This window comes from Oryctolagus cuniculus, chromosome 1 (assembly GCF_964237555.1).
Source record: "Oryctolagus cuniculus chromosome 1, mOryCun1.1, whole genome shotgun sequence".
Taxonomy (NCBI): domain Eukaryota; kingdom Metazoa; phylum Chordata; class Mammalia; order Lagomorpha; family Leporidae; genus Oryctolagus; species Oryctolagus cuniculus.
The window spans coordinates 31,343,164-31,413,879 of record NC_091432.1 but is presented as its reverse complement, the minus strand read 5'-3'; the positions used below and the strand labels follow the sequence as shown (position 1 = coordinate 31,413,879).

The 70,716-nt window shown below is 48.2% G+C and overlaps 1 protein-coding gene across 5 annotated transcripts; it reads left to right on the top strand.

Moving 5' to 3' along the window:
- The first annotated feature begins 25,024 nt into the window (after window positions 1-25,024).
- On the top strand, window positions 25,025-67,804 carry EHF (ETS homologous factor). Of its 5 annotated transcripts, XM_051852261.2 has the most exons (10): window positions 25,033-25,183; window positions 33,482-33,617; window positions 45,968-46,067; window positions 51,061-51,306; window positions 53,923-53,985; window positions 56,430-56,498; window positions 56,610-56,678; window positions 61,469-61,531; window positions 63,126-63,321; window positions 63,437-67,804. In XM_051852261.2, the coding sequence occupies exons 2-10, from the start codon at window positions 33,582-33,584 to the stop codon at window positions 63,534-63,536; spliced, it is 942 nt and encodes a 313-aa protein (XP_051708221.2). In that variant the 5' UTR covers window positions 25,033-25,183; window positions 33,482-33,581; the 3' UTR covers window positions 63,537-67,804. The 5 variants fall into 5 exon arrangements, with proteins under 5 accessions (XP_008267872.1, XP_008267865.1, XP_051708221.2 ...); XM_008269650.4 differs by lacking the exon at window positions 33,482-33,617 and having other exon boundaries at window positions 25,025-25,183; XM_008269643.4 differs by lacking the exon at window positions 33,482-33,617 and having other exon boundaries at window positions 25,031-25,183; window positions 45,891-46,067.
- Window positions 67,805-70,716: the final 2,912 nt, after the last annotated feature.

The following is a 70,716-nucleotide window of genomic DNA, read 5'->3' as shown; positions in this document are numbered from 1 at the left end:
ACAAGTGTACTTGTTTGGAGCCAAATGGCTCTGTAGTCGCGGAAGACACAATGGCACTTACCATCCCTGTGGAAATGACAGACTTCCCTCCCTGCCGCAGCCCCAGCCAAGCCTTTGCTCCCATGAGGATTCCGAGACCTGGCTGTCTCCCTTCCTCAGGTCTCTTTTGCTAACTGAAGGGAATCCCAGAGCCTTTGCCTCACATCCACTCTTCAGGGTGCCCTCCGGTAGCCGCTCTGGTGAGCTTGGGCAAGGCACAGGGAGATGGAGCGCCTACAGCCAAAGGCACCATCACCACCTTGGGACCTCAGATGTGGGTCCACAGTGCCAGCTCCCTGCAGGTTACACTCACAATGCAGCAGTCATACTTCTGAGATGAATCTCCCCACCCTCGCCCCCAAACCACCCTCCCCCCGCAATCCACCCGAGCATCCTTCCCCTGAATTCCCAAAGTTGGTACTCATAAGTTAATCTTTCCCTTCTCTTTCATAAAGGAGACCCATTCTCTTTCTGAAGTTAGCCGCAGAAGGGAGAGCCATTGCCCAGGAAATGCCAAATGGGAACATCATCTGGTTTTGGTTTCTGACACAGACTTCTGTCTCCATGCTTCCACTCCTGTCCCAGTGCAGCCCAGTCTCCATGCAAGCCTTCTTTCCTGCTGTCACTCATGGTCCCTCTCCCTGTCCACCACCCATGTCCTTCCTGGCTTTTTCCCGAGGCAAGCCAGGAGCCTAGAGTGTGACAGGACAGGCAGAGGAGACAGGGGCTTCTGGGATGGAGGGGTGGGCAGCTCCACAGAAGGGGGAAGGCACTGAGAGCCTGCCAGTCTTTACGGAACAACCCAAGAAGGGCCTGACACCAACAATTTTCCCTATGAAACTCCCTACCTCCTGCCATGGGGCCCTCTAAGACACAGTGGGGCCCTGAGCTGAGGCTCTGTGAGGCTCATTGTCCAATGCAGTCAATACTTATTGAGCTCCTCCTGCAGGCCAGAGCTGGGTAGCCTGGATGGGCTGGGAATAGCAGAGAAATCCCAGCCTCGCGCTGGCTGTCGCTTAGCAGACACCGGGGCTGCAGGGCAATGAGAGGGACAAGCAGACTTTGATCTCTGCAGGGAGAAATGTCTGGAACAGGATGTACTATCAGGGACACTGGGGAAGGGGTCAGGCCCGGATGCCTTAGAGGTGGAGGGGTAGGGGGTGCTGGGTGGCCAGCAGGGAGCAGGGGCCCAGAGGGAGCTGGAAGGCTCCTGACCCCAGGTTTTTGCCTCTACTTAAAGCTTTATTTAGAGCTGAGAAATAAAGTAGGTAAAAAGCACCAAAGACAGAGCCTGGTACACAGCAGGTGCACAATCAAACGTTCCTTTTCTTTTTCTCCTTGTTTCTCATTTCCCTTCTTCCTTCTTTTTCATTTTTCTCCTTTTCTCTGTTCCCTTTCCTACGTGGAATCAGAGTCTGCCCTCACCTCCCTCGTTAGCATGCATTGGAGAGCGGTGGTTGACATGCATCTCTGTATGGGGCCAGGATGAGAATATTTTAGACTCCCTGGGCTGGACAGCTGGCTCTGTCCTTGGTTGTTGCCCTGTAACAGTAGCCACAGGGAAGACACAAACCCCTAAGGGCTTTGTGCCAATAGAGCTTCACTCACGGACTCTCAAATGCGCGTATTGCATACTATTCACTTGTTACTGTTATTCTTTTGATTCTTCTCTCATCACTTAAAAGGGTGAAGACCATTCTAAGACCACAGATTGCCCTGAAACCGAGAGTGGACTGGATCTGGCCCAGGGTTCTAGCTTGCTGAGTGAGACCAGTAGTTCCTAAGTTCTGGGGCTTGCAGCCAAGTTGCTCATCTCATTCTCCAGCGCTGAGGAGGGGCCCCCTGCTCAGGCCCTGTGGCAGGTGCTGGGGTGATGGTTGTGGGTGGCACAGAGTCCTACACTCAGGAAGCTTGCATTTCTAAACCTGCAACCTAGTGTGTGCCAGCCAGGGAACCTGGGCTGGGAGCATGGTGATTCAGCACTGGAGGTCCAGGTGGCCGTCTCTGGGTGTGGCACAGGGGTGCTGGCCTCTGAATTATAGGAGGAGGTCAGCTTGGGATGAGCTGGAAGAGAGTGAGGGGCAGAGAGGGAGCAGCACAGGTGAAGGCCACAGGCCTGGACCTGAGCACTGTGGTCCAGGGCAGGGCCTTCTCTGTCCTCACAAGGGTTTGCTTCCCAGCCCCGCTCAAAGCAATGGAATACCTGGGAAGCAAGGACAGGGTTTTTCTGGTTAGAAGTGACAAGTTCTGCTTGATATCCCATTAGCCGAGGGTAGGCCATCCTAGACGAATGCACTCAGAGACATAATCCCAATTATTTTGCTTGTTGAGTATATGTTCAGATGCTCACAGGTCCTGCTGAGAGCCCCTCTATGGAAGTCCAAACTATAAATCCAAAGTCCAGGGGTTAAAGAAAGGAAAAGATGGAGGAGAGGGCCATACTCTGAAAGGAAAAGGTCTTTGTGTCCTTGGGAAACTTCTAGAAGGTGCTTGCTTGACCAAGGCAGCTGTTCTGTTTTCCTGAGTCTTTTGGGGTCCAACTGGGATGGGGTTTCCTGGGAAGAGGTGGGAGCTTGTACCTGAAAAGCATAGAGGCTGTCTTTAAAGGTGGCTCTTGGGGGATGGAAGCCACCCAGGGTCAGGGTTTGTACAGAAAGTCACCTCGCATTTCCTAGCACGTGTGTATATGCACCTACACACACACACACACACACACTTCCAAGCAGCTGGCACCTGCAGCCTCGCCTCCCTCCTGCCCTTCCTAGCAACCCCTGCCAGTCCGTTCAGTGCCAAACCTCTCGGCCTTGCTTCGCTGAGCCTGCAACCCAGGGGCTGTGCCTCGGGTCCTCTGTGTCTCGCAGAGAGGCCTGGGCCCTGACTCAGGTTCTTCTGCTCTAACCCAGCAGCCACCTGTGCTCCCGGGAGCTCCAGGGAGGCTGGGGAACTTGCAAAGAGCAGTTAATCACTAACTAGCTGGAGATAAGAGCGAGAGAATGAAACAATTGAGAAAATGCCCAACCCAGAGCTTAGTGCTTCCCTGCCTGTACAAGCCAGGACCTGGCCCCGCACAGAGAAGCCCGGGATCAAACTGGGGTTGCTCTCAGGAGAGAACCGACTGGCTAGGTTCTGGGGACTGTGCATCCTGTGCTGAAGGTCTGCGAGCAGCCCATGCCCCTTCCCTCTGGGGCCATTTCCTTTAGACAAGCCTGGACCCCAAGGACAAACAGGCAGTTACACAAGGAGGGCTCCCCTTATTGCTAAGGTCAAGGTCTGGACTTCAGCTTGGTCCTTGCACCTTTCCAGCTCTCTGCAGGGCATGGAGATCCAAGGTGAACCAGACAGGGTCCCTGCCTTTGGTGTGTTGGAGGCAGAAAGAAACAGACAAATGGACCGCCTTCCAGTGTCTTGGGCACACTGATGGAGGAGGAGGCAGACACTGTGGCATCAAAGAGAAAAAGGGTCAGCTCTACCTGGGCAGGTCGGGAAAGATGCTTGGAAGGCGCCTCAATCACTGTAATTAGTGGAGGGGCTGCCGTGTCAGCCAGCAGCCGAGGAGCTTCCTAGATGTCTTCCAATCCCACAGCCCCCGCGAGTGAGAGGTGACAGCCCCACTTCACAAATGGAGCTCTTGGTGGTGTATCCAGGGCTACATGGCTGGTACATCCTACAGCTGAGATTAGAACTCAGGTCTTTGTGGCCTTCAAACTATATCAGTCTCCTTCCAAAGGCCCCTTTCCCATAGCTCATGGCTAATCTACGAGTATTCTCAGTGGAGTGATTTTTCCCTCAGCCAAAGACTTGGATCCTGGGGAACATGAAAGCTCCAGGCTTCCACTCAGGTTGGCGACAGCCATTCAGGCTGTGGCATGGCTCCAGTGGTGGCTGCGAGAGTAGCTGGGGGCTGGGAAGATTGGAGGGTGCTGAGAACAGTGAGAAAGGGGCTCTTAGGCAGGAAAGAGGGGCCAGATGGGAGGCAGTTGGTTCCCAGCTTTTCCTAATTTTCCTTAGATCTCATCGACCTGTTAAGCCTGAAGGGCTTTTAATTTCTTACTTCTGAGAACTCTCTGGTAAGCGTGCCTCTCTCCTTTCTGATGACATCAGCAGCACCCAACAGAGTTACCTCATCGATCTTTATTACCTCCTTGTCTCCTCAGGATCTGGGAGATAAAACTGCGCCCCGAAAGCCTGGAGAGGCTTTTAGGGAAATCCAAAGCTACCTGCCAACTGGCATGGCAGCTTGCAAGGCAGGGCCTGCTGCATCTGCCTGCCATCCCCATCGCCCCGTTTTCACTGGTGCAGCTCACACACCTGCATGGCAGCCAGCCAGGGATGGGGTGCACCCTGGGTCCTCTCACCATGACCTTGGCTAGGATGGACTCATCCCTTTTGGTCTCAAGGGCTTTTCAGGGTGGCTTGGTCCGAGATTGGCCAGATGCTGGGGAAGAATCCCATGAGCGTTCTGGGGTGAGTGTCCAGGGCACAGGGCAGAGGGAAGTAGGCTGCCTTCCTGTAAGGAGAGCTCTCCTTCCCTCTGCATCTGATCATAGCCAACCATTGCCAAGCATCTCATACATGAAAGCAAGACTAAGCCATGGGTTCATATATGTTAATTCATCTAAGTCTCCCAGCACCCTGCACAGCAAGTTGGAGTAACTGGCTTCAGGCACTCTGGCTAGTATCAGCAGAGTTGGACTTTGAATCCAGGCACTCTGCCTCCAGAACATTCTGGATAGACTGTCTAGTTGAGATCAGGTCCGAGGCCAGCAGCACCAGCATCATCTGGAAGTCTATGAGGCAGAAGTCCCAGCCTACCCCAGACACCCTCCAGTGGCCTCTTCAGTTTAACAAGGTCCCCAGGTGACTTGTGTGTACATCACAGCTTCCGCAGCACAGCTCTCAGTATAATATATGGCGTTGTTCCTGGTGGTCAGTTTGGTTCCCAAGCTGTTTATCCATTCACCTGGCGGATAATGACTGTCCCCCAGACATTGTGCCAGGAACTTTGGGTCGTGCCCTCGTGTGGGCAGGTGGGGAGTGGGGCGAGGTGGTGCAAGCTGGGACACTTACATCCAAGTCCCAGAGCCTCCACATGCTGGCTGGGAGAGTGTGGCTGAGTCATTGCCTCTTCCTGGGCTCCGGATTCCTCATCCGTGAAACAAGGCAGGTGAGCCAGAAGTCCCCTGACGGAGCACAGGGTGGTGCTCCTGGCGGGCATTTGTGAGGGTCGGCTGATAGAGGGAGTCTGAGTGAGTGAGTGAACTAATTGTCTGCCTCTGTTTCCATGGGATGCAAAGCAGTGCTAGTGTAGACAGGTGTCGAGGAAGAGGTGGGGCTTCCCAACTGCTCTCACTAGGAGGAGGGCCTAATGTGCCCCTCTCTCTGGCCCACCTCTGCCAGCTCAGTTGATTTCTCTTGGCCGTTGTCTGTCCTTGCCTACCCTGTCTGTTAGCTTTGGCCATGTGTCCAGTGTGGGTAGACATCAGGGCGGGAGACTGATGGGACTGATCCCAAATCCTGGCCTCTGACCTTAGAGAACTTACAGGTCACAGAAGAAGGAGGTAAATAAGGTCTGGGTGTCAAAGACTGGCTTATCTCCCCTCTCACTCTTCCCTGCTTATCTGCAAACTATTTAGGGACCCCTTTAGTAACTGAGATAACACAAGTGCTACTGTCATCATGCTCCATATGTCTTTAGCCCTCACTCCAAGCCAGCACATAGCACACTGTGAATGCATGATGTCACCGGATACTTCCAACAACCTCATGACGCCTAGGGACCACGTGACAGCTGAGACCACTGAGGCTCACGGTGGTTAAGCAACTTCCTGGGGTCACTGAGCCACTTCCTTGTGGTGGACCCAGGATTTGAACCCAGGTTTTCTCAACTCTGAAGCCTGTGTACTAAAAACCACAACATCTAGTGCCTTGACAAGGTAATTGCGGTTATTGCTTGGCTAAATAGCTAACCTTAGTTGGTTGGATAATACTTCCAACCACGAATTTCAGCTCTTAAAACCAGCCTCCAAAGGAAGACAAAACGCAGCTTTCCAGGCCTCACCTTCAAGTGACTGCAATGGAGCAAGCCTGCTGTGGTCAGCTAGGCACCTGCATTTGGGTAAAGCTCCCAAGTGATTCTGCTATTGAATTTGTGTGGGAGCCATTGAGCAGGGGAGACACTGGGTCCGGGTCCTCTGGGGCTGGCAGGCTCTTCCTTATTTGGAGGAGGAAGCTCTTGGCTTCTGGGAAGGAGCTTCCTGCCAGCAACCTTTCACCCTCAGTGAAAGTGTGGAGATGGAGATAGGGAGATAAACCATTGGCAGCCACAGTAAGGGCAAGGTGTTTGCCGGCTGGCTTAGATCCCTCTGCTTCATGTCCTGGAGATGGTGTGCGCTGAGCCCTGGGGTGTAAGCAGGCAGGTGATATAGGTGCGATTCTCTTTTTAAAAAAATATTTACTTATTTATTTGAAAGTCAGAGTTAGAGAGAGGCAGAGGCAGAGAGAGAGAGAGAGAGAGAGAGAGAGAGGTCTTCCATCTGCTGATTCACTCCCCAAATGGCTACAATGGCCAGAGCTGTGCCGATCCGAAGCCAGGAGCCAGGAGCTTCTTCCAGGTCTCCCATATGGGTGTAGTGGCCCAAAGACTTGGGCCATCTTCTACTGCTTTCCCAGGCCATAGCAGAGAGATGGATCGGAAGAGGAGCAGCCGGGTCTCAAACCAGTGCACATATTGGATGCCAGCACTGCAGGCGGTGGCTTTACCTGCTATGTCACAGAGTCAGCCCAAGTACAGCTCTTTAAAGAATTAAGCAGTGAACCTTCAGGCTATTCCAATTTCATTCTTAAAAAACTAAGAAGGCTATATTAGTGGGCTTTTCAGATGCAGAAATGCCCTTGGCTACACCCAGGTCCACAACCCCACCTAGTTCAAGTCTTCTAAGCATTCAGTTTTGCTACTACATTTGTTTACTGCTTGTCCTAATAGCCTCTCAAGTCTTTCTTTAAAATGGCTCACTTATTAAAGAATTTGCATTACTGACAAAACAACTATATTATTACCTTCAGCATCACTGGCCACACATAGACGTTAACCACAAATAAGCAGGGCAAAATCCAACAATGGGACTGACTTCTCACAGGATCCTGCAACCTGCTTGCTCTCTAACAGTTATTTTTTATTTATCTATTTCTATTTTATTTGAAAGAGAGAGGCAGAGATCTTCCGTCCACAAGTTTACTCCTCAAATGCCTGCAACAGCCCAGTTGGGCCAGGCCAAAGCCAGGAGAACAGAACTCTATCCTGGTGTTCTGCATAAGTGACAGTGATCTAGGTACTTGACCTCCCAGAGTACGCATTAGCAGGAAGCTGGATCGAAGCAGAGTAGCCAGGACTCTAACTGATAGAGGATGTGGGCGTCCCAAGGGGTGACTTAAATTCTGCATGAAGTGCTCGCCCCAAGCCCATTTTCTTTATGTTGAAAGGGGCTATCAGCAGACTGAGACCCACTCTGAAGTCTCTCAAGGATTGAAAAAAAAATTAAAAAGGATATTTCTCACTCTGTGATTCAATAGTATTTAATTCTGGGTCCATGGAACATCGAAATCCATTCCCCTATTAACTGTACTTTGAAAATTTATATTTACTAAATAAAAAAGATGAGCAAACATCAATTGTCCATATCAAAGAAAATAAAGACTGATGGATGGTTAACTCCCAATTAAAAAAAAAAAGATCCTTACTAATACTACCACAGCAGACAAGAGGCTACATGAGGCAGGGATTTTTTTGTTTTGTTCTTTTAAAATCCATTCATTCACTACTGGATTCCAAGACCCTGGAGCAGTGCCTGGAACATGGCAGGTGCTTAGGTGTTTACTGAGAAGGCGGACTACAGGGCCCACGGGCCTGACTGTCCCACTCCTGATCTTTCCAGACTGAGAAGCAGGGCGTGAAGTGGGCAGGGTGTCCGACTGGCAGTCAGATTGCTTCCTTGAGCCGAGCTCTGCCACCCACTTAGGTCTGAGAACCCTGGGGCTCCGGCCTCCCGCTGTCCCCGCCTCAGCTCCTTCCCACTCTTTGGATCCTCCTGTTGATGTGCTGCTGTGAGAATCCTGGGCAGGAGCTTGTGCGGCCTCTTCAGGGGAAAGGGCAGTTGATGGCCAACAGCAGAGGAGTTGCCTGACGGTGGCCCCATGACGGTGTGCGTTGAATGATAGCTCATGTCACAGAGAGCGTGGCTGTTGTGCTGTGACGGTGATGCCCACAGCCTGACTCTAGAAGGTTTTCTTTGCCACTTTCTGAAAGCCTACTCACTTTCCTCGTCTGATTGAATGATCGTGCTGATGTGGGGAAACACAGTCAGAGCTCACACTGGTGCCGTCGGATCCTGTGTCCTACAGACTCCTGGAAAAATGACCCAGGAATTGACACATGCTCCCCGTGAGTGGTTATTTTTAGTAGAACCATTATTATACTGCTACTAATATTAATAATATTACTCCTGCTAATAACACAGGAAACACCTACTTGTCTGTGACTGAGCCAGCCTTGCCTGGAGGCAGGGGAATGGATTCAATGACCTCTTCAGTCTCGTCTCAACCCTTGGTTCTATTTCCATCTTGTAAACCCGAGGGTGTTCGGTTTTGACTGTATGGAGTTGTGGTTCAAATTTGCCAGAAATTTCTCACAATGGGGACTGTCCTTTGTAGCAGGTCTAGTTCTTCAAGGCTTCAAATCTCCCAGACAGTGACAGAGAGGAGCTGGCCCCGTAGACGAAGGCAGCAGGATTTCTATGACAGCCACCAGGCTCAGGAGGCTAAGCGCCATAACTGAAGCTTTCTTAGTGCCCTCTACTGCGTGGTGACTACCATGCCGTGTCATTCCCCATTCCCTCAGTACATGTGAGTGCTCAGGGATTGCTAGAACACACCACCATTGTGCTGGTGCAGCCAGGAGAGAGACAGGAAGTGAGGCGTTACAGTGCAGGGTGGTGAGGGCCAGAGAGGACTCAGCGAGCTGAGAGACAGCAGCTCAGGAGGAGACTGGCTGACGGCAGGTAAGCGGCTAGAGAGGCTGCACTTGGGCTGAGATTGAAGGATGGGAAGCAATTGGCCCAGGGAAGAAGGTGGAGAAGGTGAGCTTGGTGTGTGCAGGCCAGCGTCAGCGATGCTTTGGGGTAGGAGGTAGGGACTGGAAGATGACCTTCCTGTTTGGGGTACTGGGATATACTGACATATATATTTGGTCTTTGTTCCTGACACACAACCCTGAAAATCCTTGGAAACCCCAAAGCAATAAGAGTTTTTTGTATATATTGGTGAGTTGACTGAAGGCCACCACCCCTAGGAGGTTTCAGCATGGGGGCTGGACACTCGAAAGCCATCCGTGTGCTCAGGGGGTTGAGACCCCACCTCTAGGGAGGGGAAGGGGGAAGGGGCGGAGTTGCTCATCAGTGGCTGGTGGTTTAGCCACACGCACCTGTAGAAGGAAGCCTCCATGAAACCCCCAAAGGGCTGAGGTGGCGAGGTTCCTGGGGAGGTGGACAAGAATGCACCCACATTCCCAGGGAGCGGTGCATTCCAGCTCCATGGGGGGAGAAGCTCCAGCACTTGAGACCTTTCCTGACCTTGCCCTCTGCTGCTCCGCATCTGGGTGTTCCTTGGTATCTTTTCAAACAGCCTTTATAATAAGCCTGTTTCTCTGAGTTCTGTGAACATTCTAGCAAATTGATCAAACCCCAAGAAGGGAGTTAAGGGAACTCCAAAATACAGCCAGTTGATTGGAAGCACAGATTTTAATAAACAAAACCCTGGAGCTGGCGATTGGCATCAGAGTGGGTGCAGTCTTGGGGGGCTGGGCCCTCAAACTGTGGGATCTGAGGCTATCTCCAGGAAGCCAGGGCCAGGATGGAGTCAGTGGGCACCCAGCTGCTGTCCATCAATGCACTGCCTACTAGGTATATGGCCATAAACTGCCGGGCTTTTGAGCCAAAGTGTTCTGTGTTGGGAGAGGATCGTAGGAGAAACTGGTTTTTCTCCACAGGTACTGAAAGGAATCCATGTGTGGAAGGCTGGTTGGGAAGCCATTGCAGAGGAGCTAGAGACCTGGGCAGGTGCCAGGTCCTGGGTAGTCATGCACCTTCAGTTCTCAGGGCTGGTACTTTGTTCCAAGGGGCCTGGGAGCCGCCGATGGGTGGTAAACAAGCAGATACCCATTACGGGACAGCCGGAAAGTCCCCTTGGGTCTCATCTACCTGTGGCTCTGGAGACAGCTCCCAAGGGGGTTCTTGGACAGAAGGTGCTGTGACACACCCAGGTTGGTACCATCCCACCACTACCCTTGGGTCTCGGCTCAGCTCACATACAGCTTAGAGCAAGATGGTGACAAAGGAGCCGTGGGAAGAAGGCACCTGTTAGGGTTTGCTTTCCTGGTTTGAGGATGGCCTAGACATTTCATTACAGAACAGGATGCCAAGCCTCTCGTGCCTTCTCAAACCCTTTTTATTATTTTTTATTTATTTTATTTTTTGACAGGCAGAGTGGGCAGTGAGAGAGAGAGACAGAGAGAAAGGTCTTCCTTTGCCGTTGGTTCACCCTCCAATGGCCACCACGGCCGGCGCGCTGCGGCCGGTGCACCGCGCTGATCCGATGGCAGGAGCCAGGTGCTTCTCCTGGTCTCCCATGGGGTGCAGGGCCCAAGCACTTGGACCATCCTCCACTGCACTCCCTGGCCACAGCAGAGGGCTGGCCTGGAAGAGGGGCAACTGGGACAGAATCCGGCGCCCCGACCGGGACTAGAACCTGGTGTGCCGGCACCACTAGGCAGAGGATTAGCCTCGTGAGCCGCGGCGCCGGCCTTCAAACCCTTTTTAACGTCTTGTCTGCCACACGTTTCATGTCCCTTGCCCTCTCACTTCTCCCTTCACCCTCAGTTTCTGAGCCGTGCCCGGCTACTCTGCTTTTCAACTGTACCAGAGAAGACATAATTGGGGCCATAGAAAAAATATTGCAGACGTCAGCTGTGGGAGACTAGGCAGGGCACCCAGTGCTGGGGATGGAAACCTGAGCTTTTAGCTCTGGCTCTGAGTCACCAGCCACTTGACATAGGGCAGAATCACTTTTTCTCCTCTGAGCCTCTGTTTTCCTTATCTGTAAAATGGGGGTGATCTCATGGGGATGGTGTGAGATTTAAAGGAGTTTTTGTTTGTGAAATTGCTTTGTAGATTGCAAAGTTCTGAAAAAAATATTTATCTGGGGGTTACGCTGCACTGCTCTGCTGGAGGATTCTACCAGAGGAAGAGATTCTACCAGAGAGAGGAACTGAGCAATCTGTGCTTCCACATATTTTTGCCATCTACTGATGAACACAAACATAAATACACAGTTGTCCAAAATTAAAATAAAGAATGTGAACCTTCCTTCCATCCTCCCAGGTACACACAAACACACACATTCAAACAAAAGAAATGCAATCACACTGTACGCCTTGTTTTGTAGCTTGTTTTTCCATTTTCTGTGGATATCTTTCAGCATCCCGGCATAGAGATCTCTTAATTGTACTTCAAGGTAAAGATGGACCACAGTTTATTGACCCATCCTCCAATGAGTGGGCACAAAAGTTATTCTCATTTTTTTCATCACATGTTTTTGTGACTTTTTGTCCGTGTATCTGTGGAAGAAATTCCCGAGTTTGGTGTTGCTGAGTCAAAGGATAGGAACATTTGAAATTTTGATAGACATAACCAAACGGCTCACCACAAAGTGTGCCTGGCTCCCATGCTTGTATTATCCATGAGTGTTTCTCAGCTCTACTGGGACATTTGAAACCATACCCTCTTCCCTTGCTTGGACACAGCCATGGGGTATGTCTTCCCTACTGCCCCTCTGTGTGACAAGCCTGGTACTCCATGACATCAATTGCCCCTGCCACCTGAGAGATGGCTTCCCAAGCAGATGGTAGGAACTGGGATATTTGGAAGCTGGCTTTGAGGGTTAGATGGAATATATGCATTTCCAAACAACTTCTAGAAGCAATGGAGTGGTGTGTTTCAAGTACATTGCATTGTGCCCAACCCAATAAATGACTATTATTGATGTTTTGTCCTTATAGAAAGCTCTGTCTGACACACAGATCTTGGTTGTGCTTGGAGGGTTGGTAGCTAGAGAGAGGAGGGTGAGGTGTGAGTGCCTTTGTTATGGTCAAGCTGTGGCTGATCCCCAGTCTTGTTCACTTGCAGGCCTCTGGTGTTGCAAAATGCAAAACAGCAGGGAACCAAACAGCATTTCTGTGGGAAGAGCCTGTTAGCTTCTGGGCTGCGTGCAGGTGAGCAAGTCAGCACTGGCAAAGGGAAAGGGAGGGTGGCCGGTGTGGGGAGGGAGAAAAGGGACCTCTCCAAGTAAAACAGGAGACTACGGCATGTCAGGACCCAACTGCAGACAACACAGGCCCTGTTGCCGGCATGTCTGGGACAGCCAGAGCCAGGAACCCAAGACTGGGGTTGGCCCCAAGGGGTCAGGCTAAGATGACCAGGGGGAGATGGCATTTGGAGGAAATTGTATAGGATGGTTAGTTGAGGGCTGGGGAAGGACCAGATCCAATTCAGAGTCATAGGCAGAATAAAGAAATACCGGCAACAGTAGCCCTTGATGTGTATTATCTCACTCAATGCCCTTAGCAGCCTTCAGATGAGTATTGTTAGGGTCCACATTTAAAAACGAGGAAGCATGGAGCAGGTGTTTCGCCTGGTGATTAAAATGCCCACATCTCAGATCAGAGTACCTGGGTGTGTTACCCTGCTCCAGCTCCTGACTCCAGCTTCCTGCTAATACAGACCCCAGGAAGCAGCGGTGATGGCTGTAGGAGGTGGATCCCCACTGCCTGTGAGTGAGATCAGATTGAGTTTCTGGGTGCTGATGGTCCCAGCCCTGGATCAGCCTTTTCCACTGCAGACACTGGAGGAGTGAATCAATAGTTGGGACCTCTTCCTGTCTGTCTCTCTCCCCTTTTCAATCTCTCAAATATATAGGTGGGGATGAAAGCCAGGTACTCCGATATGGGTCGCTAGTGTTGTAACCTGAGTCTCAGTTGCTAGGTTAAATGCCTGCTCCATTTATAAACTAACCTCGTAGATTTGTGTATATGAGTGCTTGACAAGTTTATTACACTCCTAACCTATATACCCTTTCCCCTGTCTTAAGATTTTGGGCTAATGAGGGGGCAGTGTTGGGAGATGTAGGCAATGGTGTATCCTGGAAGGAAAGGCAAGCAGTGTGGTAGCAAGGACTGCAGGAGGGTGGTTTTCTTTTCTTTCTTTCTTTTTTTTTTTTTTTTTGGTTATTGCTTTTAAAATCCTAGTTGGGTCCCCAGTGCCCTGGTGGAGCCTCTAGACCTCCTCAAAGTCTTTGAGGTTGTGATTTATTACCTTATAAACTAAACCGCCCTCGGCCTTCGTGTCGCCGCTCCGGTCTATAATTATCTTCGCCACAGGTAGCTGCCTGGCTTTGTTCTGCAGTTAGATGCTCCGTCCTCAGTCCCTCCGTGCTCCTGAGTGACTCTCCAGCTCACGCATGCTTCCGTGCACTGCTGAATCATTCGCCACCACCTCGGAGGGCAGCCACTAGGGAAGGAGGAGACCCTCCCATGGGGAGTCCACGTCCCTTCTCTCCAGGATGTGTAAGGAGCAGTGGCTGAGGACTGTGGAACGGGGGTGCTGCCACGGGTGACCTCTGAGCTGGGTGCTTCTTCCTGTGCTGTCTCTTCAGGAGCTTGACAGTGTAGGCTGTAGGAGTGACCCTTGCCACTTACCTAGAGCTAGGATGTCCTAGCTTCTCTGAGCCTCAATTTCCTCAAGTATAAAACAGGCATCAAAAAATAGTAACTGCATGAAAAGACGTCTGGGAGAATCTGAGGCAAAGAAGCAAGGCTCATGCTTTGCAAACTGCTAAGCACTCATGAGTGGTGGTGTTGATGATGCTGGTACAAACTTAATTCCCATTTTACAGATGAAACAACTGAGCCTCAAGTTGTCCAAAATGGGCAGGATGCAAAGCCCAATCTGTTATCAAGTCAGGGACCCTCTCCTCTGTAATGGTCAGGCTCTAGGAATTAGTGTGTAGGCTGATGTGGGCCAAGGATCCATCTGTGCAAATGGTAATGGTACATTGGCCCAGGTTGGTTCTGTGTTTTCTCCTCAGCCTGAAACTGCTGAGCAAAGTCATGGTTATGTAAATATTTACTCAGGGTTCTGGGAAACCCAGCAGAGTTTCAGCTAGGGCTCCCCTGCTAATTCCCCTTCCTTCCAAGACTGATCAATGGCCCAGTGCCTACTCAAATGCCAATTTCCTTCTATTTTCAGGGGAGAAAGGCTCTCAGCTCCTGTAGATGCAGGGGAAGAGGACGTTTCTTCGACGTGGAGGTTGGGGCAGAGGCTCTGAGGTCAGGCATTCCTTCTTCCCAGCAGTTGACCTTGGGCAAGTCACTTAATCTCTCCCAGCTTCAGTTCCCTCCTCCTTAGAATGGGGGATGCCAGTGCTGCTTTGTTAAATGCAAAATCACATGCATAGCAAAGAACTTCCTATCCGGCAAATAATACGTGCTTCATAAGAATGAGGTAGAGCTGGGTCAACTGAAGCTTGGGTCTACAGCACTTTGCTCTTGTTTCCTGCCATTCAGAGACCCTGGGGAGACCCTGAGTGTGTCTGTTGTGGCCACGTGATCCTTGGCATGGGAGCTTCTTGGATTCAGTTTTTGATTCTCCCCTTTTCCCTGCTTTCAGTCTGTCTTCCAAAGGTATTTGTCAGTGCCATCATGCATGGCACACTGATCACCTCCCTCGACACACATCATAGCCCTGGAAGGTGGTGTTGTCTCCATTTGCAGGTGAGAAAATAGAGACTTCTCAGAGATGGTAAGTGATGGTCCAAGCACTCACAGCTGTGCGGGCAGGTTGGGCTGTAGCACGGTCTATGTGACACTCGGCTACAGTGAGCAGCCCTCCTGGCTTGCCTGAGAGCATGGGTTTCCTGGGATGTGGGGCAGTTGATGCTAAAATGGGGGAGTCAGGTGTGAGCTGAGTACTCTCTGTCACACTCATGCCACCTGCCTGTGGAGGCTTCACAGTGGTTCTGAGAGAGATGGAGGTGAGGAAGAAGAGAAAAAGGGGATGCAGAGAGAGAATGGCTGAGTGGCTCTGCACTTGTTCTTTCTTTCTGCAGAGATAGCTGGGTGCTTCTCCCAGCATTAACGGTGCTCCTGGGTGTGCACTTTCCAGCAGTGCCAGTTGGCACTCAATACTTTGTGTGGGTTAGAGTCCCAGCAGGAATTAGAGTCATATGTAGATGTAGAATAGAGTCTCATGGAGCTTAGAGCAACCAGTGGAGACCATGAACTTGACCTCAGGCCTCTGCCTGCCACATACTCACTGCATGACCTCTAGAAAGTCACCACACCCAATGGACTCATTTCCACTATCCTGTTTGCATTGCACAGCCAGGGACAAGGTGAGGATCTAATGAGATACAGATCTAATGAGATACAGAGAGGAATTTTTTTTTTTTTAAAATCTCAGAAACACAGGGAGTCTGTGAGTGATGCTACTGTTTGTAGATACCAGGGTCCCTACTCTGGGGTTTCAACCTCTGAGAAAGGCCTTGCAATTCAATGCAATGAGCAAGTTTCAGTGTTCTGCTACTTGGGAGGAGCTATCTCAGATCAAGCTGGGGATATGGCCCTGAAAGAGACCCATCTGCTTGGGAAAGTCAAACTGGCTGGGGCAAACTGGGACCCCAAAAGCAGCTTTCCAAGGTGGAATAAGAAACAGGGATCTACTTTCCTTTTTTCCTTTTTTCCTTCTCCAACAATGCCTAGTACAGAGCCCAGGAGGTGGTAGAACTGCATAAACATTTGTTGAATGTTGAATCCTGAATGGTTCCAAGCACAAATAAAAGGTCTTAGGAGATACAAATTCTGATGAAGGCCATTGCAGCAGGCTGAATGGAGAAATCAATTGGAAAATGATTTGGGTTTCACTGGGCAAAGATGGGTGCCATCTTTTCCCAGGTCATGTGCTGGGATTGGCAGGAGGCAGGGAGGAGCAGGTTATGTGTGCAGAAGTGACTTAGATCCCCTGGGCCTGGGACGTGCCCTGTGAGGCAGCGCTGAAGAGCTAGGGGCTTAGGACTGAAACCTGGGTGGAGACCAGGGGCAGAGACTGGTGAGTGGTGCTCCCTCAGGGAGATCAGGCTGCCTGTCTTGAGACCATTTTCTCCAAAATGTCCACCACTCCCATTTCCTTCTCATTGCTTTGCCAAGTGTCTGTATCCACTTTTATTATTTACTTAATATGCTTATTAAATTGCCCCTTTTTTACTTTATAAAATTTGTTTTCATATTAAAAAAACCCAACTGTTAAAAATAAAACCAATTATTTGTCCTTAGCATACTTCCTTCTGAGAAACACAACTCCAGGGAATGGGGAACTTTCGAGAAGAGAATGATCTAGTTGCTTTTTGAGAAGGCTCCCAACATGAAGAAGTGCAGAAGAGGGTGCATGTGTGTAAAATGCTCACACAGTTGCAACGCAAATGATAAGAAATATCACCGAAGTGAGTGTTGGGGGCATTTCAAAGCTTCTCTACAGTTATCAGGATAGAGCAGGTAAGAATTTCATTCACTCTCTCCCCTTTCTCCCCGTCTCACCCTTCCCCTGCCTCCGCCCCATCTTTCTCTTTCTCGACTTCAGCATACGCTCTTTCCTGGCAACTTTGCCCTGTGCTCAGTGCTTGCTGTCAGCAGCTCTGAGGAGCAGAGAGAGACTGCAGGTGGAGGAATGAATGGGTCCAGTCCAAGTGAGGCTGCAGACCGTGCAGTGACCCATGGGGGTGGGGGGTCTAAGTACCTGGCAATGGAGTCGCTACTGGTGTGGTGCTGTCGCTTTCCAGACTTGTCTTACCTGGTTGTTCAAAGAATGCTACCCCCAGCCGAGGTTCAAGTTCACAGAACATTGGCCCATCCCCTAACAGGCATATTTTTCCTTACTGGGCATTCAGTTTCCAAGTTAAGGTGACCTGTCAAGCTGGAAAGAAAATGGATTAGCAAGAACCAGCTCTTTGCCAAGGACGCCCCTCCTCCACCACAACCACACACAATTGTGAGAGCTAAGGTTGGTGTCCCTGAGGTTTTCTGCCCTGGTGGTTCTGGCAACCCTCGGAGAACCACAGAATGATGAATTTGAGGGCCACAAACCATGAGCAGACTTTGAAGTTCTTTGGTTTGGATGGAAAACGCCCATCGACCTTGAAGCTTGGTGTTAATGGAGAAAGGCGAGAGCAAGCTGGGGCCTCCTTCCTCTCACATGCACCTTCTCGGGGTGCCTCCTGCCCCTTGCCCTCCACCTCCCACTACACCCAGCATAATAGAGCTCCAGGACTTTCTGTTTTCCATTGTAAGGAAGTGAGCAGGGCTCACCTCCCAGGAGAAATTTTCAGATGCACTGACTGTAGATTTTTGGCTCACTTTGCAGAAGAGTTCCTTATTTCATTTTTACTGTACAGCCACCTACACAAAAGCTTTTGGTTCTCAGAATTTCAGAGCTATTAGCCTTCAACATGAAATTAGGATTCCATAAAACTTCCCTGGGGCATTGCCATGAAAGAAACCAAATCTCAAAATAGGTCTTTTGGCATTCCATCCTTGTTCAGGAAGACGGATTGACTAATTTCAAACCCTGGACTTCTATGTGGTCAATAGGATCTGGGTGGGGGAGAGAGAAGGGCGAGAAATTGGAGAAATAACATGACACATGTTGGGAGATTTTGTCTGGATGTCCCCCAAATAGGAAAGTATTCAGAAATAATGCCCAGGGCTTCCTTCTTGACATTCCACCAACTTGCAGGTGCATGTGATTTGAATGCACTGAATGGATAATTTATTTATGCAAATGAGCTTTTGCATAGCCCCAGTGGATATGCCTGTCAACTCTCTGGTATCACTTTCAGGTTTCTAGATACATTCTTTCCAGGGGCACGGACAGGTCTGGAATTTGCTTTTTAATTTGACAGGTAGAGTTATAGACAGTGAGAGAGAGAGACAGAGACAGAGAGAAAGGTCTTCCTTCTGTTGGTTCACTTCCCAAACAGCCGCTACGGCCGGCACTGTGCCGATATGAAGCCAGGAGCCAGATGCTTCTTCCTGGTCTCCCAAGCGGTGCAGGGACCCAAGCACTTGGGCCATCCTCTACTGCCCTCCCGGGCCACAGCAGAGAGCTGGACTAGAAGAGGAGCAGCCGGGACTAGAACCCGGTGCCCATATGGGATGCTGGCGCTGCAGGCGGAGGATTAACGAAGTGAGCCAAGGTGCTGGCCCCAGGTCTGGAATTTCTGATTTCTATCTGGAAGGCAGGTAGGGGCAGCCATCTGGTTGATTATCATTTTACATTACTCTGAGAGCCTCTCAGTTGCTTATGAACAATGGGGATGGAGAAAATGATGGGGATGTCTTCTCTCAGGTCCCACCACTACGCCTAACTTTCATATCCGACGCTTTCATCACCATGAAAGCTCTGCTCCCTTGTTCTGGTTTTGGGATCTAGATGCCAGAAAGCTTCCTATCTTGGTATTCAGCCTGCTGGGGGCCCAAGAAGTGTGCTGGGTGGCAGAGTGACCTTTGCATTGAAGCAGCCTCATGATTTCCCAGGCAAGACCAAGTCACAACTTTTCCAATGGGTTTCCCCTCAATTCTTCATCTGAACGTTTAGCTTAAAAATATGTGGTATTGAAGGGCAGGGGCTGAAGACTGCCCTATTAGGTCCAGACCTATTTGCATATGGCATACTTATTTTCAATTTTCTAATTCCACTCTTCCAAGAAACCTTCACATTCCCAATTGCATTGCAGAACTGAGCTTGACTTTCCATGCCTATGTAAAATATGTGATCTGAATTTCAATATGCTGCTAAGATTCTCCATTCTGGAAGGGGTAGTGGAATGACATTGACTGGCTTGAGCTCCAGCTACTTGCTGTGTGTATGACCTTGGCTTGGAGGCTCACTTTGCTCATGTGTAAAGGGAAAAGCACAATAGGACCTTTGTGGTGGTGTACTGTGAGGATTAAATGAAGTAATGCCAATTGAATTCCTAGACCAGAGGTTGGGAAGTGATTGAAACTTAGCAAATGTGAATGAATAGTCATTATTCTCTTCCTTTCCTCTATGGCTTTCCAGCTTCATCACTTTCTATTTTGTCTTGGAATCATGGAGGCTTAGTTCTCAGAGCACCCACGAGGACCTTCATAGCTGGCTAACCAACCAGTGTTCTTGGGGTTCGAGGTCCATGCTCAGGAGAGAGTATTTCCTGAAAGCCCAGATGCCCGGCACTCTCCTGATGCTTGCTACGGTTTCTCATTTCACTCCCAAAAATCTCATTAGAATGTTGATGTTCCGGGCCAGCGCCGCGGCTCACTAGGCTAATCCTCCGCCTTGCGGCGCCGGCACATCGGGTTCTAGTCCCGGTTGGGGCGCTGGATTCTGTCCCAGTTGCCCCTCTTCCAAGCCAGCTCTCTGCTGTGGCCAGGGAGTGCAGTGGAGGATGGCCCAAGTGCTTGGGCCCTGCACCCCATGGGAGACCAGGATAAGTACCTGGCTCCTGCCATCGGATCAGCGCAGTGTGCTGGCCGCGGTGGCCATTGGAGGGTGAACCAACAGCAAAAAGGAAGACCTTTCTCTCTGTCTCTCTCTCTCACTGTCCACTCTGCCTGTCAAAAAAAAAAAATGTTGATGTTCCTAGTAAGCAGACAGGGAAAGTGAGCCCTGAAGTATAAGTAAATATGGTAAATTGTCCTGAAAAAAACTAGGTCTTCTCCACCCCACCAGGCTGCTCTGAGGAAGTTGACCCTCCTTGTCTTACCAAGGTGAGGGCATTGGTTCTGACAGCCCCTCATCTTCCAGTTTCACAGGTTCTTCCGAGTCATTGAGCATCATGATGGAGTCGTCGTACATTTTTTCACTTGGATCTGAGAGTTTCCTGATTCTCAAGTTCCTGGGATGAAGGCACCCAGGCTCAGCTTCATCAGCGTGTCTTCTTAGACAACAGGGCCCAAGTTTTCCAGTTTCCTGGATGTTGAACAATGTGGGAGCCCACAATATATGAATGGATGGCAACGAATGTGAAACAATGACTTTTGCTATCAGCCCGACCTCAGAGGTGCTTGCTGATTTGGTGATGTGGGGAGGAACTCAGGATTCTGACTTTGCAAAGGTGATTCTGATGCTGGTTGGCTTACAGCAAGAACACAGAACACGGAACACGAAGGCCTGTGTGGCAGAGAAGACTGTATGCTAGGGGTTCAAGGAAGACCAAGAGAGTATACCAGGCTGCAATTGCCTTGCCTCCAATCCATAGGCAGTCACATTTCTTTCTTTTTTTTTCTTTTAAATTTTTTAAATTTTTGGGAGGCAAAGTTACAGACAGAGAGAGGGAGAGACAGAAAGGTCTGCCATCCGCTGGTTTACTCCCCAAGTGACCACAATGGCTGGAGCTGGACTAATCCAAAGCCAGGAGCCAGGAGCTTCTTCTGGATCTCCCATGTGGGTGCAGAGGCCCAAGGGCTTGGGCCATCTTCTACTGTTATCCCAGACCATAGTAGAGAGCTGGATTGGAAGAGGAGCAGCCAGGACATGAACTGGTGCCCTTGTGGGATACGGGTCCTGCAGGCTTAGCCCACTACGCCACAGCACCCACCGCAGCAGTGTTTCCTTATTCTGTTTTGTATCTTGAGATTCCATGGGAGTTATGATAAATAACATGTAAAAACACCCACTGTACTTTCAGAACATTTCCCCACATACAGTCAAAGAAAATACTAGACAGAGGAAGGTTGTCTGGACGTGGCCCACTTCAGCCCTCTTTCCTCCCTCTCTGAGACTGTCAAGCACATCTGATGGAAATATCATGGAGAAGTCGTATCAGTTTGATCCAAGAACCAAAGTACTTATCCTAGCAATGCAGTTGGCAGCAAGTCAGGGCACTGTGTAAAGGTATCTGGTAGGAAAGATAAGGCATGAAAGAGGATAAGACGACGCAGGTGAGGCAGAAGAGACAGGACAGGACAGAAGCAGTAAGGCGAGTTGCATTAGGCAAGAATGGAAGTGTCTGGAGAACAATTCAAATATGAGGGATGAGTTCAGAAAATGCATCTCGGATGCTTAAGTCATGTTGGTGATATAATCAAATGCCTGAGTGGCGTGCATGTGTGTGCGCGCGTGTGCACACGTGTCTCATGGGTCATTCTTTCCAGGAACAATGAGCCACCCCTCGCCCCCGTACTCCTGCACTGGTGTGCCCCCCTCTTCAGCAGATGGTGGTCTGTGCTACTGGCAGAGAATCAGCCAGCTGCGGGGACACAGATGTGATGGCCAAGGGCATGATTGGAGTGATCCACACAGACCTGTTAGGACATTGCTGAGGTGAGTGCTCCCAGACAGAGCTCCAGTGACAGCTGCAGAGCCCAGGAGACTTCTCATGGGATACGAAGAGCTCCAGGAATGCAATCTCACCCCACATCAAAAGGGCTTGGAAATGGGGCCTTTAGAGGCAAGAGGCAAGATGAGACTTATTAACCCCAGTTTTCTGTTGGACTCTGGCCAAGGTGATTCATGGTCATATTCTGCTTTCTCTATTCCCCATCCCCAGAGAGTTTTACAGCACCAGGAGTTCTTGTTCCTGTAAGTCCTACACTGATATTCCTGGGGGCTCTCACTAAAGAGCTGACACATTCAACCCTGCAGGTGACGCCATACCATCAAGAAGGGATGATGAAAATATATACAAACACACACTTGCTTTCCAAGCTAAACACAGGGCCTCTGGTTAAAAGTCAGTAAGTGCAATAAAGTAAGGGAGCATCTTCTTTCCGACAAAGCAAGCACACAACGCCTGGCAACCTTGTAACCACAGCCTGCCTTGGTGTTAATGCTCAGACCCCTTAGGCTTGACACTGGGCTCAGAGATTCTTTGTCTTGGCCATGATTTGGGAATTAAGATCTCTGGGATTCTTTAGTTTTGCAATGTGGAACTCCAGTAGACAATCTAATTGAACAGAGGGGCATGGCATCTAGGCCACTGCAAACAGCTTGGTCTGGTTTGCTTGGGTTCCCCTGTCCTCTGTGGGAACCAGCGGCAGGACTGAGCTCAGAAGCTGCAAGTCTTTGTGCAGATCGGAGACAGGGATGGAGCTGGACTTGCAGTGAGGACCAAGCAGATTTCTATGCAGAGTAACTGGACTTCCAGAGTGTGTTCCTGCACTCCGTGTTTTCTTGATCTTGATCAGAGGGTATGCTGCTTTACCTCTCTCTCTCTTAAGTTTTACAATCCATAAACCGGAGGCAGTCAGCTCCTGTGTCATCTCTCTGCTCACTGCCAGATGTCTTGATCAGTCTTCCATAGAGATCTGGAAGCAGAGAACACAGGTTGGAGGTCTGGGATGATAATGACTCTTGCCTGATTCCTCTTTGAAAAGCTTACAATGTCCTGCGTGGAAAGGATTTGCTATGTTTGATGCTTTCATAGTTGTATGTTTAAACCTTCTATTCCTGAGGGACATACTTCATATATCTGAGATCCTTAGAGTAGAAGTCCTCAGCATCACATCCAACTTGTAGTGTTCTTAAGAAAAGGACCCCCCCCTTCCTGACTCTCTCTCTCTCTCTCTCCCTATGTATCTATCATCTATCTAATTTGATACCAGCCCTGTCTTGTTGACAAGTATCCTATCTCAGCTATAGGATAAAGGATCTCAAACTCCAAAGTAATGTGTCTATGGATGCAGTATACCTAAAAACTTGGATTTGGGTTGGAGGGAAGTATTGTTTTTGTTTTCTAGAGGATAAAGCAAAGAATCAATACTTAGTAAGTACCCAATAAGTACCAGATACATTGCTAGGTGCTTTATATACATAAACATTCCATAGATAAAATTGCTTGCAAGTGTGAGGGGACATATTTCCATCCCCTCCCACAGCCAGCAGCACCCCAAATTCACACTTCTCAAGAGTGCCTTAACGGAATAGTCTTCCCACCTGAAACAGAATAAGATTGGGTAGAATGGAACCCTAACCAGAACTCTTCAGCTAGAAATTAAAGGGCCTATAATTAAAGGCGGTTGGAACTGGGCCAGGGAGCCACACCACTTTGGATATTGCATTTGAAGTTCACTACCTCTTAACCACACAACCCCTACCCCTGCCCCCTGCCCTCTGTCTGAGGTTAATCTCAGGCAAAAGTGGGAAGAAGGCCAAATTTTCCTTCCCTGGAGCCCCACTGGCACTCATACCCCTTGCCACCCCCACCCCCACCCCACCCCCAGCACCAGCACCACATGCAAATACCTCCTGGTGGGTGGAGTGGAGGCTCCTTCAGGCTGCTCCTGATTCATCTAGCAAGCAAAACTGCAGCAGGCTGTTCCCTCAGGCCCTGCTCTCAGATCTAGAGTTGATAAACTAATTGGGGCTAATGTGATAATGGGCAATAATGACATTTACTGTTTTTATCAGACCCAGGGCACGCATTTGCATTTTAACAGGGCCCTTGGCAAGCTCACAAGGTTGAACAGCAGGGAAGGGTGGGAATGCTTGGGGCAGGTTAGAGAGGCAGGGGGGCTTCTAGAGCTTTCTACACTGCACTGCTCACACCTTCCAGACCTTCCTGCCCATTCCAGGACCCTCGGACCCTTGCAAGTCCACGTTTCCACCAAGTCTTTCACACCCTCGGAAGCCTGTGCATTCACATTGTATAAACTAAGAAAACAAGCAAGGAAGAAATAATGCTACCACTCTCAAGGCCACAACCACTTGCTTTGTGTTCTGTTCACAGGCAACCTTTGCTCTTATGTAGATCTTCCTTTTTTACACAAGGAACTTCTTGGTTTTGATCGCAAAATCTTTGTCTGTTTGCCAAAACTCAAATTTCCCTTCCCTCTCCTCCAAGGGAGAGGCCCAGTGTCCAGGAAGACTTGAGAGAGAAAGTTAATGGTTAGGGGATGGTATTTTTCCTTGTCAGCAACAGTCACTCATCTGTACAAGTACAGGTAGGTTTGTGACCCAGTGAAGCAGGTAAAGGTGACTCCTGAGATGCCCTTGGCCCAGGAGGATGTGGGTTTCATGGGCATTTCAAACCCATTGATCCCCTCCAACACTCCATCTTATTCTTGCTCTTATTTCAGCATCTTGGTCTTTGCCTCTCTAACTCTTCTAGGGAGCGTCAATAAACAGCAAAAATGATCATGTAAGTGTCAAGAGGAAGTGAAGAATCTAGCTAGTCCGGCCCACTGTGTAATCTGCCTGTGCATTGTTGAGAGTTGAGTCCTGGACCTGAACATTACAGAGTGGACCCTCCCTTTTGAGTCTTCTCCTAAGGCTCTTCACTGGGGCTTGGGGAGATTGGCTTTCCAAAGTCTACTGCAATCACCAAGGATCACTTGGATCACAGAGGTGCAGTCGTGGTGCCTGGAGAGAAAACTGGCTAAGAGCCCCTTCTAGAACCTGGTACCTGCACAGTCAGGACAAAGATCTTGCTGCCAAACAGAGTAGGAAATGGGACAGATATCAGAGGGCCCCCACACCCCTATACCAACATCTCCAGATTGGGACTCCTGCTCGTCTGGCTTTTACATTCTCCCTTCCTGATGGGGTCTCTGGGGGAGCCTATTTTTTTTTTTTCGTTTGCAGCAGGCTCTAAGCCGAAAAGAACAGTCACCACCAAATCAAGTCCTCATCCATTAACAGGTCGTCTCTCTGGTCTTGAGACAGGCATAACCTGGTTAGACCTGTTTTGTTTGAACACTAACGTGTGAGTTGGCCAAATGCAAATGAGCCAATGTTTGTAATCCTTTATTTTATTTTTTTAAAGGGCTGGGCAGCCAATGAGAAGAGGGGGAAGTGACTTAGGGAATTCCCGGTTGGTGGCTTATTGCTTAACATCCTACAAAATGATTTAAAATTATTGTCATCTGCATTTATCTCCACTCTGATGAGGGCTCAGACGTGATAACACCCGTGCTTCCCCATCCCCGTAGGAGCTGGCGTGATTGCTGCCTGCTGCCTGCTCTCCATTAGCCACAGCTATTGGATTTCCCATCCAGAATCTTGGGGTAAATGAGGTAAGTCCTTCTTTTTAGACCTTTTGAATTCTGGAATCTAAACACCTGAGTGGAAAGAAAAGCCTGCCTGGAATCAGGCAGATGGAAATAAAACACTCTTGGAGGGCAGCTGGCAGGAAGTAATGCTTGTCTCACCTGGCTTTCCTCACTCGCTCTCAGTCGAATCTCATTTCGGAGGGCAGTTGGACTACTTTGCTTGTTTTCTGTGAGTTGCCTGTATTGTCTGGACCCCCAATCCCTGTGAATTTCCAAGCCCCCTGGTTTCCTGCTCTTTGTAGGGGCAAAGTGATGTCTCTGGGTTGAATTCTTCTGAAACAAGCAGGCAGAGACAGGTGACTCTGCTGTAGCTCAGGGAAGAGCTGCTTGGCTAAATCACTGTGGGGCTCGGAACACACGGCCTCACTTCCTAGAGATGTCTTCTGCTGGTAATTTTTCTGACTCATGAGCTGCATGTAGGGAAAGCCAGTTCATCTTTAGTATGTCCCAGTGTGGGGACATGGCTGGCCACAGGCAAGGGCATATATGTCCACACTGGAAGAAGTGACCAGGCAGCCACCTGCCTCCTAGGCAGGGGCGCTGGAGAGAGCTGAGCACCTAACAATGACTCTGTCTAGAAAAAGAAAAAAAAAAATCAATTTTAGCAAAGGGTTCTTACCATATCACAAGCAGACACAGTAACCCTTTGTTCCCTGATGGGATATCATAGCCAGACAGGCGGGCGTGACTCAGCAGCAACCAATGCCTTCGGAACAGGGACTCTTTTGATTTTGTTTGGACATCCCAGAGAAGTGTTGGCCCCCGGGTGAATGGAATGGGAGCAGCAGGGGCTTACTCTTCTTGCTGGTCGATAATGCCGAAGTGAGAGGGTCATGTCATGTCTTCACCACCTGGTTCACTCACTGAGCCTTCTCCCAGTCCTGTTGTGGGAGCATATGCTTTTAAGAGGAAGTGTGAGACTGTGTGAGGCTGGCTGGACTGGCACCTCGGTTGGCTACCTGCACTGGCTCTAGGGAACAGGGAGAAAGTGAGCGAGTGGCTGAATATGGAGAACTTCCTAACAGACAGACAGACAGTCCAGTCCAGGCACTGGCTCTGTGTGCATGCAGGTGAGGAAGTGTTCAGAGAGGGTTCTTCAGAGTGTCGAAGGGCAGGAGGGTAGTGTGAAGAGGGGTGTGATAACTCCACTGAGGTGAAGGGAGGGTCATTTTCCAGTTGGAGGTGAAGAAGTAGTATTCAGGAGAACTTGCTGGTTGGGCAAGGCTATCAGTAAAGGTTTGACAGAAATTTTAAGAACGAGTATAATAGCTCTGTTCGCAGTTTACAGAAGGCTCCATGTATCCTATTTTTTGTGGCCTAAAATCCTGGGACTGAAAATGAACTCATCTATTCCATCTTGTAGTATGGAGTCATGCAAGACCATGTAGCTTCCACTCCAATGACCAATAGTGTTGAAAAATCATGAGATAAGAATTTCTTGGAAGTCAGTAATCATATTTGAAAAAAAAAATCATAAACATCATGGAGAAAATCCTTCTCCAAAATATGTTACAGAGACATTTTAAACAAAGTCACTTTGAGTGAACAGCTCTGCTGTGTGTTCTTTGGGGTTACCACTCCAGATGGTAGTCTTAGCCCAGACCTTTTGGAGGTGGTAGTGGGGAGGGAGATGAGTTTGATCTAGGCTCTACTTCTAAAAAGCTCTCACATTTGATTCTGTTTATTCTTTTGTATTAAAAAGTATCTGTTAAATTCAAATAAAATGTGGGGGGCATTTTTTCCCATTTTTTCTTATATTATTATATCGTGATCGCCCAGTAGAAGTCCCTTGGGCCTTTCTAGACCCAAGAAGAGCCCGATATTTGCACTCGCGGTTCTGTGTTTATGGGTATCTTAAAGTGCTCCCATGAACTCCCAACTTTACACTGATCCTCTTTCAATATGTTTTTGACTTCCTGACTATCTGAGACAAAAGGGAAACTGAGAGGTCAAAATGTTTACACAGTTGCACTCAACTAGATAATCAGGGACCGGAGGGAATTCCTGTCAGGTCTCAGGTCAGAGCATGCGTGCCTGTTGACCTTCGTTCACGTCTAAGGCAGTGGGATTGAGCTTTCTGGGTTCTTGCAATGCTTTATTTCTTCCTTGTCTCTCCGGTCCTTCCCAGTCTCCCTGCACTGGGGAGTTGGAGCACTTGTGTTCTGAAAGCGCAGTGTAAGGCCCCCGTGCCTTGTGATAGCAGCAAGCACAGACTTAAAGGCTAATATAAGTCAGCAGAAAGTTGTTCAGTGTTTTCCCCTCCTTCCAAATGGAGTCATCTGCATGTCCTTGCAAATAGATACAGTTTTCAAAGACCCCTGAGAGCTGGGGTGGGGTGGACACCAAGAGAGAACTTGCAAGTACCCTTTGAGAAGCCACAGCACGGTTTTAAAGACCTAAACAGAAATTCTAAACCTGGTTTTCAGTAGTTTTAGTAGTTTTCACTAGTTTTAAGATTGCTCTCTGGTGGAGTCAAGGTGGTGATCTTTTCTGTTGTGGGTGGGGCCCTGGTTGGGAGGCGCTGGCTCCTTGTTTAGAGACCACACATTCTCAACCTGCCTTCGTTACTGGGTAACTGACACGCAGTGCCGGGACCCTCTGCTTGGGTGAGCCGGGTTCCTGGTGGTCTCTGAAGACAGAGACGAGTGGGCACCCACATCTTGTCCAGGTGAAGAACTGATGGGGGGAGGTGGATAATTAACTTTATCTGATGTTCCCATGCTCAGCTTTTAACAATAAGATCTTAAATACTTTAATTTCTTCTAAGGAGCAGGCAGTTATGCGCTGATTAAAAATATATTAGTGTTGTATGTTTATTGAAATTAGACAGGATCTTAAAGGGCCAGACTATTTGGCCAGGCAGGAACTAACAGTGTTGTGGAGGAAGGCACTCCCCACAGCAGCTCACTTTAGGATGGGACACATTTTCAAACCAAATGACTATGAAATCAGAAAGCCAGAAGGTGCTGGAGTAGAAATTTCCATGGATCCTACAGCGTTATTTGATTAAAAAAAAAGTCATTGGCCTTCAGAGAGGGAAAAAAGTGTATTTCTTGAAGAGTCTTTCCTGGAGCCTGTCAGACTCCCACACTGGAGTGCTGAGGGTGCCGGGTAGGAGAGGCAGTCGGTGGGACGTGCTCAGGGTAGGCAGTCAGGAGAGCTGGCTTTCTAGTGCTCCCAAAGCTGTGTACCCCAGAGCAGCACACTCCACTTTCTGGGTTTGGCTTTTCTCCTCTGGACAAAGAAGTTGGAATCCAATCACCCGTGAGATCCAGGTCGACACTTCAATTGAACAGCTCGAATGACCAAGAGAGCTGGGGTTGGGGTGCTATGCCTGGAAGTCAGCAGGATTAGGACAAGTCTGTGGAAGCCGAGAGCGAGCCCCGGTGAGGAGTGTCCCACAAGGATGAGACAGAAAAGAAACGCAGCAAGACCCTCAGATGGATTTCCTAGGGTCTTCAGAATTTTGCTCAAGGGATATAGTTAATGGAGGAGCAGAGAGCGGGCCCCTGGAGTCTGTAGGAGGGGTGTTGGTTTACTCTATGATGATAAACCACCTGTGTCAGTTGGTCTCCTGTGTCCACCGCTGGCTTGAGCGTGCAGGGATCGAAGCGGACTGCTTTGGGACCACAGCGAGCAGTCAGTGTGTGAGAGCAGGCATTGTCCTGGCGTCTTCTATAAAACACGGAGGCAGCCTGCTGCAAAGTCAACATTCAGGCAGCTGGGGCCTCTGCGGAGTTGGCATTGGTGAGCTTGCCTGACTTATTGTCCAGGAAGCAGAGGGTAGACTGGGGGACATGGATTCCCTTCTCCTAGAGGAAGACCCTGTGGACAGTCATAAGGGGAATATGTTTGGCCCAGCCTTCGGGCAGCTCCGTCTGGAGCCCCCGTGTTCCCAGAGGGCCTGAGTTGACTATCTGGAGCAACTCCAACTTGCGAGAGGGTCAAGCAGGTTGTCCTATTTACCAAGGCTCCTAGGGTATTAATTGACCTTGTTTTAAAAGAGACACCCTGTAAAATACTCCTTTGAAAACCGATTTCACTGGCACCTAATCATATTCTAACTTTGGTTTGTTTTACTGGGCTGGGCCCCTTGTTCTGGCTCACTGGAGTCACATTCTCATTCCTCTTTCTATCCGTCCTCACATCCTGGCCCTCCAAGCCCCCTCACTTCTTTTCTTAGTAGCCTCTTAATAAAGAGTACTGGCCAAATTATGTAAAATATGACCAGGATAGGTACATTAGAGACATGCTTTAATTAAAGTTTTTATAAATTACTCATTTATTTGAGAGAGAGAGAAGCAGAGAGAAAGAGGGAAAGAGGAGAGAGAGAGAGAGAGAAAGAGAGAGAGAGAGAGAGAGAGAGAATCCACTGATTTACTCCCCAGATGCCTGTAATAGCTAGGCCTGGGCCAGACCAAAGCCAGTAACTAAGAATCCTATCCAGGTCTCCCATGTGGGTGGCAAGAATCTATCACCTGCTGCCTCCCAGGGTCTCTTTAGCAGGAATCTGGAGTCAGGAGCCAGAGCCATATATTGAACCCAGGGACTCTTACCAGGAACATGGATGTCTGAACCAGTATCTTAACCATTAGGCCAAATGCCAGACCCAAAACGTACTTTCTGATAAAGCAAAGAAAGAAAGGAAGAAATAGCCCAAATGCCTGTTATAATAGTTGGGTTATTAGACCAACAAACTGCTTCCTTAACCCCATCATTTTAACACAACAGCTTATTTTCACTTTTGTATGTCTGGATGTCTACTTTTCTTCGATGTCATAACTGTGGTGAAATTAAAAATTTATATGTGCCACTTCCCCATCACTCTATGTCATAGACACACAACAGATAATCTTGGGACCTGGACCCTTGCTGGCCCAGTTATAGATCTGAGAATTTGCAGTCACTCTGCAAAATTCCTCCAAGTGTTTTGAGCCTTTCTTGGAACAGAAAGAGGGTCTTCTACTTTTTGTATGTGACAATGGAGCTTGGAAAATATGCCTGTCTCCTGGAGTAGTCATAGTGATTGCCAATAAGACTTGTTTTGCTTTTGCAGTAGGCCTTAGATGGGCCCTATACTCAGTCTCTGCCTCAGCTATGTCCACTTGAAAAACCAGAGCACCCAGCTCACCGCTCAGGTGGCCAGAGGCTGTGTTCAAGGGACGCTGATGAAGAATAAAGTGTGACTGCTTGTTGTCTGATGGGGCAGAGACTTTGAGTTTTTGTGGCCTGGAAGCAGCTGGGATAGGCATTGGATTTAGAGTTAGAATCCTGGGTTCAAGTTTGATGCTGCTACTGGATAGGTAAGTGACTTTGGTCGCACTATATAATAAGCTGTAGCACCTGAGTTGCTTCCTCTGGAAAATGGGGTTAATAACATCTTCTGTATAGGGCTGTTGTGAGGATTAAATTAAATAAAGAATGTGAAAGCACGGGAACAGAACAAGTGTTTGTGAGGAGATGCTCAGCAATCTGAGGAACGGAAGTCAAGAATAAATATTCAATTTGGGTGTTTTCAGTGAGTCTCTGTCGGATTGGAGTGGATGAGGATGAGACTGTGGAATATCTTTCCCTGTAATGATCAACATGGCTTCCGTTCTGTAATTTTTTGGGGGAAAAATGCTGTAGGGTTTTTACCAGGGAAGATAGACAGCCGGGAGATGGGATAAACCATGTTAATTGGGGACCTCCAAATTGAGCCTTATTTTGAGCAGGCTGCAAACCACAATCTGGGGGAGGGGGGTGTCCTGGGGAAGACCTGGGGCGGGCACACAGGCATGGAAACACCCCGGTGTCTTGATGTCTGGTGCGCAGGGGCCAGACATGATCTCCCTCCAGGAAGTTCACATGACTAACTGCAACTTTATATACCATGGCCCATCCCAAACATTCTTGAGTACCTCCAGATGTTGACCGACCATTGCCTTCATCTTGGACATTCTAGAGGCTTTGGGAGGAAAAATTCCTACCGGCTTAATTTGCTCGGACACTGAAGGGTCTGCCTCTTGTTGAATTGTTCAAATGTCCTGTGTAGAAGTGGTGTTCAGAGACTGGGTGGAACAAGCAGTCTTTGCTGTTAGTAAAACTGGGGCCCAAAGATCACTTGGTGTCCACAGAGAGAATTCAAGGGGTCTATGAATTTGAGTGTCAAAAAAAAATCACAATATTTTCAAATACCTTTAAGTAAAGTTAAACATTTTCTTTCACTGTGAATGCAAACAAAACTCCATATTAGTATCAGCTGCAGCTGTGACTGTCATCAAACGAGTGCATTTCATGACATATTAATTACACTTGTTGCAGATATTTAAAAATATCAGTATTTGTCATTTCAGAACTTATTTGACCTGTAGTAATGGTTCCTGTTTGGTGTGTTGATTAAAAAAAACACACACATATTATTATGATGCTATACATTTATTTTAAAATATATTGATAACTAGGACAATTCAGGAGGGGTCTGTAGGCCTTACCAGAATGCAGAATTGGTCCATGGTATGAATAAAAGGTGAAAGCCCATAATTTATAGCGTCCTCTCATGCAGGGCTAGTGAAATGACTTCTGAACAGACAAGAGTGATGGTCTTGCCTGTCTTCAGGTAGCCTGGGAATTGTGGTGGGACCTTGGTATAATGAAGATGATTGCACTAGTAATAATGGCGATGGCAGTAAGAGCCACCTTTTGGTCTGTACCTGCTGTCAGCAAGGTTCCATGTCATACTTCGTCTAATCTTTCTACAACCTAAGGAGGTAGTTCCCGGGACAAAGACAGAAAGACATTACCTTCCATGGTGATGGAACATTGGTGCAGGTGAAGACATACATTGGGACTGGCTCCCAGGGCGCGGGGGGGGGGGGGGGGGAGGGTCAAGGTCATGAGCGTGTGACTTGTGCAGTTACACAGGGCCCCTTTCTTAGAAAGACTCCGTGTTTGGTTTAGTGCTCTACTGTTGCTGTCTTGAAATTCTTACATTTTGAACAAAGGTTCTGCATTTTCCTTGTGCACTAAGCCCTTCAGATTACATCTCTGGTCCTGCCTCTGGATGTGGTAAGGTTATTTGGCTATCTGGTGACTTCCCAAGCTGGGAGTCTGGGAGGCTGCCGTAGAGAGCATCCTGCATGCTGTTACCTTGCTCATCTAGCGGCTCTCTGGCGGAAAGCTGAGGCTGTTGAGGAGGGGCAGTAGAGTTTTTGAGTTAGTGAGTTTTACAGTTTTATTTGTGCTGCAAAGGTTTTTTCCAAAATGACTGGTGGAATGGCTGACTAATTGGCAGGAGGGGATTCCTTTTCTCAGAAAGTCTTTCTGGTAGGGAGCTGTTTGGATTTTTTGTTTTCTTGTTGTTTTCCAGAGGGCTCGCTGCATAAACCAGTGAGCTGGGGGAGACAGAGCGCAGTTTGTTCTGGAGGGAAACTGAGATCTGGGGTGCTGAGAGCCTGTTGTTCTCCTAGGAAGACACTGAAAGGAACTCGGCTGTCCTGCCTACTGTCATTTAATGATAACCTGTATAAAAGGAAAACTCCACTTCTAAAAACTGAGGGTCTCTGATTTACGCACAAGCTCAAATGTTGTTTGCTTCGTAAGCTGCAAGGGTGATAATGGCTCCCAGCTTACAAGGTCTGCCTTGGGAGGCCCTGTCTGTCTTTTACAGCTAGCTTGCAATGAACTGTTTCCAAGGTTTACAACATGGTCATAGACACAGCGATGGTAGGAGAGGCAGAAAGCTCCCCTAGGTTTCTCTGAGTGACGGTCCTGGGCTTCCCGGCAATGAGCACACACAGCCTTGCTCTCATCGGTGTGATGTTCATGACACATACAGGTCTGTCATCGGGACGGGTGTGTGATGGTTCAGACATCAGGTGCTCTTTTAAGAAGCTATAATTTCCCCGTGTTTTCCAGCAGTTTTTCTCTCGTGGTGATTACTGCTCTTTTATCATGCTTATTAATAAGTCTGAGGTGGCTTCAGGCAGACAAGCCCAACCCCTGACTCAAGATGGGGCATTAAAGAGGAAGCCAGACTGAAGTTTGTTTTGTTTGGTCTTGTTTTTTAGATTTACTTATTGATCTAAAAGGCAGAGTGACGGAGAGAGAGGAAGAGAGAGAGAGAGAAAGAGAGAGAGATATATTCCATCTGCTGATTCACTCCCCAAATGGCCACAACAGCTGGGGCTGGGCTGGGTTGAAACCAGGAGCCCAGAACTCCATCCAGATCTCCTACAGGTGTGGCAGGGACCCAAGCACTTGGGCCATCTTCTGTCTTCCCAGGTGCATCAACAGGGAGCTGGATGGGAAGTCGAGCAGCCGGGATTTGAACAGGATATAGGATGCTGGAGACTCAAACGGCGGCTTAACCTGCTGCAGCACAATGCCTGCCCCCCCAGACAGAAGTTCTGGCAGACAGGTCTGAGTGGCCGTGAACTGATTTTTCTGTAGGAATCTGGAATGATGTGCACTGAAGGAGAATTTTCATATTAGGGTTCAAGGATGGTCAATATGCCTCCTTCTCATATTTAGGTGAAAAGTGAGGGCAGCTGTATTCAAAGAATCTCGACTTTCAAGGGAGAAGTCCAAGGTCCTAACAAGCATCCTCCTCCTCTTTAGGAACACAAGGTTCCATTTCCAAAGCTGCCAAGAGTCACGTTGCTCTTCTCAGCCCTTCCCGAATGCACTTACAGTCTGGCCAGTCCATTTACTAGACCTGTGTCTTTGGGCAAATTGCTTAACCTCTCTGTACCTCCTCACCTGTAAAATGGGGATAATATTAGTACCCATGTTTGGGGTTGTTGTGAGGATTAAATAAGATAATTTATGTAAAGCCTAGCTAGACTCCTTAGCATGTCATCAACGCTCAGTGAACATGAACTATCATCACTGTCATAGTTTTGTTGTTGTTTTGTAATTATACAGCCTGTGACATTCTGAACTGGTGGCTGTCCATCTTTCCTTGGCTTGAGCATCTTGGTCTTTTCCTGGGAAGAAACCTGACTCCCAAAATGGTCAACTCCATTGTCCTCATCCATCTTGACCCCTCCCTGGCTCCCATCCCCACCCCTCACCTCCCTCCACCCTTCCCACATTCCTGCACAGTTGGTCTTATTTATTTTTCAGTCAACTGAGGGTGTTGTTAAATCTTTTATTTTTCTGCTGCCTGATTTGGTTTGGAGGCACTCCACTCCCTGCCCTGCTCATGACAAGAATGCTTGGGAGTGCTCAGCCAGCCATATCCCTCCCCTGTCGGAACACCCTGTTCTCAGTGCTCCTGGCGGAGTGACATTTCTGCGGCCTTTCCCCACTGCTATGACTCCCCCATTAAGCCAGTGGTCTGGTGGCAACCAAGGCCCTGGGACTGAGACAATGCCTGGGGGAGCTTTGTGTCTGGGGGAGGGGGACCTTCCATATCGCCCAGGTCTGTGCCTTCTTCTCCAAAGCTTAAACAGAGGCGTTAAGAGGCTTGCTGTGTATGTTGAGGGCTGGGTGATGATGCCATCACTTAATTGGTGTTGTCCGTGATCTCCATTTGAGTGATTTGCTTAGTTCTTGGTGGCCCTTTTTTTGGCTCATCATGTGCTATTGACAAACTCATGAGAGATGAGAGTGCAGTGATGCTTGGATTAAGCAGGAATGACACCTCAAACGTCTCAGGCTCTTTCCACCCGGGACCTGGGACCTCACCCGCCTTGGCCAAGCACCAGTGAATCTGTGCAGCCCCCCTTTGAGGTAGGTATGCTAGCCTCATTTCTGCGCCGGGACAGCTGTGGTCTAGGGCCTGGGGGGATTCCAATTGTGCTCTTGGCCCAGAGCCCGCTGTAGGATGTCCGTGGGAGAGGCTGGTTTAAGGTTCAGCTCTGCTGAGTCTCCGCTTCAGGAGGCAACCCACAGACCACACCTATTCTCTAGACCATGTTGACTTTCAGAAGTCAATCATTTGGAAGAGTGTGGTTTGGGTTTCGATGGTATCCCAGCAGCCCCTTCTCTGCCCTTGTTAATCTAATTCATGATCGGGAACCTGGCTGGCTGGAAGCTGGCCATATCTCTCTGCAGGCCTTGGCTACCCCTCAGTGCCCTCACCGGAGCAGCCAATGGAAAAGTACAGTGTCTTCTGGCTTCTCTGGCCTGCCAGCTCCCGCGGGCCTGTTTGATACCTCCTTCTGTTCTGAGGGAGTGGGAGGGTAGCATCCAGACTGAAAGCACAGGTTTTTCTTTGGTTTTATAGGAAAAACAAATTGGCATGAATGCTCGGTCGAACCAGCTCAGGCTGTTTGGGCAGATGCCTTTCTTTGCTTTTTTCTGTTTATTTTCCAACAAATCAATGCTTAACTGCGTTGTTATCGGAGCAGAGCAACAGGTGCAAAAAAATAACTCTGCTGCCAACTCAAATGAAAAGGTAGGGCTTATACCCTCTGGGAGGCATTGAGAAGATAACAGAAGCCCCTGCCAGGGGACCGAATTATCAACTCTGTTTATGGTGGGTTTTATGTTAACAACCTGCTCCTAACCCTCTGCTGCATAAACACACCATTGTCTTGGGGAGAGACATTCGGCCATCCAGACAACCCACTGCTTTATTCTGCCCTGAGTGGAGATTGGTTTTGGCTGAGGCTGCTCTGTGAAACTCAGAAACATTATCCTGTCTGCCAACTGCATGTCTTCCTGAGGGTTTTCTGTGAAGGCACCGACCTGGTGTTGTTGGAGGAAGGAGGATCGGTTCCTGGCTCTCTGGGCTCCTGCTCCATTCCATTCCCCATGGGAGGTGGGGAATGCACTCAGGCCACTTTGGAAAGAGCTACTATTGTTTTGGAAGTGGTGTCCTTGCTAATAGTCCATCAGGGCAGGGCGGTGTCCTTGTTTTGTTCACTATTATGGCCTTGGCACCTAGCTCAGGGGTGAGCCTTTGGTAGACATTTGATAAATATATATTAATTGAATTTATATAAATAAATACTTTCAGCAGCTAGGAGCAGTTTCTCAGTGATAGTTTCTCTCTGCCGAAGGCTGAGACACCAACATTCTTGGGAAACATGAGGCTCAAATCCAGGGTGGTGATGTAGTCTTTTGAAGGACTCAGGTGCGAGAATTTCTTGGTGGCAGTCACCATCAGAGAGATCCTCGGCAGATGCCATACTCTGAGGCCAGACTTGTTTGTCCAGCCTGCAGAGATACACACTTAGAAGCACCATCCATCGTGGACTTTAGCAGTTCAGGGGTTCTGAACACAGATGGATTGGAGCTTGAATTCTCCTGCCTGCATCTTGTGTCTTTGACTTCACAGGGGTTTTCTTGTGTTTATGGATGGAGAGCTCCTGGAGGTACTTATCCTACAGTAGGAAATCAAGGAGAGTCTCTAGACCAGAAATTCTTAGTGGGGACAGTGCGCAAGGAGATTCTCAGAAATGCAGATTCTGATCCGGAGGTCTGGGGTAGGACCCTCGAAACTTCAAGTTCAATGTCTCTTTAGATGATGATACAGGTGGTTTATAGGGCACACTTTGAGAGAAACCTGCGTGGCTTCTTCAGCCAAGTGGGAAAATTAGCATCATAGGAGTAACCCTGAGGGCTTCCAGGCCTTTACAAAGACCTGGAAAGACTTGTGGTTGTCACACAAAGTGGGGTCTGTGTTTCTGCTATATTTTCTTCCCTCTACTTCATAGTCACTTGGTTTAAGACTAGAGAAAGGAGCCGAGTTGGGGAGACAGACTTTGAAGTTCAAGGGTGGTGGTGAATTTTTGGGCCCAGAGTAGCCTTGCCAGGAAACAGCATGGTTGCTATGCCAGCTGCCAATGGAATGGAACCATGGGAGAATGAGACCACACTCAAGCCAGGTAAGACATCAGCACTGGAACCTTTCAGGCCTTCTCTCATAGGTCAGAGTAAATTTATGTCTCTCAACCCTGACTCTCTTACAAACTTTTCTTTAAGTTTCAATCCCGTGTGAATGCAAGAGAGACTTTCTGAAGAGATTTCTATTCACAGAGCTGTGGGGGTCGATGGACAGTCTTCATAGGCACTGGGGCCCACAGAACACTTGTGCAAATGAAAATAGATGTGCAGTTTTGAAAGAGAGCCTTAGCTTCTACTGAGGTCTCAAAAGGCTCAGTGACCTTTGAAAAGGCAAAGCTTGCCCTGCTCTTAGTCTGTCATATCTGAGCGACATTGATAAAGGCACCAGGAGTTATTTCAAGCAATCTTGTCATTTGATCAACTTTGGTGCCCGCTGCTGTTGGTAGGTGCCGTCCTGTTTGGGTCTGGAGCCGAGGCTGATTAAGATCGGCTTAATATGTGTATTTCCAAATGGCTTGCAGTTGATAAGGTGCACTTGTAAGGGACCCAGGTTTGTCCTCCCAATAATGTGTGGTTGGTGACGAAAATGCTTGAAATCCCAGGAATAATACATCTGATGTTGCTCTGGGAATGTGAAGTGTCTGTTTCCAGATACACTATGAAGGTATGAAATTCCCTGTGATGTAAGGGCATCAGTACATTCCCCAAGCTTGACTCACATCTTGATTCATTTGTAAAGATGTGAAATATTGTCTGTAGGGTTCTGTTCAGTTACATTTCACATGTACATGAATTTTCTTTTCTCCTACTTGGGAGCAGTCCTTGGACACACCAGTCATATTGAAACAGGAAGTCAGTATGCTGTTGCAACATCCTTAGGGCAAATGCTGTGAGCGCACCCAATGGTAACTTTGATGAAGGGCTGGGAATGGTCTGGATATCGCTGTCACCATAAAAGTAATGCTTTAAAAGGCCCGAGAGCTCTGCTGGCTTGAGGAGCAACAATGTCCACAAGGCAGCCAGCTCCGTGGCACTCGGGTGGTGATGTGGTTGACTGGAGAAGGGAACTGGGAGGAAGGTTGTCCGTGGTCTTGCTTCTCCATCCCCCGGGGCTGGGAGTGTAGGCACAAGCCCAGCAGAAGATCTGTGCTGTGGCCTGCTGGTTCCCAGTGTACCTTCCCTTCTGCAGGGGCAACAAACCCTGCTTTCTGGCCTGAGGTCTAATTCAGGTAAAGCATAAATAATCATGGGCCAATTTATTTCCCAAATATAAAATTTGAAAATAACTTTATTGAGTCCTAGGGGGAGTGTTTGTTTACATTCAGTCTGTTTGTATGTATGCGTATAGACAAGAGTGTGTACCTGTGTAGGTAGACGTGTACCTGTCTGTGTCTTTGTATATAGGCTTGAGAAAAGGGTTGAGGCAGGAGACAGCACAGGGAAAACAAATGCTGTGGCCAAGTCTGGTGTAGGAGTGGGAGTGAGGATGGATGAATCAAGGGCATTGCTTCTCTGGCCATGCACCCCCCTTCCCAGCAGCTGCATCCCCAGGGTTTATTTCTAGACAGTCCAAGTTTCAATTCTCTTCTAGCTCTGCTTCTTACTAAGTTCTGTGAGCTTGAACCAGTCATGTGACCACTCAGCCTCAGACGGGCCACCCACTGAATGACATAATGCTTGCAGGGTTGTCAGCCTTGGGTGAGATGAAGCATGAGACACTATTAGCACAGAGCTGGCACATTTTAAGTGCTCAATATGTCCCAGTTCCTATAGTCCCATCGTTATTGTTTTTACAGTAGACCTCTCTCCAGCTGAAAGGGCCCATGCGGGGCTGTGCTGTTCTCTCTCAGGAGGTTCCCTTGCATACTCAAGAAAAGAGGCCAGGGGAGCAGTTGGCCCGTGTGGAGTCCTGAGACCGGGCCAAGCCTCTTGGGTTTTGAGATGCCTGCCTTCAGCTCCCTGCCAAAGTCTCACAGCTTCTGCTTCTTGCTTTTCTGGCCCTGTTTTCCCACATCCCACACTCTATTCTTTGCAATCTCTGAGTCTCCCCTGTGCTCAGGGACCTTGTAGGATGGTGGAGCCCTTCAGCCACATTGTGCTAGGAGCTTGCATTTCAGACCCGCGACTGTCCCTGGTCTTTGTTTCGCACCTGCTCACCAGCTGTGGTGTGTGGGCATGCCGTGCCCGTGGTCACCCGGAGCTTGGGGCTGCGTGCTCTCCCACTGCACCTGGCAGCTGCAGGCACAGTGAGTCTGGGGAGAGAAAGGGGAGCAGGAGGGTGCTTTCCAGTCCCTTGGGCGAGAACTGTGCCCTCAAGGAAAAAAACCACATGGCCTCTGTGAACAGGGGTTGAGCCTCACCGCTCATCACTCAGCAGTAATGGTGCATCCCACCGCAGCCCCCAGAATGGTGCCTGGGGCAGCGGGGGAGCCAGGCCTGGCCTTGCCTGTGCCAGGCAGGTGGACTTGGAGAATACTGTGCAGGTGATAGAGGTCTGAGGCTTTGCTTGAAATACACTTGGGCCTCAAGTTCCTTCTTGGAAGTTCACTCAAACATTAACAATGACTACTATTATAAAGACAAGCTAATATTTATCAAATACTTCCTATGTCACAGTTTCTCAAGCATTTTGCAGGTATCATTTCATTTAGTCTCTCAACAACCCTTCTAGCATCCCCATTTTCTGAATGAGGAAACTGAGGCCCAGGGTAGTTGTCTATCTTGTCTAAGCTTGCCCCGTTTAGTGAGTTAGCAATGTCAAGATTTTTTTTTTTTATTTTTGACAGGCAGAGTGGACAGTGAGAGAGAGAGACAGAGAGAAAGGTCTTCCTTTTACCGTTGGTTCACCCTCCAATGGCCGCTGCGGCTGGCGCACTGTGGCCGGCGCATCGCACTGACCCGAAGCCAGGAGCCAGGTGCTTCTCCTGGTCTCCCATGGGGTGCAGGGCCCAAGCACTTGGGCCATCCTCCACTGCACTCCCGGGCCATAGCAGAAAGAGGGGCAACCGGGACAGAATCCGGCGCCCCAACCGGGACTAGAACCCAGTGTGCCGGCGCCGCAATGTGGAGGATTAGCCTATTGAGCTGCGGCGCTGGCCAGCAATGTCAAGATTTAAATCATGGCCATCTTACTCCAGAGCCCAAGACTCCCACCCATCAGGCCCTCCTGCTTCTGAGGAGTTTTCTCCTACCCCAAGCACATCCCCAAAGTGAACCCATCCAGCTTAAAGACAGATTCATGCACAGATCCTATGATAAGAAGTGACCTTGACACTTTCCACATGTGAGCTAACGTGCTGAAGACTTCACACATGTTGTCCTTTAATCCTCATTCCAACTCCATTTTTTCTACGTTTTCTCATAGGGGAAACTGAGGCTGTAGGGGGACTATAGAAATTCGCCAAGGTCAATGCCACCAGCCAAGAGGTGGCACCATAATTTCAACCTTTGCCATCTGAGCTCTTATACCCAAGGGGTGCCCTCCAGGCACGCGGTGAGGCAAGCCTGAGTTCGAAGCTGCTTGCACGCTTGAATGTATCTTCCCAGCTCAGATTTGGTTGGATTCCATCTCTGTGGCTAGGCCTGACCCTCTCCTGTGCACAATTTGCCACTCACCAACAGCCAACATGTGAGAGTCACATAAGCCGTAGGGTCAGGCCAGCTGCTCGGGTTTCCCTCCATTTTCTTCCTGCAGTGGTGCAGCCTGGTGTGTGTGTGTGGTGGTGGTGGTGGTGGTGGTGGCCAGGGAGTCCTCTCGGGAGAGAAGCCAACCTTTGATGAACACCTGGAGGAAAGGTGGGCGCAGAGGGCCATGGCTGTCTCTCTGTGGGGCGGCACAGCAGCAACTTGGGGCACCACAGGAATGGATGCTTATGTAAAACTTCCCATTGAACAAGTGAGGCACAGAATGAAGCTTGGGTCTCCCACTGCTGCTCAGGTGTGGCTGCTGGGCGCAGCAGCATAGCACAGTCTCGCTGCAAAACCAGCTTTGAATAGGCCATGTCCTAGCAGCCCAGCTAAGCCTCTGGCTTATCATTCAGAGGGGAGTTGCTTCCTATAGCCCAATAGGTGCTGGCTGCATGCCTGGCAGAAGGTGCTTGTCTGTGCTTTGCCTGCTCCTTCTCCTCGAATAAAGTGCCGTCTCCCACACTGTCAGTCTTATCAGCTCCTGCACCAGCAGCTGAAGTTCTGGCCCGTGTGTTAGCCTGGGCAATCAGTGAAGCACAGTGTCATACACTTCTCTGCCCAGGAAGGATAATCCACAGTCAGTGTCTCTCTTTGGGTTTAAAATAAAACCTACTCTTTGTGAGTGTGTGTGTGTGTGTATGTAGTTTTTTAAAACATATTTATTTGAAAGAGTTACAGAGACAAAGGGAGAATTAGAAAGAGATAGATAGATAGGGATCTTCCAAGTGCTGGTTCACTCTCCAAATAGCTGCAATGGCCAGGGCTGGGCCAGGCTGAGGCCGGGAGCCTGGAACTCCATCCAGGTCTCCTGTAGGTGCAGGGGCCCAAGCACTTGGACCATCTTCTGCTGCTTTACCAGGTGCATTAACAGGGAGCTGGATTGGAAGCGGAGCAGCCAGGACTCAAATACTGAGCTCACATGGGATGTCAATGTTCCAGGCAGAGGTTTAGGCTGCTGTGCCGCAATGCTGGCCCCACGTGTGTAGTTTTTGATAGTCCACATAATAATTTAGCTTATGTTCCCCAAATACATACCACCTGGGAAGGGACAAAGAGGGGATCCCCTGCCCCATCTATCTTCCGAAGCCTGCTCTGATTAGGTCACTACTTCCCGTGTGGCAGGCACTGTGCTGTAGGTGCATGGTCCCTTAGCACTTTTAGTCCTCTAGCCCCTGAGGTGGGGACTAAGGTGTATGTTTCCCAGGACAGGAGAAAGCTTGGAACGTCTACGGAAGGCCAAGGTCGCCCCACCAGTAGGAGTGAAGTGGGTGTTCTCTGCCTTCATGGGCTTTGCTTTTAACCATGGTTCACAACTGGGCTGATCAGATTGTGCTCTGGGGGACTTTAGGGCCAGGGGCCTGGCATTGAGTGGGCAGAAACCAGGGATGCAGCTCAGCATGCTACAGTGCACAGGATATTCCCACAATGAATTAGCCCACCCCGAATTTCAGCCATGCACTGAGAAGCTTAGATGGGCTGAGGAGCCCCCCAGTCCCCTTCCCCCATCACCCCACCTCCATTTCCCTCTATAGCTCAGGTCCTTGTGCCAGCTCGTCTTTGAGTCACAGGGTAGAATCTCTAGGCTGTGAATGGAAGAAGCAAGGTCTTAGAGGAACTCCTTGAGAATTAATGTTTAAAGAAAGGAAATGGATTTTATTGGGGGCATGAGTGCCAGGCACTGGCTGAGACACCTTTAAATCCATTTTATTATTTATCCTTCAAAACAGCCCTTAGGCTTAAAGAAAAATCAGTATTGCTCCCCACCCCCGACCCCCCTCCTTTTTAAAGCAGTGAAGAAATGGAGACTTGGAAAGATTAACGTATCAAGGTCACATGAGTGAGAGGCAGAGCCGGGATTCGAATCCAGGCTTCTTTGATTCCAAAGTCTCTCCTTCACATACTTGGCACTTTTTTAAAAAAATAGAAATAATGAAATCTATGCAGAAGGTAAAGTAGGGAGCTGAAAAAAGAGCATTAGCAATCCCCTCCTTTTAAATTAAAGGGACCACTTTTTATACCCCATAAAGTCGTCCCTGTGCACCATAGAAGGTCTACGTGGGACTGTGGGTGGGTTGGTTATAATAAAGCTTTTTTACAGTTCTCAAGGCACATTTATTATCCATGATCTCATTTGATCTTCTCAACAGTCCTGCCAGGCTGTTAGGGGCAAACATCCTCGTTTACAACTGAAAAACTGGGCCTCAGAGGGCTAGGACTTGGCCCGAGACCTTCAGCCAAACCAGCCTCAGCCTCGTGGGCCCACCCTGGGGGCACCGTCTCTGCTGTTCCCTGCTGGGCTGGGGACCCTGACCTTCTTTGCTCACAAGCCTGGGTGAGCTCAAGTGAACTGTGACTCACTAAGGGTTAAGCCACATAAAATCTTTTATGAGTGGTAACCATTTAGTGCACCCTGTAAAAAGGGCCCCTCACCACGCTGGCTCCTTTCCCTTGGAAAAGGGGTACCAGCCGGGATCAATGCTGGCACACAGGCCCACCTCTGGAGGGGGTGACTGGGTGGGTGGGGCAGCGGTGGTCCTGTATTCCTCGAGGCTTTTCTGGGTGAAGGGCAGTTCTGGAAGCTTCCGGAAGGTCATGGAGAAATGATGCCTGCCTTCAGGAAAAGGGCTTCTGAGCATTTGGCCACAAGTAGAGAACTGGCCCTGAGACATTCATTGAGCTCACTTTTTATTACCTGCTAAACTCTCTATGTACAATGGCTTCGTTGGTTCTCACTCTGCGAACTCCTTGAGTTTGGCGTTGTTCCCATTTTACAGGTGGGGAAAGGGAGGGTCATAAAGTCTTGGGCTAGCCTGATTTGGAACTTTCTCAAGGTTATCCAGAGTCAAGCAGAAGAAAAATCTGAGTTCTCATCTCCCCAGCCGCAACGACTGGGCACTCTGTCCCATCACCCTGCTTTCTGTTGACTGGGAAGCAGTGGATGCAAACCCTGGGGTGGTAACTCTGAGTTGACCCAGTAGGTCTTGTTCCCACTGGCATGGCCACTTTGAAACAGCTCTGAAAGCACATGTTGGTGTAAGAATTTCAGGGAAATCTTTCCCAGCCTGGCTGCTCCAAGCCTGGACGGCCAACCCCTTGGTGCAAATGGGCTGGGCTCAGAGCTTCAGTACATTCAGGGTTAAACAGTAACCTTTCCACTGCTTGTGGTTGAGCAAATGCTGGCAAGGAATAAGCCCAGCCTTGAGCAAACAAGAGACTGGGCCATGTCCACCCCTCCCCCAGCTACCTTCCTTGCAGACCTGGACATTGTCTTTTGCCTTGAAGTCCCCAAACTGATTTCTTAGCTTTAGGGCAAATGCTCTAGAAAGCTGGGTAGGAAAATATTGGGTTATTCTTGAGAGAAAAAGTGTGTGTGTGTGTGTGTGTGAGAGAGAGAGAGAGAGAGAGAGAGAGAGATGCTTGTCTTGAGTCGGCTTTCCTTCTCCAAGGGTGAGGGTCATGATCTGAACATGAACTTGGAAATCAGTGGTGTCACCTTCTTCAGGTTACCTGATGGGGGAATTGAGGCCCAGTGGTGTTTCTGATTCTGCTTATCCAGACAGGAAATGGCTCTCCTCCTCCTAACGCCTGCCCTGTTTAATTGTGCTGCACGCTCTGGACCTATAGAAACTCATTTAATCTCCAACCAATGTCCAGCCTCGGTATGATGATCTGGATTCTGCACAAGAGTCAACCAGGGTTCAAAGAGGGGAAGGAACTTGTTGAGTGAGGACTGATCTTAGCACGTTAGGTAGGAATCCACTCCAGCTCTTCTGGCTTCAGAGTTCTTACCTGGGGAGCCAGGACACATAGCCCAGCTTCCCGATCTCCCCACCAGGGCTCCTGTACGGTTATGATGGCCACCATTCCTACCTTCTCTTTCCTTCTCCACCTGCTACTTAGGCCGCATTCAGAACTGATTGTTTACAAGGCAGCAATGTTACAGTGCTCACAGTCATCACAAATGTTCAAGTCCAGCCTCGTTTAATTCTTAATCACTGCTCTAGCCCTGGTACCTAGCACAGCACCCAGCCCATGAGTGGACCAATAAATATGGTTGAATAAATGAACACATATATACATTTTTACACCTTTCCCACACCCCTGTTCTCCAACCTCAGGCCCTAGGCAGAACCAGAGGAGCAGTAGCTAAATTAGGAGATGGGGATGTCAAGGGCTAGAATCACGCTGGGTGGGCATGGGTGACCCTCGAGGGTGCAAGATTGCCTCAAAACAGACAAGTGTTCCCGGTCTCCTGCTGTAAAGCTAGACGCCTCTCTCCACCTCAAGATTTTACAATGCACAAGGTACTTTTACAGCTTCGGGGAAAAGCGCAAGAGCCTTCTGGAAAGAGGCTGCAGTTCCTTTGCATGACTGAACACACTGCTGGGTCTGGTCTGTAAGTGGAGGGTGGCCAGCCCGGCAGTGGGGGCAGCGTGCACGCCCGATGATTGAAGAGAAGCTGTGCCCAGTGAGGACTTCCCACACTGTCAGAAAGTCGCCACAGGTCCATGGAAGAAAGCTCTTCCCCAGGTCTTTCCCGGGAAAACTATCCTGCAGATGGAGGAAGGAAGATTCCTGTGGAAGTCGGTTGAATTCTCCAGGTCTCCAACCAGAGAAGAAAACCTAATCATGATTTTTTTCCCCCAGAGAGGAACAATTTCATTTTCTTTACCCACAAAGGGACCGTGTCTATCAGAGAAATCACTGAGTTATGGCGTGACCACGTAGCCAAGCTCTTGACCTAACTGGGTCACTACCGAGACCCTCTGCGGACCAGCCCACCCCGAGTAGGCACCACCCGGGAGAACCTGTTCCCGGGACCCCAGGTGCTGGGTGGCTGGGGTGGGCCGGGGACTCGTGGGAGTTCCTGCGTAGGCGCTGGGTCTGCCCCGCTTCCGGCTCGAGTTTTCATTGATTGAAATTCCACTTTAAACACAATCTCTTTGGCATTTTCACTTTTGTAAAATACTTGGATCCTGGCCAGACGCGCCCTGGGAGCAGGTATTGCATTTTCCTCTCGCTTCATTTCTGATCAGAGATTATTCATTTATGAATGGGTGGCTGTAAAAACTTGCCTCATGCATATGAAAATTGAACCTGGATATTTTTAATTGCCGTTGAGTTTTGCTTTTGCTTAAAGGGCTGTGGCCATGGGCGGAAGGACACATTGGTTTTTTTTTTTTTTTTTTCTTTTCTTTTCTTCCTAAAGTAACGCTAGGATCGGCACCCTCAATTGACGTTTGTCCGAGAGGCACTGCCTGAATGGGCTGTTTGGTCCCCTTACAGATCATGATTCTGGAAGGGAGTGGTGTAATGAATCTGAACCCCAGCAACAGCCTCCACCACCAGCAGCCCGCCTGGGCGGACAGCTACTCCACGTGCAACGGTAAGGGGGCCCCGCGGGCGTGGGCGTCGCTGCCAGCCCTGGGGATTCTTCCTCGGCTGGAATTCCTCTTCCCCGGGGACATTTGCAACCAGGAGAGGCTGAGGGGATGGCGCGGGTGGCTCTTGATTTCTAGAGTTCTCTACTGAGCTCCAGGGCGCCGGGCAAAAACTCACTTTCGTTTTCTATCATCTCCAGTGAAAATTCAAGGTTCCGGGTTGGCAGCCTGGCAGTGAGGGTGGGGGAAGCTTGTTTTTGGGGTATATCGGGAGAGGATAGGAGGGGTGTGTGTGTGTGTGTGTGTGTGTGTAACACACGGAGATAGGAAGGCTAAGAGGCAGAGGACCACAACTGATCTTTTCTATATTATCTTCCATCTTTGGAAAGGGAGAGGAGACTGTGGAGGAGCTAGGCCTCTGCTTTAGAGCTTTAATCTACAATATGCTGATCAGAACTTGGTGGGGAATAGCGGAACAGAATGAATCTGTTGCAGAATCCGGGGCTGCTCACCCCATTGGGAAGACACCGGGGGAAGCCGAGTGCTGCACATCCAACATCCAAGTGCTGGCCCTCACCCTATTCCACTCCTGTTGCTAATCTCCTTGCCGGAGGTGCTGTTGACCTTATTTGCCTTGAAACATGGAAGTGGCCTGTTGGAGAGCAGAGTCGGAGAGGCCAGGAGTGGCAGGATATTGGGAGAGTTGGATTCTCTGACAAGTGGCCCTGATCCACATGGAGCTCCGCCTCTTGGTATTTGGACTCCCAGCCAAGCATGGTGGACAGCGTGAACAGGTGGCCTTAGGTGGCCTTCCCTTATTCAATCATCCGTCCTACCAAAGCTGTGCTCTTTCTGGACAGGTGCATTTTCTGTCGCAGACCTCAGATTCCCTGGAGGAACCTAGAAGGACACTTTCACGTGAAGCAGGAAGTCTTGGGCACCCCTGGGCACCCTTCTTTTGGGCAGTGTTTCTCCTGTTGGCTTTGGAGAAAGCTAGAGGAAGGGAGAAGTTGAGTGGTGTGTTTATTTCTGAACTTTCAGAGGCCCCAAAGAAGGCTCAGCTCCCGATGAAGACTAATGGGCGCAGGATAGAGCAGGTCTGAACCCCGAGGACGTTCGGTGTTCCTCCTGAAACTCCAGGAAGCTGAGGGACCCACTGCCTGCTGGGGGAGTCTTCCCTCAGCAGATATCAGACAAAATTCTGTGATATTCTGAGTCTAAACAGGATGTAATATCAGGAACTGTGCTTCCAGCTAGATCCTAGTAAGTTTGCAGAAGAGATTATTCCAAGCCCATTGTTGGGTTGTTGAAAGCTGTGGCCTCTTGTTGGCTGACCCAGAACTGCAGTGTCATAGCAACGCAATTCTTTCAGAAAAGAAAGACAAAGGACTCCAGGAGCCACTAAAAATAGACAGTCCACCCTTAAACAGCTATAGTTGTGAGACATCAGAAGTGGAGGAAAACAGAAACAGCTAGTCTAAGCTCTGTGTGGTTACTCGTCTGGAAATTCACTCTCCCTGCCTCCCTCCCTCCGTTCCTTCCTTCCCTCTTCTTTTACTTTCTTTTCTCTCTCACTCTCTTTTCAATTATTTAAGAGGGAGTGAGAGCAAGTGACTGAGACAGAGAGCAAGCAAACACACTGATTTACTCTCCGAATGCCTACAACAGCTGGGACTAGGCCAGGCTGAAGCCAGGGATCCCACATGGGTGGCAGAAACCCAATTACTTGAGCCATCAAGTGCTGCCTCCCAGAGTCTGCATCAACAAGAAGTTGGGGTCAGGCGCTGGAGCTGGATATTGAATCCAGGTTCTCAGATGTGGGATACAGAGGTGTGTGTGTGTGTGTGTGTGTGTGTGTGTGTGTGTTTTAAGATTTATTTATTTATCTGTAAGTCAGAGTTACACACAGAGAGGAGAAGCAGAGAGAGAGAGAGAGATTCCATCCACTGATTCACTCTCCAATTGGCCTCAAAGGCTGGAGCTGTGCTGATCTGAAGCCAGGAACCAGCAGCCTCTGGGTTTCCCACGTGGGTTCAGGGGCCCAAGGACTTGGGTCATCTTCCAGTGCCCTCCCAGGCCATAGCAGAGAGCTGGATCGGAAGTGGGGCAGCCAGGACTTGAACCAGCACTCATATGGAATGCAGGCACCACAGGCAGCAGCTTCACCTGCTACACCATAGCACTGGACACACACACAGGTGTTTTTTTTGTTTGTTTGTTTTTGTTTTAATCAGTGTCTTAACTACTAGGCCAATTGCCTGTCCTGGTAATTCTTCTATATAACCAGATTTTTGAACTCAAGTTTTCAATCCTTATCCCTTCCCCACACCAACACTAAAGATGTCCTTTTTAGGGCTGCTTCTGTGTGGCCATGAGGATAAGAAGTAAAGCTCAGATACCTAAATAAATCTTAAAAAAGGGAGAAGTAAAACATACTGTGAGCGGCAGGTATTGTCAGTGGCGGTCACTTTTGTTCCCTAAATTATTTTGACCTCCTGATCTTAGTGATTCTAAGGTTTGGAAGCAGAGGATGGATCCTGAGGGTGTTAGAAAAAGTGGGATTGGGTTGGAAACACTCCCCCCCCGGCCCTTCTCCTCTGGGAGTATTGAGGGCTAGGCCATGGGTATCACGGGGATCAGGCCTTTCTGAGCCCTCTAGCACCTGTCGCCTTACAGACCTGCGGCAGGGGCATGGTGTGGAAGCTTGTCAGGAATGCAGAAACTCAGGCCTCACCCCAGGCCTGCTGAATCAGATTCTGCATTTGGACAGTCGTCCCGTCCCTGGTGATTCATGGTCATGGTGAATTTTGAGACGTTCTCATCTAGGATGACCTTGAAGAAAAAGGGACAGTCTCTTGGCACGGCATTTCCTCCACTGGGCGAACCTTGAGTTTGTGGAAGTATCTGCACGTCGTGTTCAGCTGGATTGCACCTGCTCCAGTTAGTGGGCTGCAGCGGCGTCGCCCCGGCCCTTGCTCCTCACCTTTCTTGGAAGGGACTGCTCCCCTTCACCTCTGCCTTCCAGGGAACTCTAAGATCTTCTGGCCTTCTTAGGTACCCTGGACACAAGATCTCTCTTTTTAAATTTATTTGTTTGAAAGAGAAAGAGAGAGAGAGAGAGAGACCTTCCATCTGTTGGTTCACTCCCCCAAATGGCTGCAATGGCCTGGGATGGGCCAGGCCAAAGACAGGAGCCAGGAGCTTCACCTGCATCTCCCACATAGGTGGCAGAGGCCCAAACACTTGGGCCATCTTCCATTGTTTTCTCAGGCACATTAGCAGAGAGCTGGATGGGAGTAGAGCTGCTAGGACTCAAACTGGTGCCCATATGGGATGCCAGCCTTGTTGGCAGTGACTTAACCCACCATGCCACAGCGCCAGCCCCAGACTACGTGATCTTTACATACTTAAGTGGTCAGCACAGTAGAGGCTGAGCAATAGTTACTTAAATGAACTTCACTTCTTCACTGCTGTCTGCATTAATCACCTTGTAATACACCGTACAACTCTTCAAGGTTCTTACCCAATTTCTTCTTCAGCAACAAATTCTATTAAATAAACACACAGTGAGCAACCACTATGGCAAGGTCTCTGGGTAGATTTTATAGGAGATACAAAGGTAAGAGTTTCTGACCTTGAATATACAATCTACAAAGGAGAATGAAACCATACCAGAGACTTTTAGAGACAAGCAGGACCTAACAAAGGCCAGTATGAGAAAGACCGTGAGTGTCTCCTGGAAATTCAGAGGACAGGGAGCCCTCGCTGTAAGTTGAGGTATCCGAGCTGGCTTTATGAGGTGGTCAGAGTTGGAAAGATGGGTAGGAGTTCAATAGGAGTGACAGGCAGAATGCTAACTGGGCTAACAGAACAGCACAGATGAAAAGACAAGGGGCCAGCATTGTGGCCTAGTGGGTGAAGCTGCCACCTGCGATGCTGGCATCCCGTATGGGTGCTGGTTTGAGTCCCAGTTGCTCCACTTCTGATCCAGTTCCTGCTAATGGCGTGGGAAAGCAGTAGAAGATGGCTCAAGTGCTTGGGCCCCTACCATTCATGTGGGAGACCCAGATGAATCTCCTGCCTCCTGGCTTCAGTCTGATATAGCTCTAGCCATTGTGGCCACTTGGGGAGTGAACTAGCAGATGGAAGGTCTCCTCTCTCTCTCTCTCTCTCTCTCTCTCTCTCTCCCCCTCCCTCCCCTTTTCCCTCTCTGTAGCTGTGTCTTTCAAATAAGTAAATGAAAATTTGGGAAAAAAAGACAAGAGTCCTAGTTCCGACGAGGAGTAGTTAGTGAAGAGCCTCAATGGCTGGATTGACAGGTTTATATTTAACTTCAGTGGATGGGGGGGGGGGGTCCTGAAGGTAACTGAGCAGGTCAGTGACATCATGGTTGCTATAGTAACCAGCCTGGGGCAGTGGGATATCAGCACGGTTAGCAGATGGATAATATAGACCACTTTGGGGAGAAACAAAGTCATTTTAGAGAAAAGGATCTTAATTTCAGGCCTTGATTTTGGTTGCCAATGGTGTCTGAATTTGAGGATGTGTGTGTGTGTGTGTGTGTGTGTGTGTGTGTGTGTTTGAGAAAGAAAATGGGACAGAGAGTTGAGAGGAGGAGAATTAGTCGGGTGTGGATAGTAAGCCACGGTGCAGAGACTCTAGCCAAGATTATTCAGCTTTCACATTAGTTTACTCTGGGGGAGGTAAGGAGCGAGCACAGAGCGCTTCAGCTTTTGTGTCCTCATCTAGTGCCTAGGGACAAGTATCACGCTGTGGAGGACACGGTGACACACAGAGGCTAAAAGACCACAAGTGGGAGAAGAACCATATTGCTGTGAACCCCCTGTCTTGTGTTCTACCCCATATCCTGGGGTGCACGCACTGTGGTTGTGCTCCCCATAAACTCCAGTGGCCAGCAGTGCATCCCCGTGTCTGAGACTCTGCCCCCTGGGTACAGCCAGGGGTCACTCAGTCATGGGGCTACCTCTTGTTTTGCAGTTTCCAGCGGGTTTTTTGGAGGCCAGTGGCATGAGATCCATCCTCAGTACTGGACCAAGTACCAGGTGTGGGAGTGGCTCCAGCACCTCCTGGACACCAATCAGCTGGACGCCAGTTGCATTCCCTTCCAGGAGTTTGACATCAATGGCGAGCACCTTTGCAGCATGAGTTTGCAAGAATTCACCAGGGCAGCAGGGACGGCGGGACAGCTCCTCTACAGCAACCTGCAGCATCTCAAGTGGAATGGTGACTCTCTCTCTCTCTCTCTCTCTCTCTCTCTCTCTCTCCCCCTCTCTCTCTCCCTTCTTGCCAGGAGCTGGTTGGGAAGAGCAGTGGCTCTGCCCATGGCTGGGTTCCTTATCAGGATTACCCATGACAGGGAAGTGGGAGGGAGATGAGGGGACAGGTGCAAAGCCTGGGGTACCAGGTGTATCCAATCCCATAAAATTCTAATATAATTGAGGTGTCGCCTTCAGGCTCTGCCATGTCAATTTTTAAGGAGACAAGCACTGGCTGGATCTTCACAGAATACTTGCTACTCTGAAGCAACCCTTTTTTCTCTCCTTTGCTAACAGGGTTCAATGTTCTAATTCAGTATTTTAATAACTTACTTTAAAAACCAATAAAGTCTTCTAGACTTAGGTTCTTAAGGTGAGAGTTTAAGGGGGATGGGATGCTGTATGCAATTAGATCTGTGTTTGTGTTTGGGTGGAGGGAGGGCTTACAGTACTTTGACAGATCCTTAACCTGTCCAGAGCTCTACAGAAGGGTTAGAATGAATGCTCTAGACACGGGGAGGGTGTTTCTGCAGTGGCTTCTGCAATTGCTGCCGCCCCAAAGCCTCAGGTGTCTCTGCCAAGGCCTCCCTTTTCCCACAGATAGGTCACCATGGCAAATGCTGCTCACTGCTGATAGCTTCTTCAACCATCACACATGCTACGTTGGCTTGTAGTTCTCAGTAGGGCTGCCAGCTCATCTTGCAAGCTGTCTCTGCCACTGGCATAAAGTTCCCCTGATAGTGTTAAAAAAAAAAAGCTCTAAACAGCAATGTTTAAGGCCCGCAAGATGTGTCTTTACAGCGGAGAGTGTGTTTATGTCTTGGCAGAAGCCATGTTTGGGTAGGTTAACTGGGGCTCCGGAAGTGTGAGCTCCAGGGCCGTGGTCCGGGGTCAGATCCTGACCACTGCCAGCAGCACCAGCGTAGCTCCAGAGCCTGGCTGCAGAGCCGGCAGTGGTGGCGGCCATTTTGCATGACCTCATTCAGTTCCTGGCACTTGCTCCACCTCCCCACCGCACAGCTGTGGCTGCTCATTTTCCTTTTCCTAGAACCGAACCAAACCCTCAGGAGTCTCCAGAAAGAACAGACTTACACTTGGAGACTCAAAAACTATTTATTTCTCCACTTCCTATTCAATCTACCCCTTTAAAGCTTTGCCCTGCCTGGTTGAAGCCAGAGGCGGGAAGGCCTGGGAGGTGCCGTGGCCGTGTTTGACCTCCCATTGACTTTCCCTGGCTTGTTTGGTCTTACTGCATCCTGCTGTTGCCCCTGAGTGCCTGATGTCATTCAGTTTTCTCGCCCTTGTTTTGTTGTTTGCTTTTTTGGAGATATTCTATTGACTTAACATTTACTGAGTGCTTATTTGCACTAGGTGATCTAAGGTGAATTGATCCATCCATGAACATATAACAAAATATACAATGTACCCATTTTACAAATGGGAAAACTGAAGGCCAAAGAGGTCAGAGGTGTGATCTCTGTTCCTGAAATGTTTATTATTTTTTAAAAGATTTATTTATTTAAGAGGCAGAATTATGGTGGGGCAGGGGAAGACAGAGAGGTCTTCCCTCTGCTGGTTCATTCCCCAAATGGCCACAATGACTGGAGCTGGGCTGATCTGAAGCCAGGAGCCATGAGCTTCTTCTGGGTCTCCTCTATAGGTGCAGGGGCCCAAGCACTTGGGCCATCCTCTGCTGCTTTCCTAGGCCATCAGCAGAGAGCTGGATTGGAAGAGGAGCAGCTGGGACACAAACTGCATCTATATGGGATCCTGGCATGGCAGGCAGAGGCCTACCCTACTACATACACCACAGTGATAGCCTCTCCTGAAATATTTATAAACTATCTGGGTAGTGAAAATATACTAGATTCATTCACAAGGATATTCGAGAATACTTAAAAGAATTCATGGAAAAATGGAATTAAAAGATAAGGTCCATTTTCCATAAACTCTTGAAGACTCCTTGTGTGTGTTTTATGTATGACACAACCAGAGAGAAGTTGCCAGCAAGCACAAGGAAATGCAGTGTGCACTGCTGGTCCCTGTGCTGAAGGCATAAATCAGGGCAGAGTCCCTGCACGCTACACAGACATCTCTCAGGTATTGGACTCAATCAAGATGAGTTTGATTTGATTTAAATGAAAGAGGGATCACGTTGGTTAAAATGATTTTCTCTGTATTCTCACTTTAATTCATATCACATCGCAGTATGGAAAAGCACCTCAGTGGTCACCCCCAAATGTGCAGACAACGAGACTGAGACCCAGAAGGGCTGATAGGCTCCTTGGATGGGAGTGGAAACACTGATCTTCTGACCTCTGAAACTCTCTTTTCTCCAGAGTAGAGGTCTTTGCTACTCAGTGCCACTTAGTTCCCACTGTTGGAGTACCCTAGGCTACTGGGGACTGCAGACTCGGGCTTGTAGAGGCTGAGTGTAAAGCCCCCTCCCATGAGCACCCACGCTGACCAGGTAGTGAAGGGACTGGCAGAAGCTCTTCAGAGAGGCCGGCTCTGACCTTATTGAAGCATCAAACCCGTGGCTCCCGCTGGGTCCTGTCTGACTTTCCCAATCTGTCTTTCCTAGGTCAGTGCAGCAGTGACCTGTTCCAGTCCACACACAATGTCATTGTCAAGACCGAACAAACCGGTGAGTAGTAGGGGCCAAAGGCAGCCAACTTGGCCAGGTGAAGCTCTGGGAGAACAACAGGGAGGGAGCACAAGAGAGAAAGAGAGAGAGAGAGGGATTGGGTTTTGGTGGGAAACCAGGGGAGGCCTCTTCCTGGCTGTCTCCAGTGGGCTACCCCACCTCGGATGCCATTCCTTGCCCTTGAGAGCCAGTACCTGCCAACTATTTCTGGCCTACAGACAGATGGTGTGAGCCGCCTGTGCCCACACCTCTTTGCTTCCTACTACCACAGGTCAGGGCATCCTCTAAACTCTGGGCAGGACCTAGGAGAAGGCAGAGTCTAAGGCAGCTCTCCCCACTGCGAAAAGAGTCTGGGGTGCGGGGCTTGACCACATTCAGAAAAGTGAAAAAGAGAAGAGGGAGAGTCAGTGTCTCCTCCCCTTGCCCCCTCTCCTAATGAGGGCGTATTTCACAAGAAGGAAAACATGCCAGCCTGGGATTGTGCTCCCCGTGGTCTCTGGAGCCCTCAGGAGCTCCTGGGGGATGGCCAAAGATCGTGGAACTCAACCCCTGCTTCCAGTGCAATATTTTAGAGCAAAGAAACAATGCTTGGCTCGGAGCAATCTGCAGCCCCGTGGTGCCACGTTCCTTTTGGTTCCCCTTCCTCCGTCCCCAGCCTCTGTCCCAGCACTTTCCCCCAGGCCCACAGTTGTTCTCCAACTGTGGCTGCCACTGCTCCTGGGTCCCTCCCTATGTCCTCATCAGGGAGATCGGGTTTGCCACAGGCCTCCCTGAGGGTTGCGTGCCAGTCACCAAGGACAGAATTTGACCTGGTGGTGATTTGTGAGTCACTTGGTGCCAAAATTGGCTCATGCAGTTATTTGTTCTTTAAAAGGGGGCTGGTCTGACATTATTAAAGAATAATTAAAAAAAAAAAAAACCAATAGCTGCTAAGCATGCTAATCGGGACTTCTGAGCCCTGCCCTTCTCTCTAGAAACCAGGGACTGTGTTACCTGGGTGGTCTTTGCTTTAGAGACTTGCCCTTGCACTAGAGGCAGAAGGAGGACTTGGCTAAGAGGACACCACCTCCCCACCCCCGACTTGACCTGCCGGATAGCCCCACTGGAGGAGCCAGGGTGATATTGGAGAGGTCTCAAATAACTCGATAATCCCTCCTTGACTGCCCAGACATTCTTGTGTCGCCAGTTCAGAAAAGCCGAGCTGAAGGGTGGGGAAGAAGGTCCACCCTGGGAGGAGGAGGGGAGCAGAGGCTCCTAGAGGGGCCAACACCCCCAAACCTCTGTGGCTCAGTTTGTTTTCAAAGACAACAACAGGTGTACAAGATGACCCAACAAGAAGAGAGGGTGTAACCCCGAGAGATTGGGCTTGGGGTGCCCAAACACGTAGCTATTAGTTCAAATACCAACTAAATCCCTATGTCGTAAACAGGACTTAGCCAGTGAGTCAGGTTTTATACCATTTATGCTATAAAAACAAAATGAAACTCGGCCGGTGGCTTAGCACCCTGGGCCTAACATTCAGAACCTGGGCGGGCTGGCAGCTGGGGGCAGTCTGCATTGCTGGCAAGGGGAAGCAGGGAGCCTCGGGTGGGGATCGGGTAAGGGGATCTCAGCGCTCTGGGGCAGCTGGGGAAGAGAATGCTCTGTTGGAGACCAGCCCAGACCTGGGGGTTGCGTAGGAGTTGGGCTTCACCTGGGGCAGGTGGAGGGGAATTTCCTTCAAATCTGGGATCTAAAAAGTCCATCGGAGAGAGACGTGCTTACCCAGCACACAGGAGAAAGAGAGAGAGAGAGCAAGCGAGCGAGCACAGAGAGTGCGAGATGAACCAGTGGGGCTCCTACTGTCAAGAGCTGTTTGAGTTGTTCCCCTCCAATGTAAGAATTTCATGTCACCTCGTAAGCTATTTGCGGATACCCTACAGAGAGTGGGATGTCAGCCAGCCTCAGAGTGGATTCCCTCTGTATTTCAGCAATGAAGAAACTAGTAAGACTGCCTAGATGTTTTCTGAGAGAATAAACATTAATTTTCCCAGGAAGATATTCATAGGAGATGCTCACTATCATGCATTATAAATATTCTTACTCCTGACGAGGCTTCCCTCCCCACCTGGGGTCGAAACATTGTGGGGATTATATAGTAGAACGTAAGACAAGGTGGGCTGGGGAAATCCCTCGGAAGCTAAAGGATTGGGCTGGGACACAATCCTGCCGCCATGATTTCTCTTCCTTCCCGGAAAGACGCATCAGGGATGGAGCACATGCTGTGGACCACAGCACATCCTGTCTCCCCCGGGACACTGGAAGAACAATGGGATCACATTATTATTTACAGTCGCATGTGACTGAAGCAAAATCTTCTCCCTTCCCTCTGATGGTTAGAAAATGCAGACCCCTCACGCTGGGAGAAATGAAAGCTGACATTTTCCATTTTTTATGCTTTGTAGATCCTTCCATCATGAACTCCTGGAAAGAAGAGAACTACCTATATGACACCAACTATGGTAGCACAGTAGGTAACTAACTCCCCAACACTGAACACCTTCACATTCTTGTTCTGTCTCACAGCCACAGCCTTACGTTGCAAGGAGGGGCTGCTAATGCCATTTATTTTCCCACTGCTATAGACTTGTTGGACAGCAAAACCTTCTGCCGGGCCCAGATCTCCATGACAACCACTGGTCACCTTCCCGTCGGTAAGTTGTACTGACAACTGAAGCCAACGCGCCTACTGCGAGTGATAACTGAGAATTAGTGGGAAAGAGAGGTCCATTACGCACACATGCAGGAATTAGTTGAGTCAAAGAGTTCCTGTGGTCCCTTAACTTGTACACTTCTGGATCGCTCCAGTTCTGTGAGATGGAGCCAGAGAAGTGCCCTCCTCCATGAACAGAGTCTGGGGCAACTTCAGAACTGGGATTTAATTGAGTCTTTGTGAAAGAAAGCACGGACTCAAACAACAACTCTTCCTTTTTTCTTTTTTCTTTCGTTGAGCGTATGTTTTTGAGAACAGGAATACGGAAGGGTTTGGGTTTGAGGTTTTGTTTTGGGTCAAGTGGCTTGAGTGAGACAGGGCTAGGAGCCAGCGTAAGTTGAGAGGCGTTGAGGTTTAAGGACTGAGGCCCATTCATTTCTCTGCTCTCCCACCCCTCCCCTCTAACAGCCTTTAGCATTATGTCTCACTTGTGTCGCTCGAAGGCTTTGTTGAAATTGGGAAATTGACCAAACACTGGGAAGGCATTGTCACTCTGGGAAACTAAGCCAGCTGGGGTGACATGTCTGTGGCAGTTGTCACCCCGACAATACCAGCGGCTTCGGGGCTCCGGGAACCTCTGCTTTCCTCTAGAATTGTCCTTCCATGTGGGTCTTGGACTTTCGGCAAAAGATTCCAGGTGAAAAGGAAGCTGAAGCCACCTCTTCCTGAGCCTTAGTGCTTGAGGCACTTGGGAAATCTAAAAGCTGCCGTCACAGCTCTGCTGTCCACAGCCCCCGGCTTGTTCTTCCTTCTCTCATCTGTATCTTGACTTCCACCTTTCAGAACCTAGGAGTCAACAGGGGCCGTCGCGGGCAGGGTCTGCTTCCATATTTGCAGTAAGAGCAGCTCACTGTCTCCTGAATCTACCTGTTGTGTTTCTGAACCGTTTGACTTTACAAATCTCTTCTTATTTCCCCTGGCTCTCATTCCTATCCCACAATTAGAACATGATCTGGAAAATGAGTGACACAGCTCGGGACGTCTACGGGAATTATCACCAGTCAACACAGGGTCTGGGGTTGGTGAATTTTTTTGGAGTAGGAGCTCTCTATAGTCCATGACAACTTTGCAAGGCTCTGGGGGAGATCAGAACCACTCCCCCCACGCCTTCTCCACCCCCCAAAAAAGACCTTGGTCTTCTGCCTGCGTCTTTGCATTTCAGGTTCCCATAAAATGGAGTGCAGTTGAGTATGTGTCTAGGTTTTCGTGCAGGTTACAAGCTGAGCTGAGGCGAGGCTGAGCGTAAACTGATGCCCTTTGTGATAAATGTAGGTGGGGAAGCGGGCTTTGTTTTGATTTCTCTGTCATCTGCCCATTTCATAAAATGGCCCCCGCCAGTGTTCTGATCTGCTGGATAGCCTTGTAGCCAGTCATGCCAACTCAGGCTTGATGTGTTTATCTACTGACTTGTTGAGCCCAAAGCTAGGGTGGCACAGCCTATTGGAACTCTGACATTTGTATATCCCGTAAAGAAATGGCTCACAGGTGAATCATATGCAAATGCGCCTAATCTTTGCTTCTTGGGAAGCAGCTTAGCCGAAGCCATGCTCCCCTGCTTGCATCACAGTCTGGCTTCTCACTGCTCCTGCCTGGGCCCGCCGGACATCGGCCTGCAGTGACTGGGAGCCCTGCAAGAGAAAGCCGGGCCGGACAACTTCCCCCAGAGCGAGCGAGCCATTATTTCATACGCATGAGTCACTGAACCACCTGGCTGACTTCAAAGGTCTTGCTTTGTATTTGGGGTGGGGGAGGGCAGAGGGGGTGAGACCTTCATATGAAAGCGAGGTTGCAGATCAAAAGATGTAGCATGAAGTCACGTCGGCGAGCCATGGGTTGCGCCTGCTCATTGGAACGGGGAGAGAGGGCTGGAAGAAATGAGATTTTTTTTTTTGCCTTTGGCTGCATTTTTCCCCATGATATGGTAAAACCATTTTTGTTTAGGGATTTTGTTTTTTTAATCCTTCCTACAGTGGATGGAAGTCTAGCCTGGGTAAACAGCTGGCATCTCAGGGTTTATGTAGTGTGGGAGATTTTATTTGAGAGTCCATGAACTTGTGAGTGGCCATGCACCCCTAAAATTGTTGACAAAATTTCCCAAGTGTGCACACTTCACACATGTGCACATTTCTCTGGGGGAGGGGCATGAAAGCTTGAATCTTACTCACAAAAGTAGCTGAATCCAAAGGAAGGGTTCTGGATCAGCTCGGAACTCACAGTGACAGGGGCCAGTATGCTGAGAGACACTTTTTTTTTTTTTTTTTTCCGGATTTTAGCCCTGGCTCTGAAATAATAGCCCTGCCTCCCTTCTGGGTGCTGGTTGAAAACCAGCATTGCTTGTGGCCTGCTGGGTAAATGCCACTCTTTGTCTGCAGAACAACATGGCCCTGTCAGAGTGATGTATCACTTGGAAACCCGGGGTGGGTGCCAGCCCTGTTGCAATATTGTCACATCCTGATGGGATGTTGCAACCTCACCCTGGAACCCACAGGGAGGCAGAGTGAAGACGCCTTACGTTTCCTGTGAATTTGTCTTTCCAGATTTCAGAGAAACAGAGTTAAGTGCAGGCACTCCTGATGCCAATGCCAAGGCAGAAATTCTTAGCCAGGAGAGGATCCTTTTGGGCCCAGATTGTATTCAATCCCTTTTCTTCATCCTGACATGGAATTTGGAGAAATTGTCCAGGGGGCTGATTCATGGCTAACTGGGTGATCAGACAGACAAATGGGCCCATGCCCCTTGAGAAATACAGAATCTCCAGGTTGGAATGAGTTTTTTCCACTAGTGAGAGCATTACAGCAATGAACTGACTCAGGCCAGGAGAGATCTTTGTGAAATCAGTTAAGTGCCAAAGGTGATTGAGCATAGGCCACCGTCTTTGGAAATGCCGTAGAGTGGTGGGTATGAGTTAAAGGTTTGTGTTCAAATCTTGGCTCCACTTTCAGTCTGGGTAACCATAGGCAAGTCATTGGCCTCTCTGGTTTTCAGAATTTTCACAGTTGTAACGTATGGATTAGTGGACAGTGTGGTATAGCACAACAGAGCGAGTCGTGAGAAATGGCTAGAGTGGTGCCTGGTGCAGGGTAAGTGCTCACTAGATACTAGCTCTTCCTCTTAGCCATTTTAATTAGGAACTAATAGTCACGTTGATACACTGTTTTGAAGAACAGATTGCTCTCGACATAGAAATGATGTGCACTCTCTCCCTTAGCGTGTAGTTTCAGTGAGTGCAGAATGCCCGGGAAGCCCACGTGTGTGTGAGTGAGCCCTCAGTTAGAAGCCCCGATGATCACGTACATGTAAGACGCCAGTTTGACGGGACCGACCCTTTTACAGCATTGGCTTGGGCTTAGGGGCTGCGTGTGTTAAAACTGGCTGGCTTTCCATTGTGGGCATTTTTGGCATGATCTTGATCTTCAGCAGATCCCAAGTACCCTCTGACACACACACACACACACACACACACACACACGGGTCACTGGGTTTTCTGTTTGGAAGCATTTTTATTTCACAGGTCAGCTTGAGGTGATGTTCTCGAACGTTAGCATACTGACTCATTGGCTAAACTAATCTATTTTCCATAGTCTACTGCGGCCTCTGTGCTGTGTTCAGGCCACTCAATGGCCCCTTTGTCAGGGTGATTAAAATGTAACTCTGTATGCCAAAAAAAGGCACACCTTTGGCTTAAAAGCTATCTTTCTTTGTTGTAAATGTTTACATTTTTGTGTTGTGGAAAAAAAAAATCCCTCCAGTGACCTAACTCTTTCCATAGCTTCCCATCTCTCACAGAATAAAGTCTTTGAAAAGTCTCATTAGACATTAATGGTCAGAGCGCCAGTTCCTATTCCCCTGCCTCCTGATGGCAGCCTTATGCTTCCTTCTGTTCTGTATGCATAACTAACACACATTGACCTCAGGGCCTGTGCACTTGCTATTATTAATCATAGAGGGTAGAAGGCTCTTGCACAAACTCTTCACATTGCATCCCTCTTAATATCCTTCAGATCCCCTTATCTGAGAGGTCCTTCTGACCACCTTGTATTAAATTGCAAGCTATTCCGACTTCCTTATTTCAATTCCCACTTCTTACTTTGCATTGTTTTTCGCTACAGCATGCATCATCTGTTTTGTTTGGTTCATTACCACATAGCCTCATGGTGTCAGGTATGCAGTAGGAGCTCCATATATACACAAGCACTTCGATACTTGGTAGAAAATGAAAAAAAAGCTTTACATGGATTTCAATTTCCTGTACCAAATAAATAAATCTTATTTGTGACTTATTTGAAAGTCACAGTTACACAGAGAGAGCGGGAGAGGCAGAGAGAGAGAGAGAGAGAGAGAGAGAGAGAGAAAGGTCTTCCATCTGCTGGCTCACTCCCCAGAGAGCTGCAATGGCCAGAGCTGCGCCAATCTGAGACCAGGAGCCAGGAACCTCCTCCAGGTCTCCCACGCGGGTGCAGGGGCCCAAGGACTTGGGCCATCTTCCACTGCTTTCCCAGGCCACAGCAGAGAGCTGGATCGGAAGCAGAGCAGCTGGGACTCAAACTTGCGCCCATATGGGATGCTGGCACTGCAGGTGGCGGCTTCACCCGCTATGCCACAGTGCCAGCTTCCCAATAAATCTTTTAATTCCATTTTTCTCTGAACCTCCTGAACTACCCTCATACTAGTTAAATGGATATGGTGAGTGCGGGGAGTGAGTTAATGCAATGGTTCTCATTCTTCTCCTAGCAGAGTCAGCTGATATGAAAAAGGAGCACGACCACCCTGCCAAGTCCCACACCAAAAAGCACAGTAAGTTGGTCACCTTCCCCTTGCTCTTGGCTTCTCCTTCAGGTTGGCCCTCCCTGGAGGCCACTTGTTTTAAGGCAAATTTGCCTCTGCTTGCTGCCTTTGTTTCTTTGCTGCAGACTGCATAGGAAGAGAAAAAAAGAGGCTTCGCTGGCTGGCAAAGCAACCTCTCTGCAGATGTTCCCCAAAGTGGGGTCCCCTCGTTATTTCTCTACATCCTGTAATATTTGACATAAGACTGGGAGTCCCAGTGGGGGGAAATGCCCAGCAGGTGTGGAGGTAGTGAGTTTTTCCTCTCTCCCCACCAAAAAGGGGGGGGAGAAAGCACTGAGATGAGTCATTCTTGCTCTTGTCAAATGGCACCCCCTTGCTTTTGTGCAATGATGGTTCCAAGACGTGACCGTTCAGTTTAAGATTTGCCATTGCTCTTTGGGAGTTGAATTTCCTCCAGTAATAAAACCTCATGGACACATATGAAATATCAGAGGTTTGGGATTGGTGGTAGTGAGGAGGAATGTCACACAGAAAGAAATAAGGTTGGTATAATCTAGAAATTAGAGGGACTTGGAATGTCTTTATTATCCACTGCTCTAAGTCATTCCAAAGAACTCAGTTTCCATAGAACTCAGATGGAGCGAGGAGGCATCAGAAACCCAACAGGAGTGGCACTGAGTGTGTTGCTAGACCTGTAATGGTAGCTGTTTCATTTTCTAATTGAGCCCCTCAACCCTCAACCTGGGTGACACTCTGATCCCTCTAAAATTCTCGAGGCTTACTTATAGTATTTGGCTGGGTCAAAACAATTAGTGGGTCAGACTGGTCTAGTTGGTTGAGGCACTGGATAAAACTGCTTGAATGTTGCTCTCCCAAAGAAGCAACAAGTGGAAGTGAGTTGTAGGTAATTTATGAATAATAATTAGAAGGAATATTCTTTGGCTTAGGAGACCTAAAATCGATTCCTTAGTCTTGGCTTTGCCGCTAGTTGGCTGTGTAACCTTGGTAAACTCACTTCATTCTCTGTACCCTCAGTTTCCTGATTGTGCTAGCTCATCCTCAGATTTTTAAAAATCTATTTATGTATTCATTATCAAGAGAGAGACAGAGCAAAAGAGAGAGAGAGAGAGAGAGAGAGAGAGAGAGAGAGGTTGATTTTCCATCTGCTGGTTGATTCCTTAAATGCCTGAAGCAGTCAGGGCTGGGCCAGGGCAAAGCCAGGAGCTTAGAACGCAGTCTGGGTCTTCCACATGCATGGTAAGAATCCAAATACTTGAGTCATCATCTACTGCCTCCCAGCGTGTACATTAGCAGGAAGCTGGATCAGAAGTGGGATGGCTGGGACTTGAACCAGGCACTTTGATATGGGATGCTGGTGTCCCAGGTGGCAACTTAACAACTGTGCCAAACACTGACTCCCTCAAATAACTTTTTTTTTTAAAAAAATATCCAGTATTTGGTGACTCTGATCTGGCTTCCTTGGTGCGTAGGGGAGAATGGCGTGTCTCCTGCTCGGTGGGAGGCTCTGTAACTCAGCGCTCCCTCCGCCCCTGCTTTGCTGGGAGTCAGGACAGTAATAACCTCTTTTTGTGCTTTGCGTCAGATCCAAGAGGGACTCACCTGTGGGAATTCATCCGCGACATCCTCCTGAACCCAGACAAGAACCCGGGGCTAATCAAATGGGAAGACCGGTCCGAGGGCATCTTCAGGTTCTTGAAATCAGAGGCTGTGGCTCAGCTGTGGGGCAAAAAGAAAAACAACAGCAGCATGACCTACGAGAAGCTCAGCAGGGCCATGAGGTGAGGGGTCTCACATCTCTGAAAATGCTGAGGCCGCAAGACCCGCCATTCGCCCAGGTGCTCTGTCCGATCCCTCTGCCTGACCACTTTCTGCGTTCTGCTTTGTTGCATACAGATATTACTACAAAAGAGAAATTCTGGAACGTGTGGACGGACGCAGACTGGTATATAAATTTGGGAAGAATGCTCGTGGCTGGAGAGAAAATGAAAATTGAAGCTGCCAACCCTTTTGAGCACAAACCAGCACACACACAGAATACTTACAAATGGCGAACTCCTGGACGTGACTATTTCAAAGACGGCTTTTTCTCTGATATTTATGTACCATAAGGGGAAAACAAAATCTACTTCTAATGGGAAGAAGGAACACTACAGTTGATAAAGAAAATTATTTTGTTACTTTGAAGTATGTCCTATATGGGGAACAAATGTACACAGTTTTCTGTGAAATATGATGCTGTACGTGGTTGTGGTTTGGTTTTGCCTCTATTGTGAAGTCCTTTTCCACTGCAAGAATCACACAGTTTGTAGCCTTGTGCTTCTTGCTAAGAGAAAGGGGAAAAAAATGAAAAGAAAAAACCCAGAGGGCATTAAATGTTTTTGTATGCAAAATAATTTAGACAGAGGTGATGTATTCTCTGCACAGGAGCATCCACATGGTTGCTGGGTTGAACTTCTGGGTGGGATACACTGCAAGGATGCTAGGAGGTTTGACTTGACCTTTAGGAGCCAATGAATGGAGAACGGGGACTTCCAAAATCCAGGGTGGACTCTAATCACTGCATAATCGCTTGACTTGGAGTGTTTAACTTAGTGAGAGGAATAATGGTAGGGTGCTTTGTACTCATCCTGGGATGATTTACCAGATGCTAGGGCTCTCCTCCCATCTTCCCCTTGGATGGTTGGTGAAAAACCATCCATGGCCAGGACTTCTCACTTCCAGCTATTTAAGAGAGGGTCCAGCCTTGGCTATTTTTATTCCAGCTGTTCACAAGGAAGTGGGGAGAAGGAGATGGTGAAATGGAAATGACAGATGAGTTTTCTCTTGAGTCCTCAGAGCCCAGGGTTTCTCAAGCGGCACAGCTGACATTTTTGGCTGGGTGGTTCTTGGTGGGAGGGGCTGCTGAGTGCCTTGTCAGCTGTTTAGCCATATCCATGGCCTCTGCTCACTAGATCCCAGCAACACTTGGAGCCAAAAATGTCCCCATATATCAGAAAATGGTCTACTGGGGACAAAATTGCCCTTGACTGAGAATCCCTGATTTAGCCAGTCAAGATGATGATGGTGATTTATTCTTGGAACGAAAAAGATATGAAAGACCTTTCAGTCTCGGAAGCAAAGCAAAGCAGGATTTCATAGATTTATTTTTCAAAATGTTAAAGACAGGGGTTAAAATATCTATCATGACCTCTTTTCAGAACCCCAGATAAGAACTCATGTCAGACAGATTAAAGATAGCAACAAAGCAAAAACTCCAGTAAAAGACTTTTTCACAAGAATCACAAAGTGAAGTGAAGATTACATTCCAGAAGGAAAAGTTGAGAAAAATGTGTGTGTGTGTGTGTGTGTGTGTGAGAGAGAGAGAGAGAGAGGGAGGGAGAAAGGGAGGGAGAGAGAGAGAGAAAATCTTTGCAGGTGTTAATTCTTACAATCCTTCCATTGTTGATTCTTCTCTTTCCTGTCTCATCCGAACTCATTCCAAGGTGAATGATTTGTTGCCTAGATTTGTACCCAATATTTTATGTTATAACTTTTTTTTTAAAAGAAAGGAAGAATAGAAAAAATAAATAGAAAATTCAGCTCAGAAACTATTGTCACCATGGAGTTGGAAGCTTCTGCAATGATAGGATTATTCTGGGACACCCGGAGATTCATCTGGGAGGAACATGAGTCTGTAGACACTTTGAAAATGACTTTGCACATCAAGTTCCCTTTTACAACTTTTCTTTTTTGGCTCTTCTTGTTTTTTGTTTTGTTTTTGTCTTTCTCCTCTCTCCTGGCTCTCTATCTTGAGCAATAATATGGGAACAAAAACATTCATTTGGTAGGAGGGAGTACTTTTCACCAGCTCATAGAGGACCTTCTACAGGGTCTTCTCTGGCTGAGGTAGAATGATTCACATTCAAAGACTGCTAGGTGTTTATAATGCGCTCATGTTCAGAAGGCTGGGTGTAAGAAGAATTAATAATTTTCCCTAATTACATTAAGAATCACTATGGGTGGTAACCTTGGAGCATCTGCAAAAGACCTTCTGAAGGTACAGCCACGTCCGTTTTTATTTCTGCCTAGCCTGGTCACCTCTACAGAGGCTCTGCTTGGTGTGGTCAAGTAGCAGTGATGGACAAAGTAAGGAAAGTTCCAAAGATCAGCCAGGACATTCATGCACAAAAGACACATCTTGCTCTCCAAGCAGTGCTAAGGAACTTTGAGGCCTTCCCAGCATTTGGCTGTACTTCACAGTATAAATGAAAAATCCAGATAACTGAAGTGCTGTGAATACATGGGTATTTGGGTGTCCGTGTGCTTGTGAAGTTATTAGGGACATTTTCTTTCCCTGGCTGGGCCTGTTCATTACATGAGGCGGCTAGCTCCTTCTCTGAGTTCACCCATCCTCAAACCTGCAAGTTTCTCATGTTTCTTCAAATGGATTTTGGCTCTTTCTACAGCCTTTTGATTGAAGAGCAGTCCTTGCTAGGGAGTAAGCGAATCTGGGCAGTCCCAGCCAGAAGAGTTCTGCAGATAATTAGCAGATTGTGTTATTTGTTGAAAGTGATGGCTTCTTGGCACACAGTGTCTGTTTAAATAGGCTGGAGAATTAAGTTCTCAGCAGATCTCTCTATTGTCTTGGCTTGATATTGCTGCATTTTCTATGTGCTGTTCGTGACTTGGAGAACGCAAGGTAATTGAACCATGCCAACTTAAGGTGTAAACAGCGTACTTCTTACCACAGTGTTGAAAGGGAGAACACAGTCCTGCAGAAAAGTCCCCCTTTCTTTTGGGGAGATACGGCTTCTCCCTGGAGTAGCTTGTTTGTGCTAGATGTCCACATGGTTACCAAGTACAACCTTCTTGGACCTTCCTTAAGCTAAGGGCTTCCATAGCTTTTCATGGGAACTTGAGGCAGGAACTGTACTGCTAAGACTTTACCAGACTTGAATTATCTGAGGATCCTAGACATTTGACCTACGTGCCTTCAGCTTCTTGAAGGTGCCCTGGAGCAGCACAGACCCAGATGTTGAGATGATACTGGTCCTTCCTCAAAGTTCTGGTCTTGCCGGACTGTCATCTCTTTAACAGCAGGGACTGTATCTTATCATTATTGCTTTCTTGGTGCCTAGCACAAGACGGTGCACACTAACTCTTTGTTGACTAAATGAATGAATGAGTTCTAGAAGACAGCTGTGATTTGGAGGACATGCCTATTATTGGGGTATAGATCATTTCTTCACTGGAAAAAGAACACAACGCCAAGCCTCCAAGGACATAGGATCTTTTATGGATATTCTACTGTGAGATTCCTTACTTGCCTTACTACCGTGCTCAAATGAAACCAAAACAGGCTGTTTGGTTCCACAAGTCAATGTATGTTAGATGAGATTTCTGTTGCCTTATTTGGAACTGTGAGACTTCCCTGGTACATGGCGCCAGTGGTGATGAACCTTTGACGTGTTTTAACAAATGAAGATTATGAATGTGTTTTTATGATGTAAATTGCTATTTAAATGGAAATTAGTCCTAAGTTTTAGTGTTTTTGGGTTGGTTTTTATTTTTTCTTTTTGAAACGTACTTAGGGATCTTTTGATAAGGTTGATAATGTATATGAGATTTTAGTTTTACAAGTGTGTTATTTTTCAGATGTATAAATATAGAAAAAGGTAAAATAGAGGAAAAGGCAATTGTATTTTTCTTTTATGGTCAAAAAAAGCATTTGCTGAGTGCCTACTATGTGCATAGCATGGAACTGTATATATGAGGAAGTTGTCTAATTCCATAGTGTGCCATAGACACTTGTCATGTACCTGCTGGATGGATATTTGCAGTGTAAATGAAAGAGTGTTGTAGAATCACAATATCAGAGCTGAATTTTCCTCAGTGTTAGTTCCCAGGATTCAGCTTCTGGAATAGGAAATAGAGCAGCTGAAAACAAACAAAACAAAAAACAACAACTTGTTGAGACTATGCCTTAGGACCCTCTGCAATGTACAGGCCTTCACAGGTTTAGCTAAATTGGGATTAATCTTTCTGTAGCTATCTGCGTAATTCTTGCTTTTCTTCCCATCTGGCTTCTGGGTTGACAATTTGTGGGAAATAACCCTTGGGCTATTGCATTTTTAAAAAAAATCACAAATCTTTCCCTTGAAACTGTGTTAAATTCAAACTGAGCATTTCTGTTTTATGAAAGAATTATATTTTTCAAAATGTGGGTTTTTTTTTTTGATGAGTCCCTGAAAACACTAATAAAACCAGAGACCAGCCTATAAATGTATGCTTCATTCTTTAACAGACCATCCAAAAGTAAGCAGTGGAACATACATAGCTTTTGCATTTGTTTCCTCAACAAGCGCTTATTATCTACCACGTGGCAGACTGTCTCTTAGGCACTGAGATATGGCAGAGAACGACAGAGACAAAAATCATCTACTGTCATGAAGTCCGTATTTGGGATGGAAACAAACAAGAAAAAACCGCTAACCAGCAGATAAATAAAATGCAGCATATCAGGTTGTAGTAAAGAAACGGAGGGCAAGGAAGAGAGCCAGAAAGTGCTAGAGCACACACGTTTCTGTGGTTAAAGACACACTAAGCTGAGCAATTATTTCCAGAGGTGTTTACTGACTGATTCCTTAGAGTCTTCATCACAGTGGCCATTGTCAGTCTGAGGGTGCTTCAGAAAGTTCACGGAAAATGGGATTAAACAAAAAATTTATTTTGGTGACAAAATATTTGAAATCCAAGCATAGTTTCTTCATAATATGCATTTTGGGTGGGGAGGGGGTTGCAGCATTATGGTGCAGTGGGTTAAGCCACCGCATGCAATGCTGCATCCCAGCTGCTCCACTTCCAATCCAGCTCCCTGCTAATGCACCTGGGAAAGCAGCAGAAAACGGCTCAAATATTTGGGCCCCTGTCACCCATGTGGGAAACTGATGGCTTCAGCCTGGACCCGCCCAGACCATTGTGGCCATTTGGGCAGTAAACCAGGAAATTGAAGATCTCGCTCTCTCTCTTCTTCCTCTTTATCACTCTGCCTTTCAAATAAATAAATAAACCTTTAAAACATAAGCATTTTTTTTCATGGCCTTTGGAAGATACCTTGTATGTGTGGATTTCAAAATTTGGGGCTCCAAGATAAGCTTATCTTTTATTTCCCATGACCTTATTGAAGTCCTCTAATTCAAGGGAAGGAGCAAGTGTGCCCAGTTTCCCAAGCCTATGTGACAACAGGTCCTGTTCAGCAAAGAAGACCTCTTGAAACCAGCATTCCTGAGAATACACTTAGAGAAATAATGATCTTTGCAGATTATTTTTCTTTTTTTTTTAAAGTTTTATTTTATTTATTTGAAAGAGTTTCAGAGAGGTAGAGACAGAGAGAGAGGTCTTCCATCTGCTGGCTCACTCCCTGGATGGCTGCAATGGCCAGAGCTGTGCCAATCTGAAGCCAGGAGCCAGGAGCTTCCTCCGGGTCTCCCACACAAGTGGAGGGGCCCAAGGACTTGGACCATCTTCTACTGCTTTCCCAGGCCATAGCAGAGAGCTGGGTCATTAGTGGAGCAGCTGGGACTAGAACCGGTGCCCATATGGGATGCTGGTGCTTCAGGCCAGGGCTTTAACCTGCTGCGCCACAGCACTGGCCCCTGCAGATTATTTTTCACATGTACAAGAAGTGGTATCTTTATATCTGGGACAAATAATTATGATGATAATATTCCTGCATATCAAACTTCAGAAACTATGAGTATATTCCACTTTTTTTTTTTTCTCCTTGAGAAGAAATATCCTCACTGACTGACCTGGGTGTATTTATTTGCATTGGTGCACTTCTCAGTAATCACCAAGAGCTTGCAAAGCAACTCTTCAGGAATTGAGAACCCTTCTATATTTTGTCTTTCTAGAACTATCTATTTTAAACTATAGGCAAAAGCCAGATGTGACTGTTTAGGTTTAAATTAGGTAAAATAATATACATTAAAATTTTAGTTCTTTACTCACACTGCCCACATTTCAAGTGCTGAATAGCTCCATGCGGCAGGGGTTACTCAGTCAGACAGTGCAAGGATCCAACATTCCCACCCCCCGAGAAAATTCCACTGAACAATGAGGCTCTAGGATCTGACATGGTGGGGGGGGGGAGGCCAAACAGAATGGAGAGAAAAACTAAGCTACTGTGCAACAGGATCCAAGGAGCCTTAGAAATCAAAGGCAGCCCCCAATTGTAGAGAACAACGATAACACAAAGGAAAGATTCAGAGGAAGTAGCTCTGTGTTTGCGGGAATGATGATGGTATCTGTGAGTACAAACACATTCGATGCTGTCCGGAGGAATTGATTAGCCTTATCTTCAAACCCCACAGATACCCTACAGGCAGCACTAAGCATGTCTCAAGGATGCCATTTTTCTGGTCGAGAATATTGCCATTGAGGGGGGATCACGGAAACGGAAAGGGAAATGAAAGTTCCTCAAATAGGAACGTCTGCCACTGTCATTTCTTTTTTTTTTTTTAACTTTTATTTAATGAATATAAATTTCCAAAGTACGACTTATGGATTACAATGGCTTCCCCCCCATAACGTCCCTCCCACCCACAACCCTCCCCTTTCCCACTCCCTCTCCCCTTCCATTCACATCAAGATTCATTTTTGATTATCTTAATATACAGAAGATCAGCTTAGTATACATTAAGTAAGGATTTCAACAGTTTGCTCCCACACAGAAACATAAAGTGAAAAATACTGTCATTTCTATTTAGGGAGAAATAAATACTTCGACTACTATCAATGATTCTAATGCCATTTTCTTTCTTCTTGTTGGGTACAACTTTTTTGCATAAGTGATGGAGCCTTAGGCTCTCTGTTTCCTCCTAAGACAATTTTCCCCTGTTAACTATCAAGATCCAGCCTCTGTTCACCTCAAATCACTGGCAAGGCCCCACTGAGGGTCATAGTCAAACTCATGCTGCCTCAAGGACTTTGCTTCAGCTGTTGTCTCTACCTACAATGCACTTGCTTTTGAGCTTCATGTCTGTGGCCCCTTCTAGTCAAGCAAACCTCGGTTCAAAAACTCACCTTGCCTAATTACACTGGCTTCCTTACATTAGCTGCTGCTTATGTTATCCACACTATCTTCTCAGAGCTTAAGTTGTCTGAAATTATACTTTTAATTTATTAGTCTAATT

Excerpts from the sequence above, each read along its gene's own strand:
- EHF (XM_051852261.2), top strand. The coding sequence starts at position 33,582 with ATGCCTGCCCCCCCAGACAGAAGTTCTGGCAGACAG. Across the intron at positions 53,986-56,429 it reads TGTCAAGACCGAACAAACCG|ATCCTTCCATCATGAACTCC; the intron begins GTGAGTAGTAGG and ends TATGCTTTGTAG. Across the intron at positions 63,322-63,436 it reads AAGCTCAGCAGGGCCATGAG|ATATTACTACAAAAGAGAAA; the intron begins GTGAGGGGTCTC and ends TGTTGCATACAG.